The sequence below is a fragment of the Bombus fervidus genome, chromosome 17, assembly GCF_041682495.2.
Source record: "Bombus fervidus isolate BK054 chromosome 17, iyBomFerv1, whole genome shotgun sequence".
Taxonomy (NCBI): Eukaryota; Metazoa; Arthropoda; class Insecta; order Hymenoptera; family Apidae; genus Bombus; species Bombus fervidus.
In genome coordinates, this window is record NC_091533.1 from 5,376,323 (window position 1) to 5,448,411 (window position 72,089).

Sequence of the window (72,089 nt, forward strand, 5' to 3'; positions counted from 1 at the left end):
TTTGGAATGCTTTCTACAGGGTTGGAATGCTTTCTACAGGGTTGGACTGCTTTCTACAGAGATGGAATGCTTTCTGCAGGGTTGGAATACCTCTGTACAGAGTCCGAATGTTATGTACAGGGTTGGAATTCTTTCTACAGAGTTGGAATACCTTTGTACAGAGTTGGAATACCTTTGTACAGCGTTGGAATGCTTTCTACAGGGTTGGAATGCTTTCTACAGGGTTTGAATGCTTTCTACAGGGTTGGAATGCTTTCGACAGAGTTGGAATACCTTTGTACAGAGTCAGAATGTTATGTACAGGTTTGGAGTTCTTTCCACAGAGTTGGAAAACCTTTGTACAGAGTTGGAATACCTTTGTACAGGGTTGGAACAGCTTTGTACAGCGTTGGAATACTTTCTACAGGGTTGGAATGCTTTCTACAGGGTTTTAATGCTTTCGACAGGGTTGGAGTGCTTTCTTCAGGGTTGGAATGCTTTCTACAGGGTTTTAATGCTTTCGACAGGGTTGGAGTGCTTTCGACAGAATTGGAATACCTTTGTACAGAGTCAGAATGTTATGTACAGGATTGGAATTCTTTCTACAGAGTTGGAATACCTTTGTACAGATTGGGAATGCTTTCTACAGTTTTGGAATGCTTTCTAGCGGGTTGGAATGCTTCCTACAGGGTTGGAATGCTTTTGACAGAGTTGGAATACCTTTGTACAGAGTTGGAATACCTTTGTACAGAGTTGGAATACCTTTGTACAGAGTTGGAATACCTTTGTACAGAGTTGGAATGCTTTCTACAGGGTTGGAATGCTTCCGACAGAGTTGGAATACCTTTGTACAGAGTTGGAATGCTTCCTACAGGGTTGGAATGCTTTGGTCAGAGTTGGAATACCTTTATGCACGGTGGGAATGCTTTGGACAGAGATGGAATACCTTTATGCAGGGTGGGAATGCTTTGGACAGAGTTGGAATACCTTTATGCAGGGTGGGAATGCTTTCTAGAGCGTTGGAATGCTCTCGACAGAGTTGGAATGCTTTCGACAGAGTTGGAATACATTTGTACAGAGTTGGAATGCTTTCTACAGGCTTGGACTGCTTTCTACAGGCTTGGAATGCTTTTGACAGAGTTGGAATACCTTCGTACAGAGATGGAATGCTTTCTACAGGGTTGGAATGCTTTCGACAGAGTTGGAATACCTTTGTACAGAGTTGGAATACCTTTGTACAGAGTTGGAATGCTTTCTACAGGCTTGGAATGCTTTCTACAGGCTTGGAATGCTTTCTACAGGCTTGGGATGCTTTCTACAGGCTTGGAATGCTTTCTACATACTTGGAATGCTTTCTACAGGCTTGGAATGCTTTCGACCGAGTTGGAATGCTTTCTACAGGGTTGGAGTGCTTTCGACAGAGTTGGAATACCTTTGTACAGAGTTGGAGTGCTTTCTACAGGGTTAGAATGCTTTCTACAGGATTGGAATGCTTTCTGCAGGGTTGGAATGCTTTCTACAGGGTTGGAATGCTTTCGACAGAGTTGGAATACCTTTGTACAGAGTTGGAATGCTTTCTACAGGGTTGGAATGCTTTCGACAGAGCTGGAATACCTTTGTACAGAGTTGGAATGCTTCCTACAGGGTTGGAATGCTTCCTACAGGGTTGGAATGCTTTGGACAGAGTTGGAATACCTTTGCGCAGGGTGGGAATGCTTTGGACAGAGTTGGAATACCTTTATGCAGGGTGGGAATGCTTTCTAGAGCGTTGGAATGCTCTCGACAGAGTTGGAATGCTTTCGACAGAGTTGGAATACCTTTGTACAGAGTTGGAATGCTTCCTACAGTGTTGGAATGCTTTGGACAGAGTTGGAATACCTTTGTACAGAGTTGGAATACCTTTGTACAGAGTTGGAATACCTTTGTACAGAGTTGGAATACCTTTGTACAGAGTTGGAATGCTTTCTACAGGGTTGGAATGCTTTCGACAGAGTTGGAATACCTTTGTACAGAGTTGGAATGCTTCCTACAGGGTTGAAATGCTTTGGACAGCGTTGGAATACCTTTATGCAGGGTGGGAATGCTTTGGACAGAGTTGGAATACCTTTACGCAGGGTGGGAATGCTTTGTACAGAGTTGGAATACCTTTGTACAGAGTTGGAATACCTTTCTACAGAGTTGGAATACCTTTGTACAGAGTCGGAATACCTTTGTACAGAGTTGGAATACCATTGTACAGAGTTAGAATACCTTTGTACAGAGATGGAATGCTTTCTACAGGCTTGGAATGCATTCGACAGAGTTGGAATACCTTTGTACAGAGATTGAATGCTTTCTAGAGGGTTGGAATGCTTTCTACAGTGTTGGTATGCTTTCTACAGAGTTGGATTTCCTTTGTACAGGGTTGGAACAGCTTTGTACAGGGTTGGAATACTTTCTACAGGGTTGGAATGCTTTCTGGAGGGTTGGAATGCTTTCGACAGGGTTGGAGTGCTTTCGACAGGGTTGGAGTGCTTTCGACAGAGTTGGAATACCTTTGTACAGAGTTGGAATGCTTTCGACAGAGTTGGAATACCTTTGTACAGAGTCAGAATGTTATGTACAGGGTTGGAATTCTTTCTACAGAGTTGGAATACCTTTGTATAGATTTGGAATGCTTTCTACAGGGTTGGAATGCTTTCTACAGGGTCGGACTGCTTTCTACAGAGATGGAATGCTTTCTGCAGGGTTGGAATACCTTTGTACAGAGTCCGAGTGTTATGTACAGGGTTGGAATTCTTTCTACAGAGTTGGAATACCTTTGTACAGAGTTGGAATACCTTTGTACAGCGTTGGAATGCTTTCTACAGGGTTGGAATGCTTTCTACAGGGTTTGAATGCTTTCTACAGGGTTAGAATGCTTTCTACAGGATTGGAATGCTTTCTGCAGGGTTGGAATGCTTTCTACAGGGTTGGAATGCTTTCGACAGAGTTGGAATACCTTTGTACAGAGTTGGAATGCTTCCTACAGGGTTGGAATGCTTCCTACAGGGTTGGAATGCTTTGGACAGAGTTGGAATACCTTTGCGCAGGGTGGGAATGCTTTGGACAGAGTTGGAATACCTTTATGCAGGGTGGGAATGCTTTCTAGAGCGTTGGAATGCTCTCGACAGAGTTGGAATGCTTTCGACAGAGTTGGAATACATTTGTACAGATTTGGAATGCTTTCTAAAGTTTTGGAATGCTTTCTAGAGGGTTGGAATGCTTCCTACAGGGTTGGAATGCTTTCGACAGAGTTGGAATACCTTTGTACAGAGTTGGAATGCTTTCTAAAGTTTTGGAATGCTTTCTAGAGGGTTGGCATGCTTTCTACAGGGTTGGAATGCTTTCGACAGAGTTGGAATACCTTTGTACAGAGTTGGAATGCTTCCTACAGTGTTGGAATGCTTTGGACAGAGTTGGAATACCTTTATGCAGGGTGGGAATGCTTTGGACAGAGTTGGAATACCTTCATGCAGGGTGGGAATGCTTTGGACAGAGTTGGAATACCTTTATGCAGGGTTGGAATGCTTTCTAGAGGGTTGGAATGCTTTCTAGAGGGTTGGAATGCTTTCTAGAGGGTTGGAATGCTTCCTACAGGGTTGGAATGCTTTCGACAGAGTTGGAATACCTTTGTACAGAGTTGGAATACCTTTGTACAGAGTTGGAATACCTTTGTACAGAGTTGGAATGCTTTCTACAGGGTTGGAATGCTTTCGACAGAGTTGGAATACCTTTGTACAGAGTTGGAATGCTTCCTACAGGGTTGAAATGCTTTGGACAGCGTTGGAATACCTTTATGCAGGGTGGGAATGCTTTGGACAGAGTTGGAATACCTTTACGCAGGGTGGGAATGCTTTGGACAGAGTTGGAATACATTTATGCAGGGTGGGAATGCTTTCTAGAGCGTTGGAATGCTCTAGACAGAGTTGGAATGCTTTCGACAGAGTTGGAATACATTTGTACAGAGTTGGAATACCTTTCTACAGAGTTGGAATACCTTTGTACAGAGTTGGAATACCTTTGTACAGAGTTGGAATACCATTGTACAGAGTTAGAATACCTTTGTACAGAGATGGAATGCTTTCTACAGGCTTGGAATGCATTCGACAGAGTTGGAATACCTTTGTACAGATATTGAATGCTTTCTAGAGGGTTGGAATGCTTTCTACAGTGTTGGTATGCTTTCTACAGAGTTGGATTTCCTTTGTACAGGGTTGGAACAGCTTTGTACAGGGTTGGAATACTTTCTACAGGGTTGGAATGCTTTCTGGAGGGTTGGAATGCTTTCGACAGGGTTGGAGTGCTTTCGACAGGGTTGGAGTGCTTTCGACAGGGTTGGAATACCTTTGTACAGAGTTGGAATGCTTTCGACAGAGTTGGAATACCTTTGTACAGAGTCAGAATGTTATGTACAGGGTTGGAATTCTTTCTACAGAGTTGGAATACCTTTGTATAGATTTGGAATGCTTTCTACAGGGTTGGAATGCTTTCTACAGGGTTGGACTGCTTTCTACAGAGATGGAATGCTTTCTGCAGGGTTGAAATACCTTTGTACAGAGTCCGAATGTTATGTACAGGGTTGGAATTCTTTCTACAGAGTTGGAATACCTTTGTACAGAGTTGGAATACCTTTGTACAGCGTTGGAATGCTTTCTACAGGGTTGGAATGCTTTCTACAGGGCTTGAATGCTTTCTACAGGGTTGGAATGCTTTCGACAGAGTTGGAATACCTTTGTAGAGAGTCAGAATGTTATGTACAGGTTTGGAGTTCTTTCTACAGAGTTGGAAAACCTTTGTACAGAGTTGGAATACCTTTGTATAGAGTTGGAATGCTTTCTACAGGGTTGGAGTGGCTTTCGACAGATTTGGAATACCTTTGTACAGAGTTGGAGTGCTTTCTACAGGGTTGGAATGCTTCCGACAGAGTTGGAATACCTTTGTACAGAGTTGGAATGCTTCCTACAGGGTTGGAATTCTTTGGTCAGAGTTGGAATACCTTTATGCACGGTGGGAATGCTTTGGACAGAGTTGGAATACCTTTATGCAGGGTGGGAATGCTTTGGACAGAGTTGGAATACCTTTATGCAGGGTGGGAATGCTTTCTAGATCGTTGGAATGCTCTCGACAGAGTTGGAATGCTTTCGACAGAGTGGGAATACATTTGTACAGATTGGGAATGCTTTCTACAGTTTTGGAATGCTTTCTAGCGGGTTGGAATGCTTCCTACAGGGTTGGAATGCTTTCGACAGAGTTGGAATACCTTTGTACAGAGTTGGAATGCTTCCTACAGGGTTGAAATGCTTTGGACAGCGTTGGAATACCTTTATGCAGGGTGGGAATGCTTTGGACAGAGTTGGAATACCTTTATGCAGGGTGGGAATGCTTTGGACAGAGTTGGAATACATTTATGCAGGGTGGGAATGCTTTCTAGAGCGTTGGAATGCTCTAGACAGAGTTGGAATGCTTTCGACAGAGTTGGAATACCTTTGTACAGAGTTGGAATACCTTTCTACAGAGTTGGAATACCTTTGTACAGAGTTGGAATACCTTTGTACAGAGTTGGAATACCATTGTACAGAGTTAGAATACCTTTGTACAGAGATGGAATGCTTTCTACAGGCTTGGAATGCATTCGACAGAGTTGGAATACCTTTGTACAGAGATTGAATGCTTTCTAGAGGGTTGGAATGCTTTCGGCAGAGCTGGAATACCTTTGTACAGAGTTGGAATGCTTCCTACAGGGTTGGCATGCTTCCTACAGGGTTGGAATGCTTTGGGCAGAGTTGGAATACCTTTGTGCAGGGTGGGAATGCTTTGGACAGAGTTGGAATACCTTTATGCAGGGTGGGAATGCTTTCTAGAGCGTTGGAATGCTCTCGACAGAGTTGGAATGCTTTCGACAGAGTTGGAATTCATTTGTACAGGGTTGGAAAGCATTCTAGAGGGTTGGAATGCTTTCGACAGAGTTGGAATACCTTCGTACAGAGATGGAATGCTTTCTACAGGGTTGGAATGCTTTCGACAGAGTTGGTATACCTTTGTACAGAGTTGGAATACCTTTGTACAGAGTTGGAATACCTTTGTATAGAGTTGGAATGCTTTCTACAGGCTTGGAAAGCTTTCGACAGAGTTGGAATACCTTTGTACAGAGTTGGAATGCTTTCTACAGGGTTGGAATGCTTTCGACAGAGTTGGAATACCTTTGTACAGAGTTGGAATGCTTCCTACAGGGTTGGAATGCTTTGGACAGAGTTGGAATACCTTTATGCAGGGTGGGAATGCTTTGGACAGAGTTGGAATACCTTTATGCAGGGTGGGAATGCTTTCTAGAGCGTTGGAATGCTTTCGACAGAGTTGGAATGCTTTCGACAGAGTTGGAATACATTTGTGCAGGGTTGCAATGCTTCCTAGAGAGTTGGAATGCTTTCTAGAGGGTTGGAATGCTTTCGACAGAGCTGGAATACCTTTGTACAGAGTTGGAATACCTTTCTACAGAGTTGGAATGCTTTCTACAGGCTTGGAATGCTTTCTACAGGGTTGGAATGCTATCGACAGAGTTGGAATACCTTTCTACAGAGTTGGAATACCTTTGTACACAGTTAGAATACCTTTGTACAGAGTCGGAATACCTTTGTACAGAGTTGGCATGTTTTCTACAGGGTTGGAATGCTTTCGACAGAGTTGGAATACATTTGTACAGAGTTGGAATGCTTCCTACAGTGTTGGAATGCTTTGGACAGAGTTGGAATACCTTTATGCAGGGTGGGAATGCTTTGGACAGAGTTGGAATACCTTTATGCAGGGTGGGAATGCTTTGGACAGAGTTGGAATACCTTTATGCAGGGTTGGAATGCTTTGTAGAGGGTTGGAATGCTTTCTAGAGGGTTGGAATGCTTTCTAGAGGGTTGGAATGCTTCCTACAGGGTTGGAATGCTTTGGACAGAGTTGGAATACATTTATGCAGGTTGGGAATGCTTTCTAGAGCGTTGGAATGCTCTCGACAGAGTTGGAATGCTTTCGACAGAGTTGGAATACATTTGTACAGAGTTGGAATGCTTTCTACAGGCTTGGACTGCTTTCTACAGGCTTGGAATGCTTTCGACAGAGTTGGAATACCTTCGTACAGAGATGGAATGCTTTCTACAGGGTTGGAATGCTTTCGACAGAGTTGGAATACCTTTGTACAGAGTTGGAATGCTTCCTACAGGGTTGGAATGCTTCCTACAGGGTTGGAATGCTTTGGACAGAGTTGGAATACCTTTGCGCAGGGTGGGAATGCTTTGGACAGAGTTGGAATACCTTTATGCAGGGTGAGAATGCTTTCTAGATCGTTGGAATGCTCTCGACAGAGTTGGAATGCTTTCGACAGAGTTGGAATACATTTGTACAGATTTGGAATGCTTTCTAAAGTTTTGGAATGCTTTCTAGAGGGTTGGAATGCTTCCTACAGGGTTGGAATGCTTTCGACAGAGTTGGAATACCTTTGTACAGAGTTGGAATGCTTCCTACAGTGTTGGAATGCTTTGGACAGAGTTGGAATACCTTTGTACAGAGATTGAATGCTTTCTAGAGGGTTGGAATGCTTTCGGCAGAGCTGGAATACCTTTGTACAGAGTTGGAATGCTTCCTACAGGGTTGGCATGCTTCCTACAGGGTTGGAATGCTTTGGGCAGAGTTGGAATACCTTTGTGCAGGGTGGGAATGCTTTGGACAGAGTTGGAATACCTTTATGCAGGGTGGGAATGCTTTCTAGAGCGTTGGAATGCTCTCGACAGAGTTGGAATGCTTTCGACAGAGTTGGAATTCATTTGTACAGGGTTGGAAAGCATTCTAGAGGGTTGGAATGCTTTCGACAGAGTTGGAATACCTTCGTACAGAGATGGAATGCTTTCTACAGGGTAGGAATGCTTTCGACAGAGTTGGTATACCTTTGTACAGAGTTGGAATACCTTTGTACAGAGTTGGAATACCTACGTACAGAGTTGGAATGCTTTCTACAGGCTTGGAAAGCATTCGACAGAGTTGGAATACCTTTGTACAGAGTTGGAATGCTTTCTACAGGGTTGGAATGCTTTCGACAGAGTTGGAATACCTTTGTACAGAGTTGGAATGCTTCCTACAGGGTTGGAATGCTTTGGACAGAGTTGGAATACCTTTATGCAGGGTGGGAATGTTTTGGACAGAGTTGGAATACCTTTATGCAGGGTGGGAATGCTTTCTAGAGCGTTGGAATGCTTTCGACAGAGTTGGAATGCTTTCGACAGAGTTGGAATACATTTGTGCAGGGTTGCAATGCTTCCTAGAGAGTTGGAATGCTTTCTAGAGGGTTGGAATGCTTTCGACAGAGCTGGAATACCTTTGTACAGAGTTGGAATACCTTTCTACAGAGTTGGAATGCTTTCTACAGGCTTGGAATGCTTTCTACAGGGTTGGAATGCTATCGACAGAGTTGGAATACCTTTCTACAGAGTTGGAATACCTTTGTACACAGTTGGAATACCTTTGTACAGAGTCGGAATACCTTTGTACAGAGTTGGCATGTTTTCTACAGGGTTGGAATGCTTTCGACAGAGTTGGAATACATTTGTACAGAGTTGGAATGCTTCCTACAGTGTTGGAATGCTTTGGACAGAGTTGGAATACCTTTATGCAGGGTGGGAATGCTTTGGACAGAGTTGGAATACCTTTATGCAGGGTGGGAATGCTTTGGACAGAGTTGGAATACCTTTATGCAGGGTTGGAATGCTTTGTAGAGGGTTGGAATGCTTTCTAGAGGGTTGGAATGCTTTCTAGAGGGTTGGAATGCTTCCTACAGGGTTGGAATGCTTTGGACAGAGTTGGAATACATTTATGCAGGTTGGGAATGCTTTCTAGAGCGTTGGAATGCTCTCGACAGAGTTGGAATGCTTTCGACAGAGTTGGAATACATTTGTACAGAGTTGGAATGCTTTCTACAGGCTTGGACTGCTTTCTACATTCTTGGAATGCTTTCGACAGAGTTGGAATACCTTCGTACAGAGATGGAATGCTTTCTACAGGGTTGGAATGCTTTCGACAGAGTTGGAATACCTTTGTACAGAGTTGGAATACCTTTGTACAGAGTTGGAATGCTTTCTACAGGCTTGGAATGCTTTCTACAGGCTTGGAATGCTTTCTACAGGCTTGGAATGCTTTCTACAGGCTTGGAATGCTTTCTACATACTTGGAATGCTTTCTACAGGCTTGGAATGCTTTCGACCGAGTTGGAATGCTTTCTACAGGGTTGGAGTGCTTTCGACAGAGTTGGAATACCTTTGTACAGAGTTGGAGTGCTTTCTACAGGGTTAGCATGCTTTCTACAGGATTGGAATGCTTTCTGCAGGGTTGGAATGCTTTCTACAGGGTTGGAATGCTTTCGACAGAGTTGGAATACCTTTGTACAGAGTTGGAATGCTTTCTACAGGGTTGGAATGCTTTCGACAGAGCTGGAATACCTTTGTACAGAGTTGGAATGCTTCCTACAGGGTTGGAATGCTTCCTACAGGGTTGGAATGCTTTGGACAGAGTTGGAATACCTTTGCGCAGGGTGGGAATGCTTTGGACAGAGTTGGAATACCTTTATGCAGGGTGGGAATGCTTTCTAGATCGTTGGAATGCTCTCGACAGAGTTGGAATGCTTTCGACAGAGTTGGAATACATTTGTACAGATTTGGAATGCTTTCTAAAGTTTTGGAATGCTTTCTAGAGGGTTGGAATGCTTCCTACAGGGTTGGAATGCTTTCGACAGAGTTGGAATACCTTTGTACAGAGTTGGAATGCTTTCTAAAGTTTTGGAATGCTTTCTAGAGGGTTGGCATGCTTTCTACAGGGTTGGAATGCTTTCGACAGAGTTGGAATACCTTTGTACAGAGTTGGAATGCTTCCTACAGTGTTGGAATGCTTTGGACAGAGTTGGAATACCTTTCTACAGAGTTGGAATACCTTTGTACAGAGTTGGAATACCTTTGTACAGAGTTGGAATACCTTTGTACAGAGTTGGAATACCTTTGTACAGAGTTGGAATACCTTTGTACAGAGTTGGAATACCTTTGTACAGAGTTGGAATGCTTTCTACAGGCTTGGAATGCTTTCTACAGGCTTGGAATGCTTTCTACAGGCTTGGAATGCTTTCTACAGGCTTGGAATACCTTTGTACAGAGTTGGAATGCGTTCTACAGGCTTGGAATGCTTTCTACAGGCTTGGAATACTTTCGACCGAGTTGGAATGCTTTCTACAGGGTTGGAATGCTTTCGGCAGTGTTGGAATACCTTTGTACAGAGTTAGAATGTTATGTACAGGTTTGGAATGCTTTCTACGGGATTGGAATGCTTTCGACAGAGTTGGAATACCTTTGTACAGAGATAGAATGTTATGTACAGGTTTGGAATGCTTTCTACAGGATTGGAATGCTTTCTACATGGGTGGAATGCTTTCTACAGGGTTGGAATGCTTTGTACTGGGTTGGAATTCTTTCTACAGGGTTGGAATGCTTTCTACAGGTTTGGAATGCTTTCTACAGGGTTGGAATGCTTTCGACAGAGTTGGAATACCTTTGTACAGAGTTAGAATGTTATGTACAGGGTGGGAATGCTTTCTACTGGGTTGGAATGCTTTCTACAGGGATGGAATGCTTTCTACAGGGTTGGGATGCTTACGACAGAGTTGGAATACCTTTCTACAGAGTTGGAATACCTTTGTACAGAGTTGGAATACCTTTGTACAGAGTTGGAATACCGTTGTACAGAGTTGGAATACCTTTGTACAGAGTTAGAATACCTTTGTACAGAGTTGGAATGCTTTCTACAGGCTTGGAATGCTTTCTACAGGCTTGGAATGCTTTCTACAGGCTTGGAATGCTTTCTACAGGCTTGGAATACCTTTGTACAGAGTTGGAATGCGTTCTACAGGCTTGGAATGCTTTCTACAGGCTTGGAATACTTTCGACCGAGTTGGAATGCTTTCTACAGCGTTGGAATGCTTTCGATAGAGTTGGAATACCTTTGTACAGAGTTGGAATACCTTTGTACAGAGTTGGAATGCTTCCTACAGTGTTGGCATGCTTTGGACAGAGTTGGAATACCTTTACGCAGGGTGGGAATGCTTTGGACAGAGTTGGAATACCTTTATGCAGGGTGGGAATGCTTTGGACAGAGTTGGAGTACATTTATGCAGGGTGGGAATGCTTTCTAGAGCGTTGGAATGCTCTCGACAGAGTTGGAATGCTTTCGACAGGGTTGGAATACATTTGTACAGGGTTGCAATGCTTTCTAGAGAGTTGGAATGCTTTCTAGAGGGTTGGAATGGTTTCTAGAGGGTTGGAATGCTTTCGACAGAGTTGGAATACCTTCGTACAGAGATGGAATGCTTTCTACAGGGTTGGAATACATTTGTACAGGGTTGCAATGCTTTCTAGAGAGTTGGAATGCTTTCTAGAGGGTTGGAATGGTTTCTAGAGGGTTGGAATGCTTTCGACAGAGTTGGAATACCTTCGTACAGAGATGGAATGCTTCGTACAGAGTTGGAATGCTTTCTACAGAATTGGAATGCTTTCTACAGTGTTGGAATGCTTTCTACATGCTTGGAATACCTTTGTACAGAGTTGGAATGCGTTCTACAGGCTTGGAATGCTTTGTACAGGCTTGGAATGCTTTCGACCGAGTTGGAATGCTCTCTACAGGGTTGGAATGCTTTGTACAGGCTTGGAATGCTTTCGACCTAGTTGGAATGCTCTCTACAGGGTTGGAATGCTTTCGACAGAGTTGGAATACCTTTGTACAGAGTTGGAATGCTTTCTACAGGGTTGGAATGCTTTCTACAGGCTTGGAATGCTTTCTACATGCTTGGAATGCTTTCTACAGGCATGGAATGCTTTCGACCGAGTTGGAATGCTTTCTACAGGGTTGTAGTGCTTTCGACAGAGTTGGAATACCTTTGTACAGAGTTGGAATACCTTTGTACAGAGTTGGAATGCTTTCTACAGGCTTGGAATGCTTTCTACAGGCTTGGAATGCTTTCTACATGCTTGGAATGCTTTCTACAGGCATGGAATGCTTTCGACCGAGTTGGAATGCTTTCTACAGGGTTGGAGTGCTTTCGACAGAGTTGGAATACCTTTGTACAGGGTTGGAATGCATTCTACAGACTTGGAATGCTTTCTACAGGCTTGGAATGCTTTCTACAGGCTTGGAATGCTTTCTACATGCTTGGAATACCTTTGTACAGAGTTGGAATGCGTTCTACATGCTTGGAATGCTTTGTACAGGCTTGGAATGCTTTCGACCGAGTTGGAATGCTCGCTACAGGGTTGGAATGCTCTCTACAGGGTTGGAATGCTTTCGACAGAGTTGGAATACCGTTGTACAGAGTTACAATGTTATGTACAGGTTTGGAATGATTTCTACAGGATTGGAATGCTTTCGACAGAGTTGGAATACCTTTGTACAGAGATAGAATGTTATGTACAGGTTTGGAATGCTTTCTACATGGTTGTAATGCTTTCTACAGGGTTGGAATGCTTTCTACAGGGTTGGAATGCTTTCTACAGGGTTGGAATGCTCTCTACAGGGTTGGAATGCTTTCGACAGAGTTGGAATATCTTCGTACAGAGTTGGAATGCTTCCTACAGGGTTGGAATGCCTTGGACAGAGTTGGAATACCTTTGTGCAGGGTGGGAATGCTTTGGACAGAGTTGGAATACCTTTACGAAGGGTGGGAATGCTTTGGACAGAGTCGGAATACCTTTATGCAGGGTGGGAATGCATTCTAGAGCGTTGGAATGCTCTCGACAGAGTTGGAATGCTTTCGTTAGAGTTGGAATACCTTTGTACAGAGTTGGAATAGCACTACGTTATAACGTATAACGTTATATACTATTACCTTATAACGTATAACGTTATGTAGCATTACGTTATAACGTATAACGTTATATACTATTACCTTATATCGTTATACGTTAAATACAGTTACCTTATAACGTTATACATTATATACTGTTGCCTTATAACGTTATACGTTATATACTATTACCTTATAACGAATAATGTTATATACTATTACGTCATAACGTATAACGTTATATACTATTGCCTTATATCGTATAACGTTATGTAGCATTACCATATATCGTATAACGTTCTGTAGCATTACCTTATATCGTTATACGTTATATACTAATACGATATGAGGTATATCGTTATATACTATTACCTTATAACGTATAACGTTGTATACTATTACGTTATAACGTATAACGCTGTATACTATTACGTTATAACGTATAATGTTATATACTATTACCTTATAACGTATAACGTTATGTAGCACTACGTTATTACGTATAACGTTATATACTATTACCTTATAACGTATAACGTTATATACTTTTACCATATAACGTATAACGATATATACTATTACCTTATAAGGTATAACGATATATACTATTACCTTATAACGTATAACGTTATGTAGCACTACGTTATAACGTATAACGTTATATACTATTACCTTATAACGTGTAACGTTATGTAGCATTACCTTATAACGTCTAACGTTATATGCTATTACCTTATAACGTTATACGTTATATATTGTTGCCTTATGACGCTATACATTATATACTATAACCTTATAACGTATAACGTTATATGCTATTACCTTAAAACGTATAACGTTATATACTAGTACCTTCTAACGTATAACGTTATGTAGCATTACCTTATAACGTATAACGTTATATACTATTACCTTATAACGTATAACGTTATGTGGCATTACGTTATAACGTATAACGTTATATACTATTACCTTATAACGTGTAACGTTATGTAGCATTACGTTATAACGTATAACGTTATATTTTTTACCTTCTAACGTTATACGTTATATACTATTACCTTATAACGTATAACGTTATGTAGCATTACCTTATAACGTATAACGTTATATACTATTACCTTATAACGTATAACGTTATGTAGCATTACGTTATAACGTATAACGTTATATAATATTACCTTATAACGTATAACGTTATGTAGCATTACCTTATAACGTATAGCGTTATGTAGCACTACGATATTACGTATATCGTTATATACTATTACCTTATTACGTATAACGTTATGTAGCATTACGTTATAACGTATAACGTTATATACTATTACCTTATAACGTATAACGTTATGTAGCATTACGTTATAACGTATAACGTTATATACTATTACCTTATAACATATAACGTTGTGTAGCATTACCTTATAACGTATAGCGTTATGTAGCACTACGTTATAACTTCTAACGTTATATACTATTACCTTATAACGTATAACGTTATGTAGCATTACGTTATAACGTATAACGTTATATTTTTTACCTTATAACGTTATACGTTATATACTATTACCTTATAACGTATAACGTTATATACTATTTCCTTACAACGTAGAACGTTATGTAGCATTACGTTATAACGTATAGCGTTATGTAGCACTACGTTATAACTTCTAACGTTATATACTATTACCTTATAACGTATAACGTTATGTTGCATTACGTTATAACGTATAACGTTTTATACTATAACCTTATAACGTATAACGTTATGTAGCATTGCGCTATAACGTATAGCGTTATGTAGCACTACGTTATAACTTCTAACGTTATATACTATTACCTTATAACGTATAACGTTATGTAGCATTACGTTATAACGTATAACGTTGTATACTATTACGTTATAACGTATAACGTTATGTAGCATTACGTTATAACGTATAACGTTATATACTATTACCTTATAACGTATAACGTTATGTAGCATTACGTTATAACGTATAACGTCATATACTATTACCTTATAACGTATAACGTTATGTAGCACTACGTTATGACGTATAACGTTATATACTGTTACCTTATAACGTTATATGTTATATACTATTACCTTATAACGTATAACGTTGTGTACTCTTACGTTATAACGTATAACGTTCTGTAGCACTACGATATTACGTATAACGTTATATACTATTACGTTATAACGTATAACGTTATGTACCATGACGTTATAACGTATAACGTTGTATACTATTACGTTATAACGTTACATACTATTAGCTTATTACCTATAACGTTGTATACTATTACCATTTAACGTATAACGTTATGTAGTATTACGTTATAACGTATAACGTTATATACTATTACCTAATAACGTATAACGTTATGTAGCATTACGTTATAACGTATAACATTATGTAGCATTACGTTATAACGTATAACGTTATATACTGTGACCTTATAACGTATAACGTTATGTAGCATTACGTTATAACGTATAACGTTATATACTATTACCTTATAACGTATAACGTTATGTAGCATTACGTTATAACGTATAACGTTATATTTTTTACCTTATAACGTTATACGTTATATACTATTACCTTATAACGTATAACGTTATATACTATTTCCTTACAACGTAGAACGTTATGTAGCATTACGTTATAACGTATAGCGTTATGTAGCACTACGTTATAACTTCTAACGTTATATACTATTACCTTATAACGTATAACGTTATGTTGCATTACGTTATAACGTATAACGTTTTATACTATAACCTTATAACGTATAACGTTATGTAGCATTGCGTTATAACGTATAGCGTTATGTAGCACTACGTTATAACTTCTAACGTTATATACTATTACCTTATAACGTATAACGTTATGTAGCATTACGTTATAACGTATAACGTTGTATACTATTACGTTATAACGTATAACGTTATGTAGCATTACGTTATAACGTATAACGTTATATACTATTACCTTATAACGTATAACGTTATGTAGCATTACGTTATAACGTATAACGTCATATACTATTACCTTATAACGTATAACGTTATGTAGCACTACGTTATGACGTATAACGTTATATACTGTTACCTTATAACGTTATATGTTATATACTATTACCTTATAACGTATAACGTTGTGTACTCTTACGTTATAACGTATAACGTTCTGTAGCACTACGATATTACGTATAACGTTATATACTATTACGTTATAACGTATAACGTTATGTACCATGACGTTATAACGTATAACGTTGTATACTATTACGTTATAACGTTACATACTATTAGCTTATTACCTATAACGTTGTATACTATTACCATTTAACGTATAACGTTATGTAGTATTACGTTATAACGTATAACGTTATATACTATTACCTAATAACGTATAACGTTATGTAGCATTACGTTATAACGTATAACATTATGTAGCATTACGTTATAACGTATAACGTTATATACTGTGACCTTATAACGTATAACGTTATGTAGCATTACGTTATAACGTATAACGTTATATACTATTACCTTATAACGTATAACGTTATGTAGCATTACGTTATAACGTATAACGTTATATTTTTTACCTTATAACGTTATACGTTATATACTATTACCTTATAACGTATAACGTTATATACTATTTCCTTACAACGTAGAACGATATGTAGCATTACGTTATAACGTATAGCGTTATGTAGCACTACGTTATAACTTCTAACGTTATATACTATTACCTTATAACGTATAACGTTATGTAGCATTACGTTATAACGTATAACGTTGTATACTATTACGTTATAACGTAAAACGTTATGTAGCATTACGTTATAACGTATAACGTTATATACTATTACCTTATAACGTATAACGTTATGTAGCATTACGTTATAACGTATAACGTCATATACTATTACCTTATAACGTATAACGTTATGTAGCACTACGTTATGACGTATAACGTTATATACTGTTACCTTATAACGTTATATGTTATATACTATTACCTTATAACGTAAAACGTTGTGTACTCTTACGTTATAACGTATAACGTTCTGTAGCACTACGATATTACGTATAACGTTATATACTATTACGTTATAACGTATAACGTTATGTACCATGACGTTATAACGTATAACGTTGTATACTATTACGTTATAACGTTACATACTATTAGCTTATTACCTATAACGTTGTATACTATTACCATTTAACGTATAACGTTATGTAGTATTACGTTATAACGTATAACGTTATATACTATTACCTTATAACGTATAACGTTATGTAGCATTACCTTATAACGTATATCGTTGTATACTATTACCTTATATCGTTATACGTTAAATACTGTTACCTTATAACGTATAACGTTATATACTAGTACCTTATATCGTTATACGTTCAATACAGTTACCTTATAACGTTATACATTATATACTGTTACCTTATAACGTTATACGTTATATACTATTAGTTTATAACGTATAATGTTATATACTATTACGTTATAACGTATAACGTTATATACTATTACCTTATACCGTATAACGTTATGTAGCATTACCATATATCGTGTAACGTTCTGTAGCATTACCTTATAACGTATAACGTTATGTAGCACTACGTTATAACGTATAACGTTATATACTATTACCTTATAACGTGTAACGTTATATAGTATTACCTTATAACGTATAACGTTATATCCTATTACCTTATAGCGTATAACGTTATATACTTTTACCATATAACGTATAACGATATATACTATTACCTTTTAAGGTATAACGATATATACTATTACCTTATAACGTATAACGTTCTGTAGCACTACGATATTACGTATAACGTTATATACTATTACGTTATAACGTATAACGTTATGTACCATGACGTTATAACGTATAACGTTGTATACCATTACGTTATAACGTTACATACTATTAGCTTATTACCTATAACGTTGTATACTATTACCATTTAACGTATAACGTTATGTAGTATTACGTTATAACGTATAACGTTATATACTATTACCTAATAACGTATAACGTTATGTAGCATTACGTTATAACGTATAACATTATGTAGCATTACGTTATAACGTATAACGTTATATACTGTGACCTTATAACGTATAACGTTATGTAGCATTACGTTATAACGTATAACGTTATATACTATTACCTTATAACGTATAACGTTATGTAGCATTACGTTATAACGTATAGCGTTATGTAGCACTACGTTATAACGTATAACGTTATATACTATTACCTTATAACGTATAACGTTATGTAGCATTACGTTATAACGTATAACGTTATATACTATTACCATATAACGTATAACGTTATGTAGCATTACGTTATAACGTATAACGTTATATAATATTACCTTATAACGTATAACGTTATGTAGCATTACGTTATGACGTATAACGTTATATACTATTACCTTATAACGTATAACGTTATGTAGCATTACGTTATAACGTATAACGTTATATACTATTACCTTATAACGAATAACGTTATGTAGCATTACCTTATAACGTATAGCGTTATGTAGCACTACGTTATAACGTATAACGTTATATACTATTGCCTTATAACGTATAACGTTATGTAGCATTACGTTATAACGTATAACGTTATATACTATTACCTTATAACGTATAACGTTATGTAGCATTACGTTATGACGTATAACGTTATATACTGTTACCTTATAACGTTATATGTTACATACTATTACCTTATAACGTATAACGTTATATACTATTACGTTATAACGTATAACGTTATGTACCATGACGTTATAACGTATAACGTTGTATACTATTACGTTATAACGTTACATACTATTAGCTTATTACCTATAACGTTGTATACTGTTACCATATAACGTATAACGTTATGTAGCAATAAGTTATAACGTATAACGTTATATACTATTACCTTATAACGTATAACGTTATGTAGCATTACGTTATAACGTATAACGTTATATACTATTACCTTATAACGTATAACGTTATGTAGCATTACGTTATAACGTATAACGTTATATAATATTACCTTATAACGTATAACGTTATGTAGTATTACCTTATAACGTATAGCGTTATGTAGCACTACGATATTACGTATATCGTTATATACTATTACCTTATTACGTATAACGTTATGTAGCATTACGTTATAACGTATAACGTTATATACTATTACCTTATAACGTATAACGTTATGTAGCATTACGTTATAACGTATAACGTTATATACTATTACCTTATAACATATAACGTTGTGTAGCATTACCTTATAACGTATAGCGTTATGTAGCACTACGTTATAACTTCTAACGTTATATACTATTACCTTATAACGTATAACGTTATGTAGCATTACGTTATAACGTATAACGTTATATTTTTTACCTTATAACGTTATACGTTATATACTATTACCTTATAACGTATAACGTTATATACTATTTCCTTACAACGTAGAACGTTATGTAGCATTACGTTATAACGTATAGCGTTATGTAGCACTACGTTATAACTTCTAACGTTATATACTATTACCTTATAACGTATAACGTTATGTTGCATTACGTTATAACGTATAACGTTTTATACTATAACCTTATAACGTATAACGTTATGTAGCATTGCGTTATAACGTATAGCGTTATGTAGCACTACGTTATAACTTCTAACGTTATATACTATTACCTTATAACGTATAACGTTATGTAGCATTACGTTATAACGTATAACGTTGTATACTATTACGTTATAACGTATAACGTTATGTAGCATTACGTTATAACGTATAACGTTATATACTATTACCTTATAACGTATAACGTTATGTAGCATTACGTTATAACGTATAACGTCATATACTATTACCTTATAACGTATAACGTTATGTAGCACTACGTTATGACGTATAACGTTATATACTGTTACCTTATAACGTTATATGTTATATACTATTACCTTATAACGTATAACGTTGTGTACTCTTACGTTATAACGTATAACGTTCTGTAGCACTACGATATTACGTATAACGTTATATACTATTACGTTATAACGTATAACGTTATGTACCATGACGTTATAACGTATAACGTTGTATACTATTACGTTATAACGTTACATACTATTAGCTTATTACCTATAACGTTGTATACTATTACCATTTAACGTATAACGTTATGTAGTATTACGTTATAACGTATAACGTTATATACTATTACCTAATAACGTATAACGTTATGTAGCATTACGTTATAACGTATAACATTATGTAGCATTACGTTATAACGTATAACGTTATATACTGTGACCTTATAACGTATAACGTTATGTAGCATTACGTTATAACGTATAACGTTATATACTATTACCTTATAACGTATAACGTTATGTAGCATTACGTTATAACGTATAGCGTTATGTAGCACTACGTTATAACGTATAACGTTATATACTATTACCTTATAACGTATAACGTTATGTAGCATTACGTTATAACGTATAACGTTATATACTATTACCATATAACGTATAACGTTATGTAGCATTACGTTATAACGTATAACGTTATATAATATTACCTTATAACGTATAACGTTATGTAGCATTACGTTATGACGTATAACGTTATATACTATTACCTTATAACGTATAACGTTATGTAGCATTACGTTATAACGTATAACGTTATATACTATTACCTTATAACGAATAACGTTATGTAGCATTACCTTATAACGTATAGCGTTATGTAGCACTACGTTATAACGTATAACGTTATATACTATTGCCTTATAACGTATAACGTTATGTAGCATTACGTTGTAACGTATAACGTTATATACTATTACCTTATAACGTATAACGTTATGTAGCATTACGTTATGACGCATAACGTTATATACTGTTACCTTATAACGTTATATGTTACATACTATTACCTTATAACGTATAACGTTATATACTATTACGTTATAACGTATAACGTTATGTACCATGACGTTATAACGTATAACGTTGTATACTATTACGTTATAACGTTACATACTATTAGCTTATTACCTATAACGTTGTATACTGTTACCATATAACGTATAACGTTATGTAGCAATACGTTATAACTTCTAACGTTATATACTATTACCTTATAACGTATAACGTTATGTAGCATTACGTTATAACGTATAACGTTATATTTTTTACCTTATAACGTTATACGTTATATACTATTACCTTATAACGTATAACGTTATATACTATTTCCTTACAACGTAGAACGTTATGTAGCATTACGTTATAACGTATAGCGTTATGTAGCACTACGTTATAACTTCCAACGTTATATACTATTACCTTATAACGTATAACGTTATGTTGCATTACGTTATAACGTATAACGTTTTATACTATTACCTTATAACGTATAACGTTATGTAGCATTGCGTTATAACGTATAGCGTTATGTAGCACTACGTTATAACTTCTAACGTTATATACTATTACCTTATAACGTATAACGTTATGTAGCATTACGTTATAACGTATAACGTTGTATACTATTACGTTATAACGTATAACGTTATGTAGCATTACGTTATAACGTATAACGTTATATACTATTACCTTATAACGTATAACGTTATGTAGCATTACGTTATAACGTATATCGTTGTATACTATTACCTTATATCGTTATACGTTAAATACTGTTACCTTATAACGTATAACGTTATATACTAGTACCTTCTAACGTATAACGTTATGTAGCATTACCTTATAACGTATGACGTTATATACTATTACCTTATATCGTTATACGTTAAATACTGTTACCTTATAAGGTTATATGTTATATACTATTACCTTATAACGTATAACGTTATATACTATTTCCTTATAACGTATAACGTTATGCAGCATTACGTTATAACGTATAGCGTTATGTAGCACTGCGTTATAACCTCTAACGTTATATACTATTACCTTATAACGTATAACGTTATGTAGCAATACGTTATAACGTATAACGTTGTATACAATTACGTTATAACGTATAACGTTATGTAGCATTACGTTATAACGTATAACGTCATATACTATTACCTTATGACGTATAACGTTATGTAGCACTACGTTATGACGTATAACGTTATATACTGTTACCTTATAACGTTATATGTTATATACTCTTACCTTATAACGTATAACGTTATGTAGCATTACGTTATAACGTTTAACGTTATATACAATTACCTTATAACGTATAACGTTATGTAGCATTACGTTATAACGTATAACGTTATATACTATTACCTTATAACATATAACGTTGTGTAGCATTACCTTATAACGTATAGCGTTATGTTGCACTGCGTTATAACTTCTAACGTTATATACTATTACCTTATAACGTATAACGTTATGTAGCACTACGTTATGACGTATAACGTTATATACTGTTACCTTATAACGTTATATGTTATATACTATTACCTTATAACGTATAACTTTATGTACTCTTACGTTATAACGTATAACGTTCTGTAGCACTACGATATTACGTATAACGTTATATACTATTACGTTATAACGTATAACGTTATGTACCATGACGTTATAACGTATAACGTTGTATACTATTACGTTATAACGTTACATACTATTAGCTTATTACCTATAACGTTGTATACTATTACCATATAACGTATAACGTTATGTAGCATTACGTTATAACGTATAACGTTATATACTATTACCTAATAACGTATAACGTTATGTAGCATTACGTTATAACGTATAACATTATGTAGCATTACGTTATAACGTATAACGTTATATACTGTGACCTTATAACGTATAACGTTATGTAGCATTACGTTATGACGTATAACGTTATATACTATTACCTTATAACGTATAACGTTATGTAGCATTACGTTATAACGTATAACGTTCTGTACTATTACCTTATAACGAATAACGTTATGTAGCATTACCTTATAACGTATAGCGTTATGTAGCACTACGTTATAACGTATAACGTTATATACTATTACCTTATAACGTATAACGTTATGTAGCATTACGTTATAACGTATAACGTTATATCCTATTACCTTATAACGTATAACGTTATGTGGCATTACGTTATGACGTATAACGTTATATACTATTACCTTATAACGTATAACGTTATGTAGCATTACGTTATAACGTATAGCGTTATGTAGCACTACGTTATAACGTATAACGTTATATACTATTACCTTATAACGTATAACGTTATGTAGCATTACGTTATAACGTATAGCGTTATGTAGCACTACGTTATAACGTATAACGTTATATACTATTACCTTATAACGTATAACGTTATGTAGCATTACGTTATAACGTATAACGTTATATACTATTACCTTATAACGTATAACGTTATGTAGCATTACGTTATAACGTATATCGTTGTATACTATTACCTTATATCGTTATACGTTAAATACTGTTACCTTATAACGTATAACGTTATATACTAGTACCTTCTAACGTATAACGTTATGTAGCATTACCTTATAACGTATGACGTTATATACTATTACCTTATATCGTTATACGTTAAATACTGTTACCTTATAAGGTTATATGTTATATACTATTACCTTATAACGTATAACGTTATATACTATTTCCTTATAACGTATAACGTTATGCAGCATTACGTTATAACGTATAGCGTTATGTAGCACTGCGTTATAACCTCTAACGTTATATACTATTACCTTATAACGTATAACGTTATGTAGCAATACGTTATAACGTATAACGTTGTATACAATTACGTTATAACGTATAACGTTATGTAGCATTACGTTATAACGTATAACGTCATATACTATTACCTTATGACGTATAACGTTATGTAGCACTACGTTATGACGTATAACGTTATATACTGTTACCTTATAACGTTATATGTTATATACTCTTACCTTATAACGTATAACGTTATGTAGCATTACGTTATAACGTTTAACGTTATATACAATTACCTTATAACGTATAACGTTATGTAGCATTACGTTATAACGTATAACGTTATATACTATTACCTTATAACATATAACGTTGTGTAGCATTACCTTATAACGTATAGCGTTATGTTGCACTGCGTTATAACTTCTAACGTTATATACTATTACCTTATAACGTATAACGTTATGTAGCACTACGTTATGACGTATAACGTTATATACTGTTACCTTATAACGTTATATGTTATATACTATTACCTTATAACGTATAACTTTATGTACTCTTACGTTATAACGTATAACGTTCTGTAGCACTACGATATTACGTATAACGTTATATACTATTACGTTATAACGTATAACGTTATGTACCATGACGTTATAACGTATAACGTTGTATACTATTACGTTATAACGTTACATACTATTAGCTTATTACCTATAACGTTGTATACTATTACCATATAACGTATAACGTTATGTAGCATTACGTTATAACGTATAACGTTATATACTATTACCTAATAACGTATAACGTTATGTAGCATTACGTTATAACGTATAACATTATGTAGCATTACGTTATAACGTATAACGTTATATACTGTGACCTTATAACGTATAACGTTATGTAGCATTACGTTATGACGTATAACGTTATATACTATTACCTTATAACGTATAACGTTATGTAGCATTACGTTATAACGTATAACGTTCTGTACTATTACCTTATAACGAATAACGTTATGTAGCATTACCTTATAACGTATAGCGTTATGTAGCACTACGTTATAACGTATAACGTTATATACTATTACCTTATAACGTATAACGTTATGTAGCATTACGTTATAACGTATAACGTTATATCCTATTACCTTATAACGTATAACGTTATGTGGCATTACGTTATGACGTATAACGTTATATACTATTACCTTATAACGTATAACGTTATGTAGCATTACGTTATAACGTATAGCGTTATGTAGCACTACGTTATAACGTATAACGTTATATACTATTACCTTATAACGTATAACGTTATGTAGCATTACGTTATAACGTATAGCGTTATGTAGCACTACGTTATAACGTATAACGTTATATACTATTACCTTATAACGTATAACGTTATGTAGCATTACGTTATAACGTATAACGTTATATCCTATTACCTTATAACGTATAACGTTATGTAGCATTACGTTATAACGTATAACGTTCTGTACTATTACCTTATAACGAATAACGTTATGTAGCATTACCTTATAACGTATAGCGTTATGTAGCACTACGTTATAACGTATAACGTTATATACTATTGCCTTATAACGTATAACGTTATGTAGCATTACGTTATAACGTATAACGTTATATACTATTACCTTATAACGTATAACGTTATGTAGCATTACGTTATGACGTATAACGTTATATACTGTTACCTTATAACGTTATATGTTACATACTATTACCTTATAACGTATAACGTTATATACTATTACGTTATAACGTATAACGTTATGTACCATGACGTTATAACGTATAACGTTGTATACTATTACGTTATAACGTTACATACTACTAGCTTATTACCTATAACGTTGTATACTATTACCATATAACGTATAACGTTATGTAGCATTACGTTATAACGTATAACGTTATATACTATTACCTTATAACGTATAACGTTATGTAGCATTACGTTATAACGTATAACGTTATATACTATTACCTTATAACGTATAACGTTATGTAGCATTACGTTATGACGTATAACGTTATATACTGTTACCTTATAACGTTATATGTTACATACTATTACCTTATAACGTATAACGTTATATACTATTACGTTATAACGTATAACGTTATGTACCATGACGTTATAACGTATAACGTTGTATACTATTACGTTATAACGTTACATACTACTAGCTTATTACCTATAACGTTGTATACTATTACCATATAACGTATAACGTTATGTAGCATTACGTTATAACGTATAACGTTATATTTTTTACCTTATAACGTTATACGTTATATACTATTACCTTATAACGTATAACGTTATATACTATTTCCTTACAACGTAGAACGTTATGTAGCATTACGTTATAACGTATATCGTTGTATACTATTACCTTATATCGTTATACGTTAAATACTGTTACCTTATAACGTATAACGTTATATACTAGTACCTTCTAACGTATAACGTTATGTAGCATTGCGTTATAACGTATAGCGTTATGTAGCACTACGTTATAACTTCTAACGTTATATACTATTACCTTATAACGTATAACGTTATGTAGCATTACGTTATAACGTATAACGTTGTATACTATTACGTTATAACGTATAACGTTATGTAGCATTAGGTTATAACGTATAACGTTATTTACTATTACCTTATAAGGTATAACGTTATGTAGCATTACGTTATAACGTATAGCGTTATGTAGCACTGCGTTATAACTTCAAACGTTATATACTATTACCTTATAACGTATAACGTTATGTAGCATTACGTTATAACGTATAACGTTGTATACAATTACGTTATAACGTATAACGTTATGTAGCATTACGTTATAACGTATAACGTTATATACTATTACCTAATAACGTATAACGTTATATACTATTACCTTATAACGTATAACGTTATGTGGCATTACGTTATAACGTATAACGTTATATAATATTACCTTATAACGTGTAACGTTATGTAGCATTGCGTTATAACGTATAACGTTATATTTTTTACCTTATAACGTTATACGTTATATACTATTACCTTATAACGTATAACGTTATATACTATTTCCTTACAACGTAGAACGTTATGTAGCATTACGTTATAACGTATAGCTTTATGTAGCACTACGTTACAACTTCTAACGTTATATACTATTACCTTATAACGTATAACGTTATGTAGTATTACGTTATAGCGTATAACGTTGTATACTGTTACCTTATAACGTTATATGTTACATACTATTACCTTATAACGTATAACGTTATATACTATTACGTTATAACGTATAACGTTATGTACCATGACGTTATAACGTATAACGTTGTATACTATTACGTTATAACGTTACATACTACTAGCTTATTACCTATAACGTTGTATACTATTACCATATAACGTATAACGTTATGTAGCATTACGTTATAACGTATAACGTTATATACTATTACCTTATAACGTATAACGTTATGTAGCATTACGTTATAACGTATAACGTTATATACTATTACCTTATAACGTATAACGTTATGTAGCAGTACGTTATAACGTATAACGTTATATAATATTACCTTATAACGTATAACGTTATGTAGCATTACGTTATGACGTATAACGTTATATACTATTACCTTATAACGTATAACGTTATGTAGCATTACCTTATAACGTATAGCGTTATGTAGCACTACGATATTACGTATAACGTTATATACTCTTACCTTATAACGTATAACGTTATGTAGCATTACATTATAACGTTTAACGTTATATACAATTACCTTATAACGTATAACGTTATGTAGCATTACGTTATAACGTATAACGTTATATACTATTACCTTATAACATATAACGTTGTGTAGCATTACCTTATAACGTATAGCGTTATGTAGCACTACGTTATAACTTCTAACGTTATATACTATTACCTGATAACGTATAACGTTATGTAGCATTACGTTATAACGTATAACGTTATATTTTTTACCTTATAACGTTATACGTTATATACTATTACCTTATAACGTATAACGTTATATACTATTTCCTTACAACGTAGAACGTTATGTAGCATTACGTTATAACGTATATCGTTGTATACTATTACCTTATATCGTTATACGTTAAATACTGTTACCTTATAACGTATAACGTTATATACTAGTACCTTCTAACGTATAACGTTATGTAGCATTGCGTTATAACGTATAGCGTTATGTAGCACTACGTTATAACTTCTAACGTTATATACTATTACCTTATAACGTATAACGTTATGTAGCATTACGTTATAACGTATAACGTTGTATACTATTACGTTATAACGTATAACGTTATGTAGCATTACGTTATAACGTATAACGTTATTTACTATTACCTTATAACGTATAACGTTATGTAGCATTACGTTATAACGTATAGCGTTATGTAGCACTGCGTTATAACTTCAAACGTTATATACTATTACCTTATAACGTATAACGTTATGTAGCATTACGTTATAACGTATAACGTTGTATACAATTACGTTATAACGTATAACGTTATGTAGCATTACGTTATAACGTATAACGTTATATACTATTACCTAATAACGTATAACGTTATATACTATTACCTTATAACGTATAACGTTATGTAGCATTACGTTATAACGTATAACGTTATATACTATTACCTTATAAGGTTATACGTTATATACTATTACCTCATAACGTATAACGTTATATACTATTACCTTGTAACGTATAACGTTATGTGGCATTACGTTATAACGTATAACGTTATATAATATTACCTTATAACGTGTAACGTTATGTTGCATTGCGTTATAACGTATAACGTTATATTTTTTACCTTATAACGTTATACGTTATATACTATTACCTTATAACGTATAACGTTATATACTATTTCCTTACAACGTAGAACGTTATGTAGCATTACGTTATAACGTATAGCTTTATGTAGCACTACGTTACAACTTCTAACGTTATATACTATTACCTTATAACGTATAACGTTATGTAGTATTACGTTATAGCGTATAACGTTGTATACTATTACGTTATAACGTATAACGTTATGTACCATGACGTTATAACGTATAACGTTGTATACTATTACGTTATAACGTTACATACTACTAGCTTATTACCTATAACGTTGTATACTATTACCATATAACGTATAACGTTATGTAGCATTACGTTATAACGTATAACGTTATATACTATTAACTTATAACGTATAACGTTATGTAGCATTACGTTATAACGTATAACGTTATATACTATTACCTTATAACGTATAACGTTATGTAGCATTACGTTATGACGTATAACGTTATATACTGTTACCTTATAACGTTATATGTTACATACTATTACCTTATAACGTATAACGTTATATACTATTACGTTATAACGTATAACGTTATGTACCATGACGTTATAACGTATAACGTTGTATACTATTACGTTATAACGTTACATACTACTAGCTTATTACCTATAACGTTGTATACTATTACCATATAACGTATAACGTTATGTAGCATTACGTTATAACGTATAACGTTATATACTATTACCTTATAACGTATAACGTTATGTAGCACTACGTTATAACGTATAACGTTATATACTATTGCCTTATAACGTATAACGTTATGTAGCATTACGTTATAACGTATAACGTTATATACTATTACCTTATAACGTATAACGTTATGTAGCATTACGTTATGACGTATAACGTTATATACTGTTACCTTATAACGTTATATGTTACATACTATTACCTTATAACGTATAACGTTATATACTATTACGTTATAACGTATAACGTTATGTACCATGACGTTATAACGTATAACGTTGTATACTATTACGTTATAACGTTACATACTACTAGCTTATTACCTATAACGTTGTATACTATTACCATATAACGTATAACGTTATGCAGCATTACGTTATAACGTATAACGTTATATACTATTACCTTATAACGTATAACGTTATGTAGCATTACGTTATGACGTATAACGTTATATACTATTACCTTATAACGTATAACGTTATGTAGCATTACGTTATAACGTATAACGTTATATACTATTACCTTATAACGTATAACGTTATGTAGCATTACGTTATGACGTATAACGTTATATACTGTTACCTTATAACGTTATATGTTATATACTATTACCTTATAACGTATAACGTTATGTACTCTTACGTTATAACGTATAACGTTCTGTAGCACTACGATATTACGTATAACGTTATATACTATTACGTTATAACGTATAACGTTATGTACCATGACGTTATAACGTATAACGTTGTATACTATTACGTTATAACGTTACATACTATTAGCTTATTACCTATAACGTTGTATACTATTACCATATAACTTATAACGTTATGTAGCATTACGTTATAACGTATAACGTTATATACTATTACCTAATAACGTATAACGTTATGTAGCATTACGTTATAACGTATAACATTATGTAGCATTACGTTATAACGTATAACGTTATATACTGTGACCTTATAACGTATAACGTTATGTAGCATTACGTTATGACGTATAACGTTATATACTATTACCTTATAACGTATAACGTTATGTAGCATTACGTTATAACGTATAACGTTCTGTACTATTACCTTATAACGAATAACGTTATGTAGCATTACCTTATAACGTATAGCGTTATGTAGCACTACGTTATAACGTATAACGTTATATACTATTACCTTATAACGTATAACGTTATGTAGCATTACGTTATAACGTATAACGTTATATCCTATTACCTTATAACGTATAACGTTATGTAGCATTACGTTATGACGTATAACGTTATATACTATTACCTTATAACGTATAACGTTATGTAGCATTACGTTATAACGTATAGCGTTATGTAGCACTACGTTATAACGTATAACGTTATATACTATTACCTTATAACGTATAACGTTATGTAGCATTACGTTATAACGTATAACGTTATATCCTATTACCTTATAACGTATAACGTTCTGTACTATTACCTTATAACGAATAACGTTATGTAGCATTACCTTATAACGTATAGCGTTATGTAGCACTACGTTATAACGTATAACGTTATATACTATTGCCTTATAACGTATAACGTTATGTAGCATTACGTTATAACGTATAACGTTATATACTATTACCTTATAACGTATAACGTTATGTAGCATTACGTTATGACGTATAACGTTATATACTGTTACCTTATAACGTTATATGTTACATACTATTACCTTATAACGTATAACGTTATATACTATTACGATATAACGTATAACGTTATGTACCATGACGTTATAACGTATAACGTTGTATACTATTACGTTATAACGTTACATACTACTAGCTTATTACCTATAACGTTGTATACTATTACCATATAACGTATAACGTTATGTAGCATTACGTTATAACGTATAACGTTATATACTATTACCTTATAACGTATAACGTTATGTAGCATTACGTTATAACGTATAACGTTATATACTATTACCTTATAACGTATAACGTTATGTAGCAGTACGTTATAACGTATAACGTTATATAATATTACCTTATAACGTATAACGTTATGTAGCATTACGTTATGACGTATAACGTTATATACTATTACCTTATAACGTATAACGTTATGTAGCATTACCTTATAACGTATAGCGTTATGTAGCACTACGATATTACGTATAACGTTATATACTCTTACCTTATAACGTATAACGTTATGTAGCATTACATTATAACGTTTAACGTTATATACAATTACCTTATAACGTATAACGTTATGTAGCATTACGTTATAACGTATAACGTTATATACTATTACCTTATAACATATAACGTTGTGTAGCATTACCTTATAACGTATAGCGTTATGTAGCACTACGTTATAACTTCTAACGTTATATACTATTACCTGATAACGTATAACGTTATGTAGCATTACGTTATAACGTATAACGTTATATTTTTTACCTTATAACGTTATACGTTATATACTATTACCTTATAACGTATAACGTTATATACTATTTCCTTACAACGTAGAACGTTATGTAGCATTACGTTATAACGTATATCGTTGTATACTATTACCTTATATCGTTATACGTTAAATACTGTTACCTTATAACGTATAACGTTATATACTAGTACCTTCTAACGTATAACGTTATGTAGCATTGCGTTATAACGTATAGCGTTATGTAGCACTACGTTATAACTTCTAACGTTATATACTATTACCTTATAACGTATAACGTTATGTAGCATTACGTTATAACGTATAACGTTGTATACTATTACGTTATAACGTATAACGTTATGTAGCATTACGTTATAACGTATAACGTTATTTACTATTACCTTATAACGTATAACGTTATGTAGCATTACGTTATAACGTATAGCGTTATGTAGCACGGCGTTATAACTTCTAACGTTATATACTATTACCTTATAACGTATAACGTTATGTAGCATTACGTTATAACGTATAACGTTGTATACAATTACGTTATAACGTATAACGTTATGTAGCATTACGTTATAACGTATAACGTTATATACTATTACCTAATAACGTATAACGTTATATACTATTACCTTATAACGTATAACGTTATGTAGCATTACGTTATAACGTATAACGTTATATACTATTACCTTATAACGTTATACGTTATATACTATTACCTCATAACGTATAACGTTATATACTATTACCTTGTAACGTATAACGTTATGTGGCATTACGTTATAACGTATAACGTTATATAATATTACCTTATAACGTGTAACGTTATGTAGCATTGCGTTATAACGTATAACGTTATATTTTTTACCTTATAACGTTATACGTTATATACTATTACCTTATAACGTATAACGTTATATACTATTTCCTTACAACGTAGAACGTTATGTAGCATTACGTTATAACGTATAGCTTTATGTAGCACTACGTTACAACTTCTAACGTTATATACTATTACCTTATAACGTATAACGTTATGTAGTATTACGTTATAGCGTATAACGTTGTATACTATTACGTTATAACGTATAACGTTATGTACCATGACGTTATAACGTATAACGTTGTATACTATTACGTTATAACGTTACATACTACTAGCTTATTACCTATAACGTTGTATACTATTACCATATAACGTATAACGTTATGTAGCATTACGTTATAACGTATAACGTTATATACTATTAACTTATAACGTATAACGTTATGTAGCATTACGTTATAACGTATAACGTTATATACTATTACCTTATAACGTATAACGTTATGTAGCATTACGTTATGACGTATAACGTTATATACTGTTACCTTATAACGTTATATGTTACATACTATTACCTTATAACGTATAACGTTATATACTATTACGTTATAACGTATAACGTTATTTACTATTACCTTATAACGTATAACGTTATGTCGCATTACGTTATAACGTATAGCGTTATGTAGCACTGCGTTATAACTTCTAACGTTATATACTATTACCTTATAACGTATAACGTTATGTAGCATTACGTTATAACGTATAACGTTGTATACAATTACGTTATAACGTATAACGTTATGTAGCATTACGTTATAACGTATAACGTTATATACTATTACCTAATAACGTATAACGTTATATACTATTACCTTATAACGTATAACGTTATGTAGCATTACGTTATAACGTATAACGTTATATACTATTACCTTATAACGTTATACGTTATATACTATTACCTCATAACGTATAACGTTATATACTATTACCTTGTAACGTATAACGTTATGTGGCATTACGTTATAACGTATAACGTTATATAATATTACCTTATAACGTGTAACGTTATGTAGCATTGCGTTATAACGTATAACGTTATATTTTTTACCTTATAACGTTATACGTTATATACTATTACCTTATAACGTATAACGTTATATACTATTTCCTTACAACGTAGAACGTTATGTAGCATTACGTTATAACGTATAGCTTTATGTAGCACTACGTTACAACTTCTAACGTTATATACTATTACCTTATAACGTATAACGTTATGTAGTATTACGTTATAGCGTATAACGTTGTATACTATTACGTTATAACGTATAACGTTATGTACCATGACGTTATAACGTATAACGTTGTATACTATTACGTTATAACGTTACATACTACTAGCTTATTACCTATAACGTTGTATACTATTACCATATAACGTATAACGTTATGTAGCATTACGTTATAACGTATAACGTTATATACTATTAACTTATAACGTATAACGTTATGTAGCATTACGTTATAACGTATAACGTTATATACTATTACCTTATAACGTATAACGTTATGTAGCATTACGTTATGACGTATAACGTTATATACTGTTACCTTATAACGTTATATGTTACATACTATTACCTTATAACGTATAACGTTATATACTATTACGTTATAACGTATAACGTTATGTACCATGACGTTATAACGTATAACGTTGTATACTATTACGTTATAACGTTACATACTACTAGCTTATTACCTATAACGTTGTATACTATTACCATATAACGTATAACGTTATGTAGCATTACGTTATAACGTATAACGTTATATACTATTACCTTATAACGTATAACGTTATGTAGCACTACGTTATAACGTATAACGTTATATACTTTTTTTTTTTTTTTTTTTTTTTTTTTTTTTTTTTTTTTTTTTTTTTATCGTGGGGAAATCCTCATGGACACTCGGCGTTGCGTAGCAACGACCGTGTAGTGTCGGACTCCTACCGACTAAAACCCCACGGTGGTCATCCCGACGTTCGGAGGTGCACCCGGGGTCTCTTGCGAATCACTACCGAGTGCAGCCTCGTCGTCTATCTCCCTGCCGTTGTAGTTGTCTAGGGAGGCATCCCGGTTTGAGTTGGGAAGCTAGGGGGAACCACTCCTCCTAGCGCCACGTCCCCTAATCTGTCGCACCCGGGGCAGCGACGGCGGCGCCGCGCCCCTGCGTCGTACGGAGCCCCTGCGACGTTGATGCGATGATCTACTGGGATCGGCTCTTCTCTTCCGGTCCCTCTCTGCCCGCTCCTTTCTCTGCATAACCTCCTCGCAGTAGGCGCGGACAGCGTTAAACTCCCGGGGCCCTCGGAGCATGGCCTCAACGACCGCTTCCGGAGCCAACCTCTCGCCGATGTCGAGCTGCAGGACGCGCCGCGGTTCCGCCCACGCTGGACAGAACTCCAGCGTGTGCTGTGCCGTGTCCTCCTCTTCCCCGCAGTGGTGACAGGTGGACGTCACCTCCCGCCCGATCTTCAGCAGGTACTCACCGAAGACCCCGTGTCCGGCGAGCATCTGTGTCGTCCTGAAGGTGAGCGGAACCCCGCCTTGATCTCTCCAAGCCTCCCAATTGGGAAGCACGGCGCGGACGGCTCGGTGTGGCCGCCTGGCGTCCTCCTCCATCAGCTGGGAGCGCCACCGCTCCCAGATCTCCAGCTTTGCCTCTTCCCGGACGTTCGAGGCCGAGAGGCCGCCCAGCGACAGCGCCACCGTCGAAGGCGGTGCCCTCAGGTGTTCATGCACCCGACAGAGCTCGAGGGCCCGCAGCTCGAACGGGGGGGACGCCGCCAGCACTGTCGCCGACTCGTAGGATATTGTTCGATATCCTCTGGCTATTCGGATAGCGATCGTCCTTTGCAGTCTCCTCACCAGGGTACGACTGCGACGGTTGGCCATCAGGTCTTGGGCCCACACCGGTGCCCCATAGAGGACCCGGGACCGGATCACTCCCTCGTAGAGTCGGCGGACTCCCGACCCTGCTCCGCCTATATTCGGAAGAAGGCCGCACAAGGCGTTGGCTGCAGCCGTCACCCTCGGGACCAGGAGCTCGAAATGTGGTCCGAACGTCCACCGGCTGTCGATGGTGAGGCCCAGGTACCTCATACGACACTTCACCGGCACCGCTTCGCCATTTATGGCCACGGACAAACCATCGGGAGGGGATCCCCTGCGGCGGCGGTCGAAGAACCATAGGGCCTCCGACTTGGCCGGCGACACGTTCAATCCCAGTCGCTGAATAGCGTGCACCGCGCATGCCACAGCGTCTTCCGCGAGAATCACGGTCTCACTCCACCACCGTCCCCCGGCTAGTACCAAGGTATCGTCGGCGTAACAGACCAAGCCCGTGCCCGGGGGCATCGGGCATCGAAGGACGGAGTCGTAGGCCGTGATCCACAAGATTGGTCCCAACACCGAACCCTGCGGGACGCCGCGCTCCACGCGCCTTCTCTCTTCCCCGTTCTTCCCAGTGAAGGTGATCCACCTATCGTTTAGGTAGGCTCCGATGACCTCAACCAGGTACGCCGGCACCTCGAAATGTCGCAGAGCCTCCATTATCCTCGCCCAGGGGATAGAGTTGAAGGCATTGCTGACGTCCAGGGAGACCGCTACCGCCGTTCCGTAGCGGGAAACCATGTCCTCCGCCATGCTCCTCACCCGCTTCACAGCATCCACCGTGGAGCGACCCCGGCGAAAGCCGTACTGACTGTCGTGCCATCCGGGAACCCGCCCCGAGATATGGGCCTCCAGACGGGCGGCGATCACCCTCTCGAGGAGCTTCCCGATCTCGTCCAGCAGGCATATCGGCCTGTACGCTGACGGCGACTCCGGCGGACGACCCTCCTTTCGCAGCAGGACCAATCTCGCCATCCGCCATATCCGCGGGTAGATGCCCTCCCTCAGGCATCGGGTAAACAGATGCCGCACGCGAGGGGCCACCACCTCCATCGTCTCCGCCCAGACTCGGCCCGGAACTCCGTCCGGACCCGGTGCCACATCCCGGGACGCCATCTTCTTAGTCGCCGCGAGAAGCTCCTCCTGAGTGACCTGCAGCTCCTCGCTCCGCTCCGTCGACGTCGTCGCCACCGCTGCTGTTGACGACGTCTCGCCCCCGCCGGAGGAGAGGGACGATCCCGACCGCCCCGCGTCGCTGTCCTGCCGCGGAAACAGCGTCCCGATGACCCTGGCCAGCAGTACCGGATCCATGTTGGCGGTCAGCGAGGGGGCCGCGGGTCGCAACTTCTTCGTTACCACCTTGTACGGCCGCCCCCACGGGTCTGACTCAACCGCCTCGATCAGCTCCTTCCAAGACCGAGCCTTCGCGATCTTGATCTCCCGCTGCAGAGTTCGTCTCGCCTCTCTGTAGACCCCGTAGCAGCGGGAGATCTCCTCCTCGTCGCGCGTCCTTCTACGGCGACGGGCCCTCAGGAATCTTCTGCGTGCCCGTACGCAGCTCGCCCGCAGTTCCGCTATCTCCGGCGTCCACCAGTGAACGCTGCGGTTGCGTCCACCGCCCGGGACGGAGCGCGGCATCGAGGCGTCGCACGCCGCGTTCATGTATTCTTGGAGGATCTCCGCCTCTTCGTCGACGCTTCCCAGACTGGTCGTCCCTTGGGCGTCCCAGCTCCACGCCGAGACGATGGCTGCCGCCCGCAACATCTCCCTGTCCCGCTCCTTCAGGCGCCATCTGGGTGGTTGCGGGCCGGAGCGGCTCGCACCACCTCGGGCGACTTGGTTGTTATTTTCGTCCACGTCCTCCGAGACCACCTCCATAAGTATGTAGAGGTGATCGGACAAGGTCTCGACTCCCTCGGCCACTCTCCAGTCACGGATCCTCGGGTACAGCTTCGAGGTGGCCCACGTGATGTCGACCACGGAGGACCCCCTCCACGCCACGCAGGTGCTCGCCGTACCCTTGTTTACCAGCAGGAGTCCGAGTCCCGCAGCCCAGTCTGTCAGCCATCTTCCTCTGGCGTTCGTCGCGGAGTTCCCCCACTGCGTCGAGTGAGCGTTGAAGTCCCCGAGGACCAGCACCTGACGGGGAAAGCACCTTTTGACGCATTCCCCGACATCGTCCAGAAAGTCCCCGAACGCGGCCAGGCCGCTGTTGGGGGAGACGTAGACCGCCACCACCGCTATTCCTGCCCATTCGACCGCGACGTAGCCGCTGCCACGGTCAAGCAGGGCGCCAAAGGCGCCCAGGGTCGGCGTCCAAGTTATGGCCGTCAGTCCGTCCAAATCCCCGATCCAGTTGGGAGCGTCAGGGACGCGATACGGCTCGGCCACTGTCGCGAGGGCGACCTCTCCCTCCCGGATAGTCTGGAGGAGCAGGTCATGCGCCCTTCTCGATCTGCCCAGGTTGCATTGGAGGAGACGGTTAAAATCCCTCAATCACCTCCATGGCCTCCTCCCGGCCATCTGCCGCTGAATGTTCGACGGTGCTCCCCTCTTGCGTTACCTCCGCGGTCGGTTCACGGATCGGTGGCTTCCTCTTAGTTCTCGGCGGAGCACATGCCGCCCCGCACATCCTGTGGTTGGCTGGCGCCCCCAGCGACTCGCATAACGGGCACTTGGGCGCGGAGGCGGGACACCCCCTGGCACGATGCCCGCTACCGCCACACCTGTAGCACAGATGCCCGCGATCCACGTTGGACGTGCAGGTTGCCCGCATGTGCCCCAGCTCCAGGCATTTAAAGCACTGCAAGGGTCTCTTCGGGATAGCCGTGACCTTCGCCGTGGACCATCCCAGAGCTACTTTCCCGTCCCGGGCTAATTTCCGGGCTCCAGCCACTGGGCACCTTACCCATGCGGTCCCAAGGCCGTATCTGGTGGTGCGGATCTCTCCGACCCGCACTTCCGCACTGCCGCATCCCGCCGCTGAGGCCAGCGCCTGCCGCAGCTCCTCCTTAGCGATCGAGATGTCTATCCCGGCCACCCTCAGCTCCGCCGTCCTGTTCGGGGCCGCTACTCTCACCGCGGCCGGATCCAGCACCTCGGCCAGACGCGTCGCCAATCGCGACGCCTTTCCTCTGTCTCTGTCGCCTGGGAGCCGGATAATTATACCCCCGGTCATCGACTTCCTCATTCCGAGGGATTCGACGCCGATCTCCGCAAGCGGGACCTTCTGTCGCGCCGTCGCGAGAACATCGGCGTATGAAGTCTTAACCCCCTCGTTGATAGTCAACGTCACCGCGGACGTACGCGGTGCGCGGGGGAGCCCGGCCGTTTTTGTCGCCTGCGCCGTTCCTTTTTTAGCCACCAGTGCGACGCCCGTCTTCCGTACGCCCGTTACTCGCGACGAAGGAGCAGCGGGCATTCTCTCTTTTTCCTCCTCCTTCCTTGCGGCCCTTTTCTTCCGCTGCCGTCTTTCCACCACCCTCCATTCGCCACCCTCCTGCTCCCTCGGGAGCATTGTGGCTTGGGTGACGCGTGGGACAGCGGGTTGGTCCGCCTTGCGCCGAGGTTCGGGGCTGCGCGGTCTTCGGCCCCCGAACCGTTCCTCGATGGCCCTCATGATGGAGGGACCGAGTTCGCCCATCTTTTTCTCTAGGGCGTCCAGACGCGCGCCTTCTTGCTTCCCCTCCCGCGGAGGGTGGCCGGGCTCAATAGCCCGACCGTTGCACCGCGGGCACTCGTGGGTGCGAGCGGCCAGCCTCGTTTTCTCTTTACGCAAGGCCGCGTTTTCCTCCTCCAACGCGGTCAGCCTTGCTTCCGCGAGCTTGGCGGCCGTGGAGCTACCGCTGTGGACCACCTCAGCCTTCTGTAGGTTAAGCTCCCTCCATGCGGCGGCGACGTAGGCCGCCGCGTTTTTTAGGTCCTTGACACTTGTTCCCTTCAGGTTCGGCGCTGTCGTCGCCACCCGCAAGATCTTAGACACCTGCCTGGTGAACTCGGCGCTCATATCGGCCGCCGAGCTCATCCGTATGTCCAGCGCCAAATCCACAGAAATCTCCGGGGTCAGCGTCGTCATGCGCCTTCTCTTCCCCCCGGAGACGATCGATCCCAGGGATGACCGGGACGCGGAAGAGGCGACCGAATCCCCGTCATCGGACCTCGTCCGCGCTCTTAGCTCCCTTACCGGCGCGAGGCCCGTTACCGCGGCCGGTGCGAGGAAGACGCCGTCCGCCCCGCCCGTGGTTCTCCGCGATGCTCTTGTTATTCTTCTCGGAGGTTCCTTATGAATCTCCGTACTATTGCCTCCCGCCTCACCAGACGTGAAAACACATCCGGGGGCCTGGCGGTCCACCCCCGAACAGCCGTGGTCGTGAGATGACGACGCAGGTGAGCCCACTTGACTACCCACCGCTGCGCCGGTACTGGGGTATCCCTCCCCTGCACCGTAAACCATTTTCGCTTTTTGGTCGCAATCCATGTTTATCATTGTTGTCGCCGCGGTCATCAACAAAGTCCGTCCTGGTGCCACTCACTCTTTCGCACCCTGTCCCGGTCAAAGCCGGTGCAGGGTGTCGGGGGGCCCCACAGGAAGGTGAGGTGAGTGGTCTTGACAGGCATGGGCCCACCAACTTCTCCGAAACTCTCCGCATCGGATCGGCAAAATTGACGGGCGCCAGAGGCACCGACCAGCTGCCACCCGACTGTAAGAGAGCATCAGATCTATCGGGGTTTCCCGGGACGTGATCCTACGGCCCGAAAACCCATGCCCGCCTCATGCCCCCCGTAACGTTATATACTATTGCCTTATAACGTATAACGTTATGTAGCATTACGTTATAACGTATAACGTTATATACTATTACCTTATAACGTATAACGTTATGTAGCATTACGTTATGACGTATAACGTTATATACTGTTACCTTATAACGTTATATGTTACATACTATTACCTTATAACGTATAACGTTATATACTATTACGTTATAACGTATAACGTTATGTACCATGACGTTATAACGTATAACGTTGTATACTATTACGTTATAACGTTACATACTACTAGCTTATTACCTATAACGTTGTATACTATTACCATATAACGTATAACGTTATGTAGCATTACGTTATAACGTATAACGTTATATACTATTACCTTATAACGTATAACGTTATGTAGCATTACGTTATGACGTATAACGTTATATACTATTACCTTATAACGTATAACGTTATGTAGCATTACGTTATAACGTATAACGTTATATACTATTACCTTATAACGTATAACGTTATGTAGCATTACGTTATGACGTATAACGTTATATACTGTTACCTTATAACGTTATATGTTATATACTATTACCTTATAACGTATAACGTTATGTAGCATTACGTTATGACGTATAACGTTATATACTGTTACCTTATAACGTTATATGTTATATACTATTACCTTATAACGTATAACGTTATGTAGCATTACGTTATAACGTATAACGTTATATACTATTACGTTATAACGTATAACGTTATGTACCATGACGTTATAACGTATAACGTTGTATACTATTACGTTATAACGTTACATACTATTAGCTTATTACCTATAACGTTGTATACTATTACCATATAACTTATAACGTTATGTAGCATTACGTTATAACGTATAACGTTATATACTATTACCTAATAACGTATAACGTTATGTAGCATTACGTTATAACGTATAACATTATGTAGCATTACGTTATAACGTATAACGTTATATACTGTGACCTTATAACGTATAACGTTATGTAGCATTACGTTATGACGTATAACGTTATATACTATTACCTTATAACGTATAACGTTATGTAGCATTACGTTATAACGTATAACGTTCTGTACTATTACCTTATAACGAATAACGTTATGTAGCATTACCTTATAACGTATAGCGTTATGTAGCACTACGGTATAACGTATAACGTTATATACTATTACCTTATAACGTATAACGTTATGTAGCATTACGTTATAACGTATAACGTTATATCCTATTACCTTATAACGTATAACGTTATGTAGCATTACGTTATGACGTATAACGTTATATACTATTACCTTATAACGTATAACGTTATGTAGCATTACGTTATAACGTATAGCGTTATGTAGCACTACGTTATAACGTATAACGTTATATACTATTACCTTATAACGTATAACGTTATGTAGCATTACGTTATAACGTATAACGTTATATCCTATTACCTTATAACGTATAACGTTATGTAGCATTACGTTATAACGTATAACGTTATATAATATTACCTTATAACGTATAACGTTATGTAGCATTACGTTATGACGTATAACGTTATATACTATTACCTTATAACGTATAACGTTATGTAGCATTACGTTATAACGTATAACGTTCTGTACTATTACCTTATAACGAATAACGTTATGTAGCATTACCTTATAACGTATAGCGTTATGTAGCACTACGTTATAACGTATAACGTTATATACTATTGCCTTATAACGTATAACGTTATGTAGCATTACGTTATAACGTATAACGTTATATACTATTACCTTATAACGTATAACGTTATGTAGCATTACGTTATGACGTATAACGTTATATACTGTTACCTTATAACGTTATATGTTACATACTATTACCTTATAACGTATAACGTTATATACTATTACGTTATAACGTATAACGTTATGTACCATGACGTTATAACGTATAACGTTGTATACTATTACGTTATAACGTTACATACTACTAGCTTATTACCTATAACGTTGTATACTATTACCATATAACGTATAACGTTATGTAGCATTACGTTATAACGTATAACGTTATATACTATTACCTTATAACGTATAACGTTATGTAGCATTACGTTATAACGTATAACGTTATATACTATTACCTTATAACGTATAACGTTATGTAGCATTACGTTATAACGTATAACGTTATATAATATTACCTTATAACGTATAACGTTATGTAGCATTACGTTATGACGTATAACGTTATATACTATTACCTTATAACGTATAACGTTATGTAGCATTACCTTATAACGTATAGCGTTATGTAGCACTACGATATTACGTATAACGTTATATACTCTTACCTTATAACGTATAACGTTATGTAGCATTACATTATAACGTTTAACGTTATATACAATTACCTTATAACGTATAACGTTATGTAGCATTACGTTATAACGTATAACGTTATATACTATTACCTTATAACATATAACGTTGTGTAGCATTACCTTATAACGTATAGCGTTATGTAGCACTACGTTATAACTTCTAACGTTATATACTATTACCTTATAACGTATAACGTTATGTAGCATTACGTTATAACGTATAACGTTATATTTTTTACCTTATAACGTTATACGTTATGTACTATTACCTTATAACGTATAACGTTATATACTATTTCCTTACAACGTAGAACGTTATGTAGCATTACGTTATAACGTATATCGTTGTATACTATTACCTTATATCGTTATACGTTAAATACTGTTACCTTATAACGTATAACGTTATATACTAGTACCTTCTAACGTATGACGTTATGTAGCATTGCGTTATAACGTATAGCGTTATGTAGCACTACGTTATAACTTCTAACGTTATATACTATTACCTTATAACGTATAACGTTATGTAGCATTACGTTATAACGTATAACGTTGTATACTATTACGTTATAACGTATAACGTTATGTAGCATTACGTTATAACGTATAACGTTATATACTATTACCTTATAACGAATAACGTTATGTAGCATTACGTTATAACGTATAGCGTTATGTAGCACTGCGTTATAACTTCTAACGTTATATACTATTACCTTATAACGTATAACGTTATGTAGCATTACGTTATAACGTATAACGTTGTATACAATTACGTTATAACGTATAACGTTATGTAGCATTACGTTATAACGTATAACGTTATATACTATTACCTAATAACGTATAACGTTATATACTATTACCTTATAACGTATAACGTTATGTAGCATTACGTTATAACGTATAACGTTATATACTATTACCTTATAACGTTATACGTTATATACTATTACCTCATAACGTATAACGTTATATACTATTACCTTGTAACGTATAACGTTATGTGGCATTACGTTATAACGTATAACGTTATATAATATTACCTTATAACGTGTAACGTTATGTAGCATTGCGTTATAACGTATAACGTTATATTTTTTACCTTATAACGTTATACGTTATATACTATTACCTTATAACGTATAACGTTATATACTATTTCCTTACAACGTAGAACGTTATGTAGCATTACGTTATAACGTATAGCGTTATGTAGCACTACGTTATAACTTCTAACGTTATATACTATTACCTTATAACGTATAACGTTATGTAGCATTACGTTATAACGTATAACGTTGTATACTATTACGTTATAACGTATAACGTTATGTACCATGACGTTATAACGTATAACGTTGTATACTATTACGTTATAACGTTACATACTACTAGCTTATTACCTATAACGTTGTATACTATTACCATATAACGTATAACGTTATGTAGCATTACGTTATAACGTATAACGTTATATACTATTAACTTATAACGTATAACGTTATGTAGCATTACGTTATAACGTATAACGTTATATACTATTACCTTATAACGTATAACGTTATGTAGCATTACGTTATGACGTATAACGTTATATACTGTTACCTTATAACGTTATATGTTACATACTATTACCTTATAACGTATAACGTTATATACTATTACGTTATAACGTATAACGTTATGTACCATGACGTTATAACGTATAACGTTGTATACTATTACGTTATAACGTTACATACTACTAGCTTATTACCTATAACGTTGTATACTATTACCATATAACGTATAACGTTATGTAGCATTACGTTATAACGTATAACGTTATATACTATTACCTTATAACGTATAACGTTATGTAGCACTACGTTATAACGTATAACGTTATATACTATTGCCTTATAACGTATAACGTTATGTAGCATTACGTTATAACGTATAACGTTATATACTATTACCTTATAACGTATAACGTTATGTAGCATTACGTTATGACGTATAACGTTATATACTGTTACCTTATAACGTTATATGTTACATACTATTACCTTATAACGTATAACGTTATATACTATTACGTTATAACGTATAACGTTATGTACCATGACGTTATAACGTATAACGTTGTATACTATTACGTTATAACGTTACATACTACTAGCTTATTACCTATAACGTTGTATACTATTACCATATAACGTATAACGTTATGTAGCATTACGTTATAACGTATAACGTTATATACTATTACCTTATAACGTATAACGTTATGTAGCATTACGTTATGACGTATAACGTTATATACTATTACCTTATAACGTATAACGTTATGTAGCATTACGTTATAACGTATAACGTTATATACTATTACCTTATAACGTATAACGTTATGTAGCATTACGTTATGACGTATAACGTTATATACTGTTACCTTATAACGTTATATGTTATATACTATTACCTTATAACGTATAACGTTATGTACTCTTACGTTATAACGTATAACGTTCTGTAGCACTACGATATTACGTATAACGTTATATACTATTACGTTATAACGTATAACGTTATGTACCATGACGTTATAACGTATAACGTTGTATACTATTACGTTATAACGTTACATACTATTAGCTTATTACCTATAACGTTGTATACTATTACCATATAACTTATAACGTTATGTAGCATTACGTTATAACGTATAACGTTATATACTATTACCTAATAACGTATAACGTTATGTAGCATTACGTTATAACGTATAACATTATGTAGCATTACGTTATAACGTATAACGTTATATACTGTGACCTTATAACGTATAACGTTATGTAGCATTACGTTATGACGTATAACGTTATATACTATTACCTTATAACGTATAACGTTATGTAGCATTACGTTATAACGTATAACGTTCTGTACTATTACCTTATAACGAATAACGTTATGTAGCATTACCTTATAACGTATAGCGTTATGTAGCACTACGGTATAACGTATAACGTTATATACTATTACCTTATAACGTATAACGTTATGTAGCATTACGTTATAACGTATAACGTTATATCCTATTACCTTATAACGTATAACGTTATGTAGCATTACGTTATGACGTATAACGTTATATACTATTACCTTATAACGTATAACGTTATGTAGCATTACGTTATAACGTATAGCGTTATGTAGCACTACGTTATAACGTATAACGTTATATACTATTACCTTATAACGTATAACGTTATGTAGCATTACGTTATAACGTATAACGTTATATCCTATTACCTTATAACGTATAACGTTATGTAGCATTACGTTATAACGTATAACGTTATATAATATTACCTTATAACGTATAACGTTATGTAGCATTACGTTATGACGTATAACGTTATATACTATTACCTTATAACGTATAACGTTATGTAGCATTACGTTATAACGTATAACGTTCTGTACTATTACCTTATAACGAATAACGTTATGTAGCATTACCTTATAACGTATAGCGTTATGTAGCACTACGTTATAACGTATAACGTTATATACTATTGCCTTATAACGTATAACGTTATGTAGCATTACGTTATAACGTATAACGTTATATACTATTACCTTATAACGTATAACGTTATGTAGCATTACGTTATGACGTATAACGTTATATACTGTTACCTTATAACGTTATATGTTACATACTATTACCTTATAACGTATAACGTTATATACTATTACGTTATAACGTATAACGTTATGTACCATGACGTTATAACGTATAACGTTGTATACTATTACGTTATAACGTTACATACTACTAGCTTATTACCTATAACGTTGTATACTATTACCATATAACGTATAACGTTATGTAGCATTACGTTATAACGTATAACGTTATATACTATTACCTTATAACGTATAACGTTATGTAGCATTACGTTATAACGTATAACGTTATATACTATTACCTTATAACGTATAACGTTATGTAGCATTACGTTATAACGTATAACGTTATATAATATTACCTTATAACGTATAACGTTATGTAGCATTACGTTATGACGTATAACGTTATATACTATTACCTTATAACGTATAACGTTATGTAGCATTACCTTATAACGTATAGCGTTATGTAGCACTACGATATTACGTATAACGTTATATACTCTTACCTTATAACGTATAACGTTATGTAGCATTACATTATAACGTTTAACGTTATATACAATTACCTTATAACGTATAACGTTATGTAGCATTACGTTATAACGTATAACGTTATATACTATTACCTTATAACATATAACGTTGTGTAGCATTACCTTATAACGTATAGCGTTATGTAGCACTACGTTATAACTTCTAACGTTATATACTATTACCTTATAACGTATAACGTTATGTAGCATTACGTTATAACGTATAACGTTATATTTTTTACCTTATAACGTTATACGTTATGTACTATTACCTTATAACGTATAACGTTATATACTATTTCCTTACAACGTAGAACGTTATGTAGCATTACGTTATAACGTATATCGTTGTATACTATTACCTTATATCGTTATACGTTAAATACTGTTACCTTATAACGTATAACGTTATATACTAGTACCTTCTAACGTATGACGTTATGTAGCATTGCGTTATAACGTATAGCGTTATGTAGCACTACGTTATAACTTCTAACGTTATATACTATTACCTTATAACGTATAACGTTATGTAGCATTACGTTATAACGTATAACGTTGTATACTATTACGTTATAACGTATAACGTTATGTAGCATTACGTTATAACGTATAACGTTATATACTATTACCTTATAACGTATAACGTTATGTAGCATTACGTTATAACGTATAGCGTTATGTAGCACTGCGTTATAACTTCTAACGTTATATACTATTACCTTATAACGTATAACGTTATGTAGCATTACGTTATAACGTATAACGTTGTATACAATTACGTTATAACGTATAACGTTATGTAGCATTACGTTATAACGTATAACGTTATATACTATTACCTAATAACGTATAACGTTATATACTATTACCTTATAACGTATAACGTTATGTAGCATTACGTTATAACGTATAACGTTATATACTATTACCTTATAACGTTATACGTTATATACTATTACCTCATAACGTATAACGTTATATACTATTACCTTGTAACGTATAACGTTATGTGGCATTACGTTATAACGTATAACGTTATATAATATTACCTTATAACGTGTAACGTTATGTAGCATTGCGTTATAACGTATAACGTTATATTTTTTACCTTATAACGTTATACGTTATATACTATTACCTTATAACGTATAACGTTATATACTATTTCCTTACAACGTAGAACGTTATGTAGCATTACGTTATAACGTATAGCTTTATGTAGCACTACGTTACAACTTCTAACGTTATATACTATTACCTTATAACGTATAACGTTATGTAGTATTACGTTATAGCGTATAACGTTGTATACTATTACGTTATAACGTATAACGTTATGTAGCATTACGTTATAACGTATAACGTTATATACTATTACCTTATAACGTATAACGTTATGTAGCATTACGTTATAACGTATATCGTTGTATACTATTACCTTATATCGTTATACGTTAAATACTGTTACCTTATAACGTATAACGTTATATACTATTTCCTTATAACGTATAACGTTATGTAGCATTACCTTATAACGTATAACGTTATATACTATTACGTTATAACGTATGACGTTATGTACCATGACGTTATAACGTATAACGTTGTATACTATTACGTTATAACGTTACATACTATTAGCTTATTACCTATAACGTTGTATACTATTACCATATAACGTATAACGTTATGTAGCATTACGTTATAACATATAACGTCATATACTATTACCTAATAACGTATAACGTTATGTAGCATTACGTTATAACGTATAACATTATGTAGCATTACGCTATAACGTATAACGTTATATACTGTGACCTTATAACGTATAACGTTATGTAGCATTACGTTATAACGTATAACGTTATATACTATTACCTTATAACGTATAACGTTATGTAGCATTACGTTATAACGTATAGCGTTATGTAGCACTACGTTATAACGTATAACGTTATATACTATTACCTTATAACGTATAACGTTATGCAGCATTACGTTATAACGTATAACGTTATATACTATTACCTTATAACGTATAACGTTATGTTGCATTACGATATAACGTATAACGTTATATAATATTACCTTATAACGTATAACGTTATGTAGCATTACGTTATGACGTATAACGTTATATACTATTACCTTAAAGCGTATAACGTTATGTAGCATTACGTTATAACGTATAACGTTATATACTATTACCTTATAACGAATAACGTTATGTAGCATTACCTTATAACGTATAGCGTTATGTAGCACTACGTTATAACGTATAACGTTATATACTATTGCCTTATAACGTATAACGTTATGTAGCATTACGTTATAACATATAACGTTATATATTATTACCATATAACGTATAACGTTATGTAGCATTACGTTATGACGTATAACGTTATATACTGTTACCTTATAACGTTATATGTTATATACTATTACCTTATAACGTATAACGTTATATACTATTACGTTATAACGTATAACGTTATGTACCATGACGTTATAACGTATAACGTTGTATACTATTACGTTATAACGTTACATACTATTAGCTTATTACCTATAACGTTGTATACTATTACCATATAACGTATAACGTTATGTAGCATTACGTTATAACGTATAACGTTATATACTATTACCTTATAACGTATAACGTTATGTAGCATTACGTTATAACGTATAACGTTATATACTATTATCATATAACGTATAACGTTATGTAGCATTACGTTATAACGTATAACGTTATGTAGCATTACGTTATAACGTATAACGTTATATACTATTACCTTATAACGTATAACGTTATGTAGCATTACGTTATAACGAATAACGTTATGTAGCATTACCTTATAACGTATAGCGTTATGTAGCACTACGTTATAACGTATAACGTTATATACTATTGCCGTATAACGTATAACGTTATGTAGCATTACGTTATAACGTATAACGTTATATACTATTATCATATAACGTATAACGTTATGTAGCATTACGTTATAACGAATAACGTTATGTAGCATTACCTTATAACGTATAGCGTTATGTAGCACTACGTTATAACGTATAACGTTATATACTATTGCCGTATAACGTATAACGTTATGTAGCATTACGTTATAACGTATAACGTTATATACTATTATCATATAACGTATAACGTTATGTAGCATTACGTTATAACGTATAACGTTATATACTATTACCTTATAACGTATAACGTTATGTAGCATTACGTTATAACGTATAGCGTTATGTAGCACTACGTTGTAACGTATAACGTTATATACTATTACCTTATAACGTATAACGTTATGTAGCATTACGTTATAACGTATAACGTTATATACTATTACCTTATAACGTATAACGTTATGTAGCATTACGTTATAACGTATAACGTTATATAATATTACCTTATAACGTATAACGTTATGTAGCATTACGTTATGACGTATAACGTTATATACTATTACCTTATAACGTATAACGTTATGTAGCATTACGTTATAACGTATAACGTTATATACTATTACCTTATAACGTGTAAGGTTATGTAGCACTACGTTATAACTTCTAACGATATATACTAGTACCTTATAACGTTTAACGTTATATACTATTTCCTTATAACGTATAACGTTATATACTATTACGTTATAACGTATAACGTTCTGTAGCACTACGATATTACGTATAACGTTATATACTATTACGTTATAACGTATAACCTTGTGTACCATTACGTTATAACGTATAACGTTGTATACTATTACGTTATAACGTTACATACTATTAGCTTATTACCTATAACGTTGTATACTATTACCATATAACGTATAACGTTACGTAGCATTACGTTATAACGTATAACGTTATATACTATTACCTTATAACGTGTAACGTTATGTAGCATTACGTTATAACGTATTACGTTATGTAGCATTACGTTATAGCGTATAACGTTGTATACTACTACCATATAACGTATAACGTTATGTAGCATTACGTTATAACGTATAACGTTGTATACTATTACGTTATAACGTTACATACTATTAGCTTATTTCCTATAACGTTGTACACTATTACCATATAACGTATAACGTTATGTAGCATTACGTTATAACGTATAACGTTATATACTATTACCTTATAACGTATAACGTTATGTGGCATTACCTTATAACGTATAGCGTTATGTAGCACTACGTTATAACGTATAACGTTATATACTATTACCTTATAACGTATAACGTTATGTAGCTTTACGTTATAACGTATAACGTTACATACTATTACCTTATAACGTATAACGTTATGTAGCATTACGTTATAACGAATAACGTTATGTAGCATTACCTTATAACGTATAGCGTTATGTAGCACTACGTTATAACGTATAACGTTATATACTATTGCCGTATAACGTATAACGTTATGTAGCATTACGTTATAACGTATAACGTTATATACTATTACCTTATAACGTATAACGTTATGTAGCATTACGTTATAACGTATAACGTTATATACTATTACCTTATTTCGTATAACGTTATGTAGCATTACGTTATAACGTATAGCGTTATGTAGCACTACGTTATAACGTATAACGTTATGTACTATTACCGTATATCGTTATACGTTAAATACTGTTACCTTATAACGTTATACGTTATATGCTATTACCTTATAACGTATAACGTTATGTAGCATTACGTTATAACGTACAACGTTATATACTATTACCTTATAACGTATAACGTTATGTAGCATTACGTTATAACGTATAGCGTTATGTAGCACTACGTTATAACGTATAACGTTATATACTATTGCCTTATAACGTATAACGTTATGTAGCATTACGTTATAACGAATAACGTTATATACAATTACCTTATAACGTATAACGTTATGTAGCATTACGTTATAACGTATAACGTTATATACTATTACCTTCTAACGTATAACGTTATGTAGCATTACGTTATAACGTATAACGTTATATACTATTACCTTATAATGTATAACATTATAATGTACAGGGTTGGAATGCTTCCTACAGGTTTGGAATACCTTTGTACAGAGTTGGAATGCTTTCTACAGGTTTGGAATACCTTTGTACACGGTTGGAATGCTTTCTAGAGGGTTGGAATGCTTTCGACAGGGTTGGAATGCTTTCTACAGGGTTGGAATGCTTTCGACAGAGTTGGAATACCTTTGTACAGAGTTGGAATGCTTTCTACAGGGTTGGAATACTTTCTACAGGGTTGGAATGCTTTCTACAGGGTTGGAATGACTTCTTCAGGGTTGGAATGCTTTCTACAGAGTTGGAATACCTTTGTACAGAGTTGGAATATCCTTGTACAGGGTTGGAATACTTTCTACAGGGTTGGAATATCTTTGTACAGAGTCAGAATGTTATGTACAGGGTTGGAATTCTTTCTACAGAGTTGGAATACCTTTGTACAGAGTTGGAATGCTTTCTACAGGGTTGGGATACCTTTGTACTGAGTCAGAATGTTATGTACAGGGTTGGAATTCTTTCTACAGAGTTGGAATACATTTGTACAGAGTTGGAATGCTTTCTACAGGGTTGGAATACCTTTGTACAGAGTTGGAATACTTTCTACAGGGTTGGAATTCTTTCTACGGGGTTTTAATGCTTTCTACAGGGTTGGAATGCTTTCTACAGGGTTGGAATTCTTTCGACAGAGTTGGAATGCTTTCTACAGGGTTGGAATGCTTTCTACAGGGTTGGAATGCTTTCTACAGAGTTGGAATACCTTTGTACAGAGCCAGAATGTTATGTACAGGGTTGGAATTCTTTCTACAGAGTTGGAATACCTTTGTACAGAGTTGGAATGCTTTCTACAGGTTTGGAATACCTATGTACAGAGTTCTAATGCTTTCTACAGGTTTGGAATATCTTTGTACAGAGTTGGAATGCTTTCTACAGGGTTGGAATGCTTTCGACAGAGTTGGAAGACCTTTGTACAGAGTCAGAATGTTATGTACAGGGTTGGAATTCTTTCTACAGAGTTGGAATACCTTTGTACAGAGTTGGAATGCTTTCCACAAGGTTGGAATACTTTCTACAGGGTTGGAATGCTTTCTACAGGGTTGGAATGACTTCTTCAGGGTTGGAATGCTTTCTACAGGGTTGGAACGCCTTCGACAGTGTTGGAATACCTTTGTACAGAGTTGGAATGCTTTCTACAGGGTTGGAATTCTTTCTACAGAGTTGGAATACCTTTGTACAGTGTTGGAATACCTTTGTACAGGGTTGGACCAGCTTTGTACAGCGTTGGAATACTTTCTACAGGGTTGGAATGCTTTCAAAAGGGTTCGAATGCTTTCGACAGGTTTGGAATGCTTTCGACAGATTTGGAATACCTTTGTACAGAGTTGGAATGCTTTCTACAGGGTTGGAATGCTTTCGACAGGGTTGGAATGCTTTCGACAGGGTTGGAATGCTTTCGACAGGATTGGAATACCTTTGTACAGAGTCAGAATGTTATGTACAGGGTTGGAATTCTTTCTACAGAGTTGGAAGACCTTTGTACAGAGTTGGAATGCTTTCTACAGGGTTGGAATACCTTTGTACAGAGTTGGAATGCTTTCTACATGGTTTTAATGCTTTCTACAGGGTTGGAATGCTTTCTACAGGGTTGGAATGCTTTCGACAGAGTTGGAATGCTTTCGACAGAGTTGGAATACCTTTGTACAGGGTTGGACCAGCTTTGTACAGCGTTGGAATACTTTCTACAGGGTTGGAATGCTTTCTAAAGGGTTCGAATGCTTTCGACAGGGTTGGAATGCTTTCGACAGGGTTGGAATGCTTTCGACAGAGTTGGAATACCTTTGTACAGAGTCAGAATGTTATGTACAGGGTTGGAATTCTTTCTACAGAGTTGGAAGACCTTTGTACAGAGTTGGAATGCTTTCTACAGAGTTGGAATACCTTTGTACAGAGTTGGAATGCTTTCTACAGTGTTGGAATGCTTTCGACAGGGTTGGAATGCTTTCGACAGAGTTGGAATACCTTTGTACAGAGTCAGAATGTTATGTACAGGGTTGGAATTCTTTCTACAGAGTTGGAAGACCTTTGTACAGAGTGGGAATGCTTTCTACAGAGTTGGAATACCTTTGTACAGAGTTGGAATGCTTTCTACAGGGTTGGAATGCTTTCGACAGAGTTGGGATACCTTTGTACAGGGTTGGAATGCTTTCGATAGAGTTGGAATACCTTTGTACAGAGTTGGAATGCATCCTACAGGGTTGGAATGCTTTCTACAGGGTTGGAATCCCTTTGTACATAGTTGGAATACTTTCTACAGGGACGGAATTCTTTCTACAGAGTTGGAAGACCTTTGTACAGGGTTGGAATTCTTTCTACAGAGTTGGCATACCTTTGTACAGAGTTGGAATACCTTTGTACAGGGTTGGACCAGCTTTGTACAGCGTTGGAATACTTTCTACAGTGTTGGAATGCTTTCTACAGAGTTGGAATACCTTTGTACAGGGTTGGACTGCTTTCTACTGGGTTGGAATGCTTTCGACAGAGTTGGAGTGCTTTCGACAGAGTTGGAGTACCTTTGTACATAGTTGGAATGCTTTCTACAGGGTTGGAATGCTTTCGACAGAGTTGGGATACCTTTGTACAGGGTTGGAATGCTTTCGATAGAGTTGGAATACCTTTGTACAGAGTTGGAATGCTTCCTACAGGGTTGGAATGCTTTCTACAGGGTCGGAATGCTTTCTACAGGGTCGGAGTGCTTTCTACAGCGTTGGAATGCTTTCGACAGAGTTGGAATACCTTTGTACAGAGTTGGAATGCTTCCTACAGAGTTGGAATGCTTTCTACAGGGATGGAATGCTTTCGACGGGGTTGGAATGCTTTCGACAGAGTTGGAATACCTTTGTACAGAGTTGGAATGCTTTCTGCAGTGTTGGAATGCTTTCTACAGAGTTGGAATACCTTTGTGCAGAGTTGGAATGCTTTCTCCAGGGTTGGAATGCATTCGACAGAGTTGGAATACCTTTGTACAGGGTTGGAATGCTTTCTACAGGGTTGGAATGCTTTCGACGGGGTTGGAATGCTTTCGACGGGGTTGGAATGCTTTCGACAGAGTTGGAATACCTTTGTACAGAGTTGAAATGCTTTCTACCGTGTTGGAATGCTTTCTACCGTGTTGGAATGCTTTCTACAGAGTTGGAATACCTTTGTACAGGGCTGGAATGCTTTCTACAGGGTAGGAATGCTTTCGACAGAGTTGGAGTGCTTTCGACAGAGTTGGAATCCCTTTGTACAGAGTTGGAATGCTTCCTACAGGGTTGGAATGCTTTCGACAGAGTTGGGATACCTTTGTACAGGGTTGGAATGCTTTCGACAGAGTTGGAATACCTTTGTACAGAGTTGGAATGCTTTCTGCAGGGTTGGAATGCATTCGACAGAGTTGGAATACCTTTGTACAGGGTTGGAATGCTTTCTACAGGGTTGGAATCCTTTCGACAGAGTTGGAGTGCTTTCGACAGCGTTGGAATACCTTTGTACAGAGTGGGAATGCTTTCTACAGGGTTGGATTGCTTTCGACAGAGTTGGGATACCTTTGTACAGGGTTGGAATGCTTTTGATAGAGTTGGAATACCTTTGTACAGAGTTGGTATACCTTTGTACAGAGTTGGAATGCTTTCGACAGAGTTGGAATGTTTGCTACAGGGTTGAAATGCTTTCGACAGAGTTGGAATGCTTTCGACAGAGTTGGAATGCTTTCTACAGAGTTGGAATGCTTTCGACAGAGTTGGAAAACGTTCTACAGAGTTGGAAAACATTTATACAGAGTTGGAATGCTTTCGACAGAGTTGGAATGCTTTCTACAGGTTTGGAATGCTTACTACAGGGTTGGAATGCTTTCGACAGAGTTGGAATACCTTTGTACAGAGTTGGAATGCTTTCGACAGAGTTGGAATGCTTTCTACAGGGTTGGAATACCTTTGTACAGAGTCAGAATGTTATGTACAGCGTTGGAATTCTTTCTACAGAGTTGGAATACATTTGTACAGAGTTGGAATGCTTTCTACAGGGTTGGAATTCTTTCTACAGAGTTGGAATACCTTTGTACAGAGTTGGAATGCTTTCTACAGGGTTGGAATGCTTTCGATAGAGTTGGAATACCTTTGTACAGAGACAGAATGTGTTGTACATGGTTGGAATTCTTTCTACAGAGTTGGAATACCTTTGTACAGGGTTGGAATACTTTCTAAAGGGATGGAATACCTTTGTACAGAGTCAGAATGTTATGTACAGGGTTGGAATTCTTTCTACAGAGTTGGAATACCTTTGTACAGAGTTGGAATTCTTTCTACAGGGTTGGAATACCTTTGTACAGAGTCAGAATGTTATGTACAGGGTTGGAATTCTTTCTACAGAGTTGGAATACATTTGAACAGAGTTGGAATGCTTTCTACAGGGTTGGAATACCTTTGTACAGAGTTGGAATGCTTTCTACAGGGTTGGAATGCTTTCTACAGGGTTTTAATGCTTTCTACAGGGTTGGAATGCTTTCTACAGGGTTGGAATGCTTTCGACACAGTTGGAATGCTTTCTACAGGGTTGGAATGCTTTCTACAGGGTTTTAATGCTTTCGACAGGGTTGGAATGCTTTCTACAGGGTTGGAATGCTTTCTACAGAGTTGGAATGCTTTCTACAGGGATGGAATGCTTTCGACGGGGTTGGAATGCTTTCGACAGAGTTGGAATACCTTTGTACAGAGTTGGAATGCTTTCTGCAGTGTTGGAATGCTTTCTACAGAGTTGGAATACCTTTGTGCAGAGTTGGAATGCTTTCTCCAGGGTTGGAATGCATTCGACAGAGTTGGAATACCTTTGTACAGGGTTGGAATGCTTTCTACAGGGTTGGAATGCTTTCGACGGGGTTGGAATGCTTTCGACGGGGTTGGAATGCTTTCGACAGAGTTGGAATACCTTTGTACAGAGTTGAAATGCTTTCTACCGTGTTGGAATGCTTTCTACCGTGTTGGAATGCTTTCTACAGAGTTGGAATACCTTTGTACAGGGCTGGAATGCTTTCTACAGGGTTGGAATGCTTTCGACAGAGTTGGAGTGCTTTCGACAGAGTTGGAATCCCTTTGTACAGAGTTGGAATGCTTCCTACAGGGTTGGAATGCTTTCGACAGAGTTGGGATACCTTTGTACAGGGTTGGAATGCTTTCGACAGAGTTGGAATACCTTTGTACAGAGTTGGAATGCTTTCTGCAGGGTTGGAATGCATTCGACAGAGTTGGAATACCTTTGTACAGGGTTGGAATGCTTTCTACAGGGTTGGAATCCTTTCGACAGAGTTGGAGTGCTTTCGACAGCGTTGGAATACCTTTGTACAGAGTGGGAATGCTCTCTACAGGGTTGGATTGCTTTCGACAGAGTTGGGATACCTTTGTACAGGGTTGGAATGCTTTTGATAGAGTTGGAATACCTTTGTACAGAGTTGGTATACCTTTGTACAGAGTTGGAATGCTTTCGACAGAGTTGGAATGTTTGCTACAGGGTTGAAATGCTTTCGACAGAGTTGGAATGCTTTCGACAGAGTTGGAATGCTTTCTACAGAGTTGGAATGCTTTCGACAGAGTTGGAAAACGTTCTACAGAGTTGGAAAACATTTATACAGAGTTGGAATGCTTTCGACAGAGTTGGAATGCTTTCTACAGGTTTGGAATGCTTACTACAGGGTTGGAATGCTTTCGACAGAGTTGGAATACCTTTGTACAGAGTTGGAATGCTTTCGACAGAGTTGGAATGCTTTCTACAGGGTTGGAATACCTTTGTACAGAGTCAGAATGTTATGTACAGCGTTGGAATTCTTTCTACAGAGTTGGAATACATTTGTACAGAGTTGGAATGCTTTCTACAGGCTTGGAATTCTTTCTACAGAGTTGGAATACCTTTGTACAGAGTTGGAATGCTTTCTACAGGGTTGGAATGCTTTCGATAGAGTTGGAATACCTTTGTACAGAGACAGAATGTGTTGTACATGGTTGGAATTCTTTCTACAGAGTTGGAATACCTTTGTACAGGGTTGGAATACTTTCTAAAGGGTTGGAATACCTTTGTACAGAGTCAGAATGTTATGTACAGGGTTGGAATTCTTTCTACAGAGTTGGAATACCTTTGTACAGAATTGGAATTCTTTCTACAGGGTTGGAATACCTTTGTACAGAGTCAGAATGTTATGTACAGGGTTGGAATTCTTTCTACAGAGTTGGAATACATTTGAACAGAGTTGGAATGCTTTCTACAGGGTTGGAATACCTTTGTACAGAGTTGGAATGCTTTCTACAGGGTTGGAATGCTTTCTACAGGGTTTTAATGCTTTCTACAGGGTTGGAATGCTTTCTACAGGGTTGGAATGCTTTCGACACAGTTGGAATGCTTTCTACAGGGTTGGAATGCTTTCTACAGGGTTTTAATGCTTTCGACAGGGTTGGAATGCTTTCTACAGGGTTGGAATGCTTTCGACAGAGTTGGAATGCTTTCTACAGGATTGGAATGCTTTCTACAGGGTTGGAATGCTTTCTACAGAGTTGGAATTCCTTTGTACAGAGTTGGAATGCTTTCTACAGGGTTGGAATGCTTTCTACAGGGTTTTAATGCTTACTACAGGGTTGGAATGCTTTCTACAGGGTTGGAATGCTTTCGACAGAGTTGGAATACCTTTGTACAGAGCCAGAATGTTATGTACAGGGCTGGAATTCTTTCTACAGAGTTGGAATACCTTCGTACAGAGTTGGAATGCTTTCTACAGGTTTGGAATACCTTTGTACAGAGTTGGAATGCTTTCTACAGGTTTGGAATACCTTTGTACAGAGTTGGAATGCTTTCTACAGGGTTGGAATGCTTTCGACAGAGTTGGAAGACCTTTGTACAGAGTCAGAATGTTATGTACAGGGTTGGAATTCTTTCTACAGAGTTGGAATACCTTTGTACAGAGTTGGAATACCTTTGTACAGGGTTGGACCAGCTTTGTACAGCGTTGGAATACTTTCTACAGGGTTGGAATGCTTTCAAAAGGGTTCGAATGCTTTCGACAGGTTTGGAATGCTTTCGACAGATTTGGAATACCTTTGTACAGAGTTGGAATGCTTTCTACAGGGTTGGAATGCTTTCGACAGGGTTGGAATGCTTTCGACAGGGTTGGAATGCTTTCGACAGGATTGGAATACCTTTGTACAGAGTCAGCATGTTATGTACAGGGTTGGAATTCTTTCTACAGAGTTGGAAGACCTTTGTACAGAGTTGGAATGCTTTCTACAGGGTTGGAATACCTTTGTACAGAGTTGGAATGCTTTCTACATGGTTTTAATGCTTTCTACAGGGTTGGAATGCTTTCTACAGGGTTGGAATGCTTTCGACAGAGTTGGAATGCTTTCGACAGAGTTGGAATACCTTTGTACAGGGTTGGACCAGCTTTGTACAGCGTTGGAATACTTTCTACAGGGTTGGAATGCTTTCTAAAGGGTTCGAATGCTTTCGACAGGGTTGGAATGCTTTCGACAGGGTTGGAATGCTTTCGACAGAGTTGGAATACCTTTGTACAGAGTCAGAATGTTATGTACAGGGTTGGAATTCGTTCTACAGAGTTGGAAGACCTTTGTACAGAGTTGGAATGCTTTCTACAGAGTTGGAATACCTTTGTACAGAGTTGGAATGCTTTCTACAGTGTTGGAATGCTTTCGACAGGGTTGGAATGCTTTCGACAGAGTTGGAATACCTTTGTACAGAGTCAGAATGTTATGTACAGGGTTGGAATTCTTTCTACAGAGTTGGAAGACCTTTGTACAGCGTGGGAATGCTTCCTACAGAGTTGGAATACCTTTGTACAGAGTTGGAATGCTTTCTACAGGGTTGGAATGCTTTCGACAGAGTTGGGATACCTTTGTACAGGGTTGGAATGCTTTCGATAGAGTTGGAATACCTTTGTACAGAGTTGGAATGCTTCCTACAGGGTTGGAATGCTTTCTACAGGGTCGGAATGCTTTCTACAGGGTCGGAGTGCTTTCTACAGCGTTGGAATGCTTTCGACAGAGTTGGAATACCTTTGTACAGAGTTGGAATGCTTCCTACAGAGTTGGAATGCTTTCTACAGGGATGGAATGCTTTCGACGGGGTTGGAATGCTTTCGACAGAGTTGGAATACCTTTGTACAGAGTTGGAATGCTTTCTGCAGTGTTGGAATGCTTTCTACAGAGTTGGAATACCTTTGTGCAGAGTTGGAATGCTTTCTCCAGGGTTGGAATGCATTCGACAGAGTTGGAATACCTTTGTACAGGGTTGGAATGCTTTCTACAGGGTTGGAATGCTTTCGACGGGGTTGGAATGCTTTCGACGGGGTTGGAATGCTTTCGACAGAGTTGGAATACCTTTGTACAGAGTTGAAATGCTTTCTACCGTGTTGGAATGCTTTCTACCGTGTTGGAATGCTTTCTACAGAGTTGGAATACCTTTGTACAGGGCTGGAATGCTTTCTACAGGGTTGGAATGCTTTCGACAGAGTTGGAGTGCTTTCGACAGAGTTGGAATCCCTTTGTACAGAGTTGGAATGCTTCCTACAGGGTTGGAATGCTTTCGACAGAGTTGGGATACCTTTGTACAGGGTTGGAATGCTTTCGACAGAGTTGGAATACCTTTGTACAGAGTTGGAATGCTTTCTGCAGGGTTGGAATGCATTCGACAGAGTTGGAATACCTTTGTACAGGGTTGGAATGCTTTCTACAGGGTTGGAATCCTTTCGACAGAGTTGGAGTGCTTTCGACAGCGTTGGAATACCTTTGTACAGAGTGGGAATGCTTTCTACAGGGTTGGATTGCTTTCGACAGAGTTGGGATACCTTTGTACAGGGTTGGAATGCTTTTGATAGAGTTGGAATACCTTTGTACAGAGTTGGTATACCTTTGTACAGAGTTGGAATGCTTTCGACAGAGTTGGAATGTTTGCTACAGGGTTGAAATGCTTTCGACAGAGTTGGAATGCTTTCGACAGAGTTGGAATGCTTTCTACAGAGTTGGAATGCTTTCGACAGAGTTGGAAAACGTTCTACAGAGTTGGAAAACATTTATACAGAGTTGGAATGCTTTCGACAGAGTTGGAATGCTTTCTACAGGTTTGGAATGCTTACTACAGGGTTGGAATGCTTTCGACAGAGTTGGAATACCTTTGTACAGAGTTGGAATGCTTTCGACAGAGTTGGAATGCTTTCTACAGGGTTGGAATACCTTTGTACAGAGTCAGAATGTTATGTACAGCGTTGGAATTCTTTCTACAGAGTTGGAATACATTTGTACAGAGTTGGAATGCTTTCTACAGGGTTGGAATTCTTTCTACAGAGTTGGAATACCTTTGTACAGAGTTGGAATGCTTTCTACAGGGTTGGAATACCTTTGTACAGAGTCAGAATGTTATGTACAGGGTTGGAATTCTTTCTACAGAGTTGGAATACATTTGAACAGAGTTGGAATGCTTTCTACAGGGTTGGAATACCTTTGTACAGAGTTGGAATGCTTTCTACAGGGTTGGAATGCTTTCTACAGGGTTTTAATGCTTTCTACAGGGTTGGAATGCTTTCTACAGGGTTGGAATGCTTTCGACACAGTTGGAATGCTTTCTACAGGGTTGGAATGCTTTCTACAGGGTTTTAATGCTTTCGACAGGGTTGGAATGCTTTCTACAGGGTTGGAATGCTTTCTACAGAGTTGGAATGCTTTCTACAGGGATGGAATGCTTTCGACGGGGTTGGAATGCTTTCGACAGAGTTGGAATACCTTTGTACAGAGTTGGAATGCTTTCTGCAGTGTTGGAATGCTTTCTACAGAGTTGGAATACCTTTGTGCAGAGTTGGAATGCTTTCTCCAGGGTTGGAATGCATTCGACAGAGTTGGAATACCTTTGTACAGGGTTGGAATGCTTTCTACAGGGTTGGAATGCTTTCGACGGGGTTGGAATGCTTTCGACGGGGTTGGAATGCTTTCGACAGAGTTGGAATACCTTTGTACAGAGTTGAAATGCTTTCTACCGTGTTGGAATGCTTTCTACCGTGTTGGAATGCTTTCTACAGAGTTGGAATACCTTTGTACAGGGCTGGAATGCTTTCTACAGGGTTGGAATGCTTTCGACAGAGTTGGAGTGCTTTCGACAGAGTTGGAATCCCTTTGTACAGAGTTGGAATGCTTCCTACAGGGTTGGAATGCTTTCGACAGAGTTGGGATACCTTTGTACAGGGTTGGAATGCTTTCGACAGAGTTGGAATACCTTTGTACAGAGTTGGAATGCTTTCTGCAGGGTTGGAATGCATTCGACAGAGTTGGAATACCTTTGTACAGGGTTGGAATGCTTTCTACAGGGTTGGAATCCTTTCGACAGAGTTGGAGTGCTTTCGACAGCGTTGGAATACCTTTGTACAGAGTGGGAATGCTCTCTACAGGGTTGGATTGCTTTCGACAGAGTTGGGATACCTTTGTACAGGGTTGGAATGCTTTTGATAGAGTTGGAATACCTTTGTACAGAGTTGGTATACCTTTGTACAGAGTTGGAATGCTTTCGACAGAGTTGGAATGTTTGCTACAGGGTTGAAATGCTTTCGACAGAGTTGGAATGCTTTCGACAGAGTTGGAATGCTTTCTACAGAGTTGGAATGCTTTCGACAGAGTTGGAAAACGTTCTACAGAGTTGGAAAACATTTATACAGAGTTGGAATGCTTTCGCCAGAGTTGGAATGCTTTCTACAGGTTTGGAATGCTTACTACAGGGTTGGAATGCTTTCGACAGAGTTGGAATACCTTTGTACAGAGTTGGAATGCTTTCGACAGAGTTGGAATGCTTTCTACAGGGTTGGAATACCTTTGTACAGAGTCAGAATGTTATGTACAGCGTTGGAATTCTTTCTACAGAGTTGGAATACATTTGTACAGAGTTGGAATGCTTTCTACAGGCTTGGAATTCTTTCTACAGAGTTGGAATACCTTTGTACAGAGTTGGAATGCTTTCTACAGGGTTGGAATGCTTTCGATAGAGTTGGAATACCTTTGTACAGAGACAGAATGTGTTGTACATGGTTGGAATTCTTTCTACAGAGTTGGAATACCTTTGTACAGGGTTGGAATACTTTCTAAAGGGTTGGAATACCTTTGTACAGAGTCAGAATGTTATGTACAGGGTTGGAATTCTTTCTACAGAGTTGGAATACCTTTGTACAGAATTGGAATTCTTTCTACAGGGTTGGAATACCTTTGTACAGAGTCAGAATGTTATGTACAGGGTTGGAATTCTTTCTACAGAGTTGGAATACATTTGAACAGAGTTGGAATGCTTTCTACAGGGTTGGAATACCTTTGTACAGAGTTGGAATGCTTTCTACAGGGTTGGAATGCTTTCTACAGGGTTTTAATGCTTTCTACAGGGTTGGAATGCTTTCTACAGGGTTGGAATGCTTTCGACACAGTTGGAATGCTTTCTACAGGGTTGGAATGCTTTCTACAGGGTTTTAATGCTTTCGACAGGGTTGGAATGCTTTCTACAGGGTTGGAATGCTTTCGACAGAGTTGGAATGCTTTCTACAGGATTGGAATGCTTTCTACAGGGTTGGAATGCTTTCTACAGAGTTGGAATACCTTTGTACAGAGTTGGAATGCTTTCTACAGGGTTGGAATGCTTTCTACAGGGTTTTAATGCTTACTACAGGGTTGGAATGCTTTCTACAGGGTTGGAATGCTTTCGACAGAGTTGGAATACCTTTGTACAGAGCCAGAATGTTATGTACAGGGCTGGAATTCTTTCTACAGAGTTGGAATACCTTCGTACAGAGTTGGAATGCTTTCTACAGGTTTGGAATACCTTTGTACAGAGTTGGAATGCTTTCTACAGGTTTGGAATACCTTTGTACAGAGTTGGAATGCTTTCTACAGGGTTGGAATGCTTTCGACAGAGTTGGAAGACCTTTGTACAGAGTCAGAATGTTATGTACAGGGTTGGAATTCTTTCTACAGAGTTGGAATACATTTGAACAGAGTTGGAATGCTTTCTACAGGGTTGGAATACCTTTGTACAGAGTTGGAATGCTTTCTACAGGGTTGGAATGCTTTCTACAGGGTTTTAATGCTTTCTACAGGGTTGGAATGCTTTCTACAGGGTTGGAATGCTTTCGACACAGTTGGAATGCTTTCTACAGGGTTGGAATGCTTTCTACAGGGTTTTAATGCTTTCGACAGGGTTGGAATGCTATCTACAGGGTTGGAATGCTTTCGACAGAGTTGGAATGCTTTCTACAGGATTGGAATGCTTTCTACAGGGTTGGAATGCTTTCTACAGAGTTGGAATACCTTTGTACAGAGTTGGAATGCTTTCTACAGGGTTGGAATGCTTTCTACAGGGTTTTAATGCTTACTACAGGGTTGGAATGCTTTCTACAGGGTTGGAATGCTTTCGACAGAGTTGGAATACCTCTGTACAGAGCCAGAATGTTATGTACAGGGCTGGAATTCTTTCTACAGAGTTGGAATACCTTCGTACAGAGTTGGAATGCTTTCTACAGGTTTGGAATACCTTTGTACAGAGTTGGAATGCTTTCTACAGGTTTGGAATACCTTTGTACAGAGTTGGAATGCTTTCTACAGGGTTGGAATGCTTTCGACAGAGTTGGAAGACCTTTGTACAGAGTCAGAATGTTATGTACAGGGTTGGAATTCTTTCTACAGAGTTGGAATACCTTTGTACAGAGTTGGAATGCTTTCTACAGGGTTGGAATACATTCTACAGGGTTGGAATGCTTTCTACAGGGTTGGAATGACTTCTACAGGGTTGGAATGCTTTCTACAGGGTTGGAACGCCTTCGACAGAGTTGGAATACCTTTGTACAGAGTTGGAATGCTTTCTACAGCGTTGGAATACCTTTATACAGAGTCAGAATGGTATGTACAGGGTTGGAATTATTCCTACAGAGTTGGAATACCTTTGTACAGAGTTGGAATGCTTTCTACAGAGTTGGAATACCTTTGTACAGGGTTGGAATACTTTCTACAGGGTTGGAATACCTTTGTACAGAGTCAGAATGTTATGTACAGGGTTGGAATTCTTTCTACAGAGTTGGAATACCTTTGTACAGAGTTGGAATGCTTTCTACAGGGTTGGAATATCTTTGTACAGAGTCAGAATGTTATGTACAGGGTTGGAATTCTTTCTACAGAGTTGGAATACATTTGTACAGAGTTGGAATGCTTTCTACAGGGTTGGAATGCTTTCTACAGGGTTTTAATGCTTTCTACAGGGTTGGAATGCTTTCTACAGGGTTGGAATGCTTTCGACAGAGTTGGAATACCTTTGTACAGAGCCAGAATGTTATGTACAGGGTTGGAGTTCTTTCTACAGAGTTGGAATACCTTTGTACAGAGTTGGAATGCTTTCTACAGGGTTGGTATGCTTTCGACAGAGTTGGAATGCCTTTGTACAGAGTCAGAATGTTATGTACAGGGTTGGAATTCTTTCTACAGAGTTGGAATACCTTTGTACAGAGTTGGAATGCTTTCTACAGGGTTGGAATACTTTCTACAGGGTTGGAATGCTTTCTACAGGGTTGGAATGCCTTCTACAGGGTGGGAATGCTTTCGACAGAGTTGGAATACCTTTGTACAGGTTTGGAACAGCTTTGTACAGCTTTGGAATACTTTCTACAGGGTTGGAATGCTTTCTAGAGGGTTGGAATGCTTTCGACAGGGTTGGAATGCTTTCTACAGGGTTGGAATGCTTTCGACAGTGTTGGAATACCTTTGTACAGAGTCAGAATGTTATGTACAGGGTTGGACTTCCTTCTACAGAGTTGGAATACCTTTGTACAGAGTTAGAATACCTTTGTACAGGGTTGGAATACTTTCTACAGGGTTGGAATGCTTTCTACATGGTTGGAATGCCGTCTACAGGGTTGGAACGCTTTCGACAAAGTTGGAATACCCTTGTACAGAGTTGGAATGCTTGCTACAGGGTTGGAATTCCTTTGTACAGAGTTGGAATGCTTTCTACAGGGTTGGAATGCTTTCTACAGGGCTGGAATGCTTTCTACAGAGTTGGAATACCTTTGTACAGGGTTGGAACAGCTTTGTACAGCTTTGGAATACTTTCTACAGGGTTGGAATGCTTTCTAGAGGGTTCGAATACTTTCGACAGGGTTGGAATGCTTTCTACAGGGTTGGAATGCTTTCGACAGGGATGGAATACCTTTGTACAGAGTCAGAATGTTATGTACAGGGTTGGAATTCTTTCTACAGAGTGGGAATACCTTTGTACAGAGTTGGAATGGTTTCTACAGGGTTGGAATACCTTTGTACAGAGTTGGAATGCTTTCTACAGGGTTGGAATGCTTTCTACAGGGTTGGAATACATTTGTACAGAGTTGGAATGCTTTCTACAGGGTTGGAATACCTTTGTACAGAGTTGGAATGCTTGCTACAGGGTTGGAATGCTTTCTACAGGGCTTTAATGCTTTCTACAGGGTTGGAATGCTTTCTACAGGGTTGGAATGCTTTCGACAGAGTTGGAATACCTTTGTACAGAGCCAGAATGTTATGTACAGGGTTGGAATTCTTTCCACAGAGTTGGAATGCCTTTGTACAGAGTTGGAATGCTTTCTACAGGTTTGGAATACATTTGTACAGAGTTGGAATGCTTTCTACAGGGTTGGAATACCTTTGTACAGAGTCAGAATGTTATGTACAGGGTTGGAATTCTTTCTACAGATTTGGAATACATTTGTACAGAGTTGGAATGCTTTCTACAGGTTTGGAATACCTTTGTACAGAGTTGGAATGCTTTCTACAGGTTTGGAATACCTTTGAACGGAGTTGGAATGCTTTCTACAGGGTTGGAATGCTTTCGACAGAGTTGGAATACCTTTGTACAGAGTCAGAATGTTATGTACAGGGTTGGAATTCTTTCTACAGAGTTGGAATACCTTTGTACAGAGTTGGAATGCTTTCTACAGGTTTGGAATACTTCCTACAGGGTTGGAATGCTTTCTACAGGGTTGGAATGCCTTCTACAGTGTTTTAATGCTTTCTACAGGGTTGGAATGCTTTCTACAGGGTTGGAATGCTTTCTACAGGGTTGGAATGCTTTCTACAGAGTTGGAATACCTTTGTACAGGGTTGGAACAGCTTTGTACAGCTTTGGAATACTTTGTACAGGGCTGGAATGCTTTCTAGAGGGTTGGAATGCTTTCGACAGGGTTGGAATGCTTTCTACAGGGTTGGAATGCTTTCGACAGAGTTGGAATACCTTTGTACAGAGTCAGAATGTTATGTACGGGGTTGGAATTCTTTCTACAGAGTTGGAATACCTTTATACAGAGTTGGAATACCTTTGTACAGGGTTGGAATACTTTCTACAGGGTTGGAATGCTTTCTACAGGGTTGGAATACCTTTGTACAGGGTTGGAACAGCTTTGTACAGCTTTGGAATACTTTGTACAGGGTTGGAATGCTTTCTAGGGGGTTGGAATGCTTTCGACAGGGTTGGAATGCTTTCTACAGGGTTGGAATGCTTTCTACAGGGTTGGAATGCCTTCTACAGGGTTGGAATGCTTTCTACAGGGTTGGATCGCTTTCGACAGAGTTGGAATACCGTTGTACAGAGTTGGAATGCTTTCTACAGGGTTGGAATACCTTTGTACAGAGTTGGAATGTTTTCTACAGGGTTGGAATGCTTTCTACAGGGTTGGAATGCTTTCTACAGAGTTGGAATACCTTTGTACAGGTTTGGAACAGCTTTGTACAGCTTTGGAATACTTTGTACAGGGTTGGAATGCTTTCTAGGGGGTTGGAATGCTTTCGACAGAGTTGGAATGCTTTCTACAGGGTTGGAATACCTTTGTACAGAGTCAGAATGTTATGTACAGCGTTGGAATTCTTTCTACAGAGTTGGAGTACATTTGTACAGAGTTGGAATGCTTTCTACAGGGTTGGAATTCTTTCGATAGAGTTGGAATACCTTTGTACAGAGACAGAATGTGTTGTGCATGGTTGGAATTCTTTCTACAGAGTTGGAATACCTTTGTACAGGGTTGGAATACTTTCTACAGGGTTGGAATACATTTGTACAGATTTGGAATGCTTTCTACAGGGTTGGAATTCTTTCTACAGAGTTGGAATACATTTGTACAGAGTCAGAATGTTATGTACAGGGTTGGAATTCTTTCTACAGAGTTGGAATACATCTTTACAGAGTTGGAATGCTTTCTACAGGGTTGGAATACCTTTGTACAGAGTTGGAATGCTTTCTACAGGGTTGGAATACTTTCTACAGGGTTGGAACAGCTTTGTACAGCTTTGGAATACTTTGTACAGGGTTGGAATGCTTTCTAGGGGGTTGGAATGCTTTCGACAGGGTTGGAATGCTTTCTACAGGGTTGGAATGCTTTCTACAGGGTTGGAATGCCTTCTACAGGGTTGGAATGCTTTCTACAGGGTTGGATCGCTTTCGACAGAGTTGGAATACCGTTGTACAGAGTTGGAATGCTTTCTACAGAGTTGGAATGCTTTCGACAGAGTTGGAAAACGTTCTACAGAGTTGGAAAACATTTATACAGAGTTGGAATGCTTTCGACAGAGTTGGAATGCTTTCTACAGGTTTGGAATGCTTACTACAGGGTTGGAATGCTTTCGACAGAGTTGGAATACCTTTGTACAGAGTTGGAATGCTTTCGACAGAGTTGGAATGCTTTCTACAGGGTTGGAATACCTTTGTACAGAGTCAGAATGTTATGTACAGCGTTGGAATTCTTTCTACAGAGTTGGAATACATTTGTACAGAGTTGGAATGCTTTCTACAGGGTTGGAATTCTTTCTACAGAGTTGGAATACCTTTGTACAGAGTTGGAATGCTTTCTACAGGGTTGGAATGCTTTCGATAGAGTTGGAATACCTTTGTACAGAGACAGAATGTGTTGTACATGGTTGGAATTCTTTCTACAGAGTTGGAATACCTTTGTACAGGGTTGGAATACTTTCTAAAGGGATGGAATACCTTTGTACAGAGTCAGAATGTTATGTACAGGGTTGGAATTCTTTCTACAGAGTTGGAATACCTTTGTACAGAGTTGGAATTCTTTCTACAGGGTTGGAATACCTTTGTACAGAGTCAGAATGTTATGTACAGGGTTGGAATTCTTTCTACAGAGTTGGAATACATTTGAACAGAGTTGGAATGCTTTCTACAGGGTTGGAATACCTTTGTACAGAGTTGGAATGCTTTCTACAGGGTTGGAATGCTTTCTACAGGGTTTTAATGCTTTCTACAGGGTTGGAATGCTTTCTACAGGGTTGGAATGCTTTCGACACAGTTGGAATGCTTTCTACAGGGTTGGAATGCTTTCTACAGGGTTTTAATGCTTTCGACAGGGTTGGAATGCTTTCTACAGGGTTGGAATGCTTTCTACAGAGTTGGAATGCTTTCTACAGGGATGGAATGCTTTCGACGGGGTTGGAATGCTTTCGACAGAGTTGGAATACCTTTGTACAGAGTTGGAATGCTTTATGCAGTGTTGGAATGCTTTCTACAGAGTTGGAATACCTTTGTGCAGAGTTGGAATGCTTTCTCCAGGGTTGGAATGCATTCGACAGAGTTGGAATACCTTTGTACAGGGTTGGAATGCTTTCTACAGGGTTGGAATGCTTTCGACGGGGTTGGAATGCTTTCGACGGGGTTGGAATGCTTTCGACAGAGTTGGAATACCTTTGTACAGAGTTGAAATGCTTTCTACCGTGTTGGAAAGCTTTCTACCGTGTTGGAATGCTTTCTACAGAGTTGGAATACCTTTGTACAGGGCTGGAATGCTTTCTACAGGGTTGGAATGCTTTCGACAGAGTTGGAGTGCTTTCGACAGAGTTGGAATCCCTTTGTACAGAGTTGGAATGCTTCCTACAGGGTTGGAATGCTTTCGACAGAGTTGGGATACCTTTGTACAGGGTTGGAATGCTTTCGACAGAGTTGGAATACCTTTGTACAGAGTTGGAATGCTTTCTGCAGGGTTGGAATGCATTCGACAGAGTTGGAATACCTTTGTACAGGGTTGGAATGCTTTCTACAGGGTTGGAATCCTTTCGACAGAGTTGGAGTGCTTTCGACAGCGTTGGAATACCTTTGTACAGAGTGGGAATGCTCTCTACAGGGTTGGATTGCTTTCGACAGAGTTGGGATACCTTTGTACAGGGTTGGAATGCTTTTGATAGAGTTGGAATACCTTTGTACAGAGTTGGTATACCTTTGTACAGAGTTGGAATGCTTTCGACAGAGTTGGAATGTTTGCTACAGGGTTGAAATGCTTTCGACAGAGTTGGAATGCTTTCGACAGAGTTGGAATACTTTCTACAGAGTTGGAATGCTTTCGACATAGTTGGAAAACGTTCTACAGAGTTGGAAAACATTTATACAGAGTTGGAATGCTTTCGACAGAGTTGGAATGCTTTCTACAGGTTTGGAATGCTTACTACAGGGTTGGAATGCTTTCGACAGAGTTGGAATACCTTTGTACAGAGTTGGAATGCTTTCGACAGAGTTGGAATGCTTTCTACAGGGTTGGAATACCTTTGTACAGAGTCAGAATGTTATGTACAGCGTTGGAATTCTTTCTACAGAGTTGGAATACATTTGTACAGAGTTGGAATGCTTTCTACAGGGTTGGAATTCTTTCTACAGAGTTGGAATACCTTTGTACAGAGTTGGAATGCTTTCTACAGGGTTGGAATGCTTTCGATAGAGTTGGAATACCTTTGTACAGAGACAGAATGTGTTGTACATGGTTGGAATTCTTTCTACAGAGTTGGAATACCTTTGTACAGAATTGGAATTCTTTCTACAGGGTTGGAATACCTTTGTACAGAGTCAGAATGTTATGTACAGGGTTGGAATTCTTTCTACAGAGTTGGAATACATTTGAACAGAGTTGGAATGCTTTCTACAGGGTTGGAATACCTTTGTACAGAGTTGGAATGCTTTCTACAGGGTTGGAATGCTTTCTACAGGGTTTTAATGCTTTCTACAGGGTTGGAATGCTTTCTACAGGGTTGGAATGCTTTCGACACAGTTGGAATGCTTTCTACAGGGTTGGAATGCTTTCTACAGGGTTTTAATGCTTTCGACAGGGTTGGAATGCTTTCTACAGGGTTGGAATGCTTTCGACAGAGTTGGAATGCTTTCTACAGGATTGGAATGCTTTCTACAGGGTTGGAATGCTTTCTACAGAGTTGGAATACCTTTGTACAGAGTTGGAATGCTTTCTACAGGGTTGGAATGCTTTCTACAGGGTTTTAATGCTTACTACAGGGTTGGAATGCTTTCTACAGGGTTGGAATGCTTTCGACAGAGTTGGAATACCTTTGTACAGAGCCAGAATGTTATGTACAGGGCTGGAATTCTTTCTACAGAGTTGGAATACCTTCGTACAGAGTTGGAATGCTTTCTACAGGTTTGGAATACCTTTGTACAGAGTTGGAATGCTTTCTACAGGTTTGGAATACCTTTGTACAGAGTTGGAATGCTTTCTACAGGGTTGGAATGCTTTCGACAGAGTTGGAAGACCTTTGTACAGAGTCAGAATGTTATGTACAGGGTTGGAATTCTTTCTACAGAGTTGGAATACATCTGAACAGAGTTGGAATGCTTTCTACAGGGTTGGAATACCTTTGTACAGAGTTGGAATGCATTCTACAGGGTTGGAATGCTTTCTACAGGGTTTTAATGCTTTCTACAGGGTTGGAATGCTTTCTACAGGGTTGGAATGCTTTCGACACAGTTGGAATGCTTTCTACAGGGTTGGAATGCTTTCTACAGGGTTTTAATGCTTTCGACAGGGTTGGAATGCTTTCTACAGGGTTGGAATGCTTTCGACAGAGTTGGAATGCTTTCTACAGGATTGGAATGCTTTCTACAGGGTTGGAATGCTTTCTACAGAGTTGGAATACCTTTGTACAGAGTTGGAATGCTTTCTACAGGGTTGGAATGCTTTC